Consider the following 72089-nt stretch of genomic DNA (forward strand, 5'->3'; position numbering starts at 1 on the left):
ACCTCTCTTTATTCGATTTTGACTCCTTCGACAAGAGTCTTCTCGGATATACTACGCCCGAGGGGGCTCCCAAATGGTCATCCTCGATCCTGATCTTTGACTGGTACCGATTGTGGACGTCCGACCAGGTTACAACGGGATATTCAATCAGATTCTTTTTCAGCTTCCTTGAGGCCACCGAGCTTCATTCATTCAGGCATTGAGTGAAGGCTTGCACTGCCCAATCATCATAGAACGGGGGTTGTTCCATTCGTTCTGTTTGGAAACGAGATACGAATTCTCACAACATTTTGTTCTCCCTCTGCATAATCTTGAATACATCAGACTTCCTTGTTGATACTCTGATGGCACCGGCGTGTGCCTTTATGAAGGAATTTGCTAGCATGGAAAATGAATCTATGGAGTTGGGAGCTAGGTTGTGATACCACATCATGGCCCTCTTCGAGTTTCTCCGAACTTTTTCAGTAAGACGGACTCGATCTCGCTGTCCTTTATGTCATTTCCCTTTACTGCGCATGTATAGGCACTGACATGTTCGTTGGGATCTGAGGTCTCGTTGTATTTTGGGAGTTCTGGTATTCTGAACTTCTTTCGAATGGGTCTCGAAGCTGCTTCCTCTGGGAATGGCCATTGTACAAACTTTTTCGAATCTACACCGTTCAAGACTAGGGGTGCGCCCGAGATTTGGTCGACTCTGAAGTTATAGGTTTCGACCTTATTGCCGTTGGCTGCTATCATTTTCCCTCCTGACTTAATCTTTTTGGTGAGGTCCTCCAGCATTTCACGATGGCAGGATCGGCTACTGATCCGTTGTTGCTCGATCTCTCCTGTACCTGTTCGGCTAGGGGAGTAGTTTTCAGTGCTTTTGTGCTGGGAGTCGTCGGGTGGCTTTGCAGCTGAGCAATAGCCAGTTGTTGTGGCTGCAACATTTCAAAAAAACCATGAAGACTAACTTCCTGTTCTCCCCGAGCTGGGGTCTTTTGGGATTCTTGTTGGATGCCATGTCGTATGCTCCTGTCGGTGTACGAAGTCTTGTCGACCTATTGTGCATTTTGCAAACCCGCGTTCACTGGAATCGGTCCAGGTGCGTTTTCGGGGTTCTGTGGTGGCGTACCAATAACTGGAATGGCTACACCGTTTTCTCCATGGTTTTCAAGATTGTCGTTCTCGACTCTGTTCACTGAGCCAGACATTTCGACCAGAAGTTGAAGATGTTGGACAAGAAAATGTGTGAAAGATAACTTGCATTGTGTAATGAAAGCGCCAAAAAAATAATCACTATTAGTTTTAGCCCCACGGTGGGCGCCAACTTGTTTACCGTTAAAATGGTAATAACAATTAAATTTATTGATGGGACTCTAAAAATATGTGATTTATTTATATGCTAGTTGTTAGAGAAATTGATGCTAGATATGTGAAGTTTAACGGCGAAACACGAACTAAAGCAGAGTTATAGTCAAACTGAGGGGCTAGCTATCCAGGCCTCAGGCTAACTGATGAAGGGCCTCGAGGTCGACGTCTGGGCTAGGGCTCGAGCTATCGAGGTTAGCCGGGAAGGGACTAGCAGTTACAATATAATTGAAAGAGGCTCTTTATAGCCAATATCAAGCAACATATGAAGAACAAGTATGAAAGCAATAAATGAAAGTTGTAGTCTCGAGTGATTAAGTTAGAGAGAAAAGAGGGAGACAGTTGTTATTGATCTTGTGTAGAATAGTTGGAGCAACAACAGCCCTTTACAAAGTTGTAAGGATCCCCTTTATATAGGAGGGGAAATACAACATAGTACAGAATGCATTAATTGTAAAGATACAGAGATGGGACGGCTAGACATGACACCAAACTCTGCCGGTGTTACCTGCTCGCTTTGGGAATTCCCCATACTCAGCACTGTCGTTGGGTCAAGCATAAATGAACATCGAGGGAGAGAACTCGACCGAATCCCACAGCCTCGATATCTCGATATGACTTCTCGAAACCCCTTAATGACTAGTAATTGGACTCTCTGATTTTATCGTATACAGATAGTCTCTGCATTTCCTGGAATGAAGTAATAGGAAATGATTCTGAGCCATCATTCCAAGGACATCATTGCCGTGACATCAATTGATATGAGCATTAAATGCCATGTTCTAGAAAATCGTGCAAAGGTTGCCATCAAATACGATAATCGAGGAACATACGAACTACCATTGTCTCAGACTTTTATACTCTTTCATCTTGATTTAGAGAAATTTTTACCATTGATATGGATAGTATTTCTAGAATGGTTCCTCGGCGGAACGAAGTTGCATCATTATCTCAACCGCAACCCCACAGCCTCGAGATCTCGATATGACTTCCTGAAACCCCTTAATGACGAGAAATTGGACCCTCTGATTTTACCGTATACACATTGCTTTATTAAGATTTAATCATGTTAAAGTCTTAGATTGTGTAATTTAAATTGTTAAAAATGAATTGGGTGTTGTGTCGGTTGGCCTTGTCTTCACGAGAGGTGCCATCACAACCGGGTTCGGGTTTAGGGTCGTGACAAATTTGTATCAAAGCATAGGTTACATAGGTCTTACGAGTCATGAGCAGGTTTAGTATAGTCTCGCGGATCGGTATAGAGAGGTCTTTACTTATCCCTAGGAGGATGTAGAATCTTTAGGAAAAACTGTACTTTCTTGAATTCTTATCGTCCATCATTGATTCAGCTTGAAATATAACTCATTGATTCCCTTCTATGCGTTTGTATGCACGCATGAATGCTTAGTATCAGATATGCATCGATGGCTTGTGATTCCCTAATCGAGGTTCGAGATGTGATCTCTGTTTGTTGATGTTGGGCCAGTCTGGAGGACTTGAGGCCAGGTTTTTGCCTACAGTTTGAGCACTGAGGCATTGATTGTGTGAGCATGTACTTGTGGATTTACATGTCCGGTAGTGTCCCTATTAGTGGGAGTGATGTCCGGGTAGCTATGTGATGAGTATGTTATGATTGCGAGATGTATTCTTATGATTTGGAAGCGACAAGGAGGGTCTGCTAGATGATAGAAGAACTATTAGATGCTTGATTTCCATCTTGGTTTGAGGTATAGCCCCGAGTTATGGGTGTGCGAAGAATATTTTCATGTTTTCTAGTTGGGGGAGTGAAGTAGATTTCACGTTGTGTTATGAGTTCAGACTTAGGAAGATCAAGTGACTGCGTAATGTTTATGGTGGTGGAAGGGTATAAAGAGATGTTAGTTGAGGCGAACCAGGTGGGTTATCCCCTGTTGATTGTTCTGAAGTTTGCGTAATCCTTTATGTCATTTATTGGAAGATCTCTGTCACCAGGGAAATATATGTGTTGCAATTTGAATTTGGGTCGCCTAAGAGAGTGGGTTTAACTATTACGAGAGTGAATGCGAGAATTGTAGAAGATTTAAAGTGCTAGATGGTCTGTCTTTCACGAGCTTTTGAAGGATTGAGTTTAATCTCATTATGGTATTATGGAAGCAATAGAGTATATGCGTTATGAGTTATTATGTGTGTTTTGACCTTTGTCTTCGAGCCAAGTAGGTGAGTCTACTATTGATTAGTTGACTGCACGGTCATGTGCTATATTGATTCCAGTTGAGGCGTACGGGTGAATCGGTTATGGCTTATAGAGGTTGAGACCGAGGATGGCTCGAGTAAAGGAAATTTCAATAAAGGTTATGTCATGCTTCATAGATGTATGAGAATCACGGAATGTCTTGAGTGGTTATTGGTAAAGGATGTGCGGTACATAGAGCAGGAAGTTCTTTAGTTGCATTAAGGTGAGGTTGTATTCTGTGGTGTTGGAGTTCTTATGAGGCACAGGTTGTTCAGTTCGTTTGATCAGTCTAATTGAGGTTTGAGTACAGTGGATGACTCTCGATAATGGTCCTAAGGTGTTCAAGATTTTACATGTAATAATTGGAAATTTTCAAGTGTATAATTTGGCTAGAAACTGAGGTTTGCATTGAAGGGTGTCAAGACTTGTGTAATTTCTATATCAATTATGGGATTCTATAAATCAATATTAGGAAGGCAATGTTTTCGGATTCGCAAGAAGTCTTGCCAGGGTAGGTATTTTGAATGTGGTGCTTTTGGGAATATTAAGGAGAGTATTCAGCGGCTTATGAGCCTTAGACGGTGTGGTTTTATGCTTGGGTCTCGTGTGGTGAGTCTTGATTGAGGATTGTGGTATTATGGCAAGTAGAAGTAGTAATTCAAAGGTAATTTAGAAGGAGCTTTGATAAATAGGACAGCTTGGTAGTAATTCAGATCAGCATGGTAAGGGATACGATTAGTTCTTTGCGTGTTTATGAGATAATGAGTTTCTACAGCTACTTCATGGCAATGCTCTTAGGTTTTGATGGCTTGCGTATCTTGGTTGAGGTAAAAGGATTCAGTCCTGACAGGTTTGGTTTGTGCAAAGGGAACTCGAAGAGTTCTTGATGATTTCTACCGTAGATTGGAGGTGTATATTTTCTACTGGCATGCGGAGAGTGGAATGTGTAGTTATTTTATTTTGAATGGGATCACTGGAAAGTTCTTGGCTAGTTGAGTACATAGTTGCTTGTGGCTCGGAAGGGATATGAAGTTCTCATGGTTGTCTTAGGACGGTATGGTTCTTGCGGTATGTTGTGTAAGATTGAGATTTGAATATGTGAGGTCATGGACCAGTTCTGAAAGGATGTTCATAAAAATTTTAAGCAGCACAGGAAGCATCAGATGATTTGAGGAAATGATAGTACTAAGTGGTGTAGCTTGACATGGGTATACATTTTAGAAAAAAGGGTAATGTGATTGAGATTGATGATACTTCATTAGTATTGCGGCACTCTCTTATTGGATCAATTGCTGATATTCGAGTTTGCTTGGTAGTACAGAAGAATTATAGGAGTATCTCTCATGGATGTTTGGGTATTAGAGGTGTGTTGCATATTCAGGTAGAGTTGCGATCGGATATGGTGATCCGTGTGCTATCTGGATTTGGAGACTAGGAGTTTTCATAGACAGTTTAGGTTGTGGTTGTGAACCGTGTACATCGGTCTTGTGTGGTAACTATTGGGAGGTTTGGAGGTCCGAGTGGATCCTTGTTGCTTGGTATGTTAGGTTTCGGATGTGATATTGGGTATAGACTAGTTGTCTTTGTGTCGTGTTATTGTACACGGTGAAATCAGAGGACTTAATTTCTCGTTATCAAGTCATTTAGGAAGAATGCTTCGCGACTCTGAAGACGGGGAGCCATGACCGAGTCCCCTCCCTCGGGCTCGTCGAGGCACGACTCAAAGAAGATGGAGAGCAAAGCCAGAACAGAAGGGGGAGCTCCCAAGGCACACGGCTAAGTCTGACAGGGCCGGCCTATCCAGAGACTACGTCACATATCCATACTTTATAATTAATGCCCATGTATAATAGCCGGGGTCCCATCCTATATAAAGGGAACCCATATTACCTTATAATGGGTTGATGTTGCTCTAACTATTCTCGATAAAGGCAATAATCTCTCTCTCTCTCTCTCTTCTCTCTAACTCGCTCGCTCTCACTGGCTCAGGCCATTTTGGTATTCAATTTTCTGCTACTAGTTCTTCATTTATTGCCTGGTATTGGCCATAAAGAGCCATGTTTGATCATAACCTGACTATTACCCCCTTCCCAACTACCCCCGATTGATCGAGATTGAGCTTAGGTATCGACCCCGAGGTCCTCCATCAACCAGTCCGAAGCAAGGGCAGTAAGCCCCTCGGTTTGATTACTGCCTTATTTTAGCTTGTATTTCATCGTTAAACTTCATATTCCTAGCGTAATTTTTTCTAACAAATAGCATAAAAATAGATCATGTCTTTTTAGAATCTCATTTACAAATTTAATTGTCGTTACCATTTTCATGGTAAACAGTTTGGCGCCCACTGTGGGGCTAAAAATAAAAGTGATTATTTTCTTGCTGGTTTCATTGCACAAATGCAAGTTATCTTTGAAAGTTTTTCTTGTCCATGGTCTCTTGATTTCAGGTCAAAATGTCTGGCTCGGTAAATAGAGTCGTGGAGGACAACCTCGAAAACCACGAGAAAAATGGCATGGTTGTACCGGCGAATGGAGTGCCACCACAGAATCCCAATAATGCGCCCGGGCCGATTCTAGCAGATATAGATTCACAGGACACACAACGAGTCGACGAAACTTCCCACACCGACAAGAGCATACGGCACATCGATCGATAGAAAGCCTAAAAATCCCCAGCCCGGGAAGAACAAGAAGTTAGTCTTCATGTTATTTTTGAAATGTTGCAAGCACAACAATTGGCCATTGTTCAGTTACAAAGCCATCCAGAGACTCCCAGTACAGTAGCATTGAAAACAACTCCCCCCGCCGAACGAGTGCCCGAGAGATCAAATAACAACGGATCGGTAACCGACCCTACCATAGCAAAGATGCTTGGGGATTTCTCCAAAAGGATCGAGTCAGGTTCGTGGAAGTCGATGCAACGGCCGTCCCTCGAGGAAGCGGTCCCGGAACGCATTTCAAAGAAGTTCGGAACACTAGAACTTCCTAAGTACAATGGGACCTCAGATCCCGATGATCAAATCACTGCTTGTACGTGTGCAGGAAGAGGCAACGACCCACGAGATGATGAATTTGAGCTCGTCTTATTGAAGAGGTTCGGGGAAACACTCTCAAAGGGAACCATGATGTGGCGTCATGACTTAGCACCCGACCTCGCAAACTCGCTTACCACACCGGCAAATTCCTCCATAGACACATGCACCGATGCCATCGAAGAAGCGACGAGAGAGCCTAACACATCTAGGGCCGAACAAAGGGAGAGTGAAATGCCCCAGGAATTCGCACCTCATTCCCTGATAGAACGAAGGAGACTACCCCCAGTTTTGGATGACTAGGCAACATAGGCCTTCGCCCAAAGCCTAAACAAACCAAGCCCAACGACTTTGGGGGAGATCAAACGAAACATGATCAGATACCCAGCCAAGAACTAGTTGGATACCCGCACCAGGAAACAACCATGAAATAGGGTCGTGGACGAGGGAGGTACCACCCATATGCCAAGGATAGGAGGAACGCCCCTAGATGCAATCTACCTAGCACGATCAGGAAATGGCCCGAGGGCAATATCCTCGAGGAATCTTAAACAAAGCCAGATTGGACGAGGCATGGCCGGAAGGGGCACCTCTCCAATCAGAGTATGGTTTCAACATTGCCATACCAAATATCGTGTTCACCATAAGCGAATCTAGGACACCAAATAGCTCAGACCTATTCGACCGAATCTCCCTCAAAGGAACCACAACCTAGCGCGGGAACCGCACAATGCGAACCACCACGGGGTCAAAAATGGCAACAAGCTCAGGAGGAAAACAGTCGTGCTACTCAATAAAAATCACCATCGAGTACTATTGAGCGATCAGGCTCGAATTCAACCCCGAGAGAGGAAGGCAACCAGGAAGAACGAAGCAAATGAGTCGCGATGTATTGCCACAATAGTGGGGAAGCAGAGACACCCTCAAAGGACTTATAAAATGGAAAGTAAAAAGGCTTGTTACCAGCAAAAGACGGCTCTGGGGATACGTTCTGGAGGACATTCTTACATCCAGCAAAAAAGACATTGAGACTTCTCGCTGGCCTAACATTGACACATTGGTAACCTTTTCCCTCATTTGATATATATCAAATAAAATATGTTCTCATGAACTCATGAATTCAGGTGGTTCGATCAATACATCAACATTGTCGGGCCGAGGTTAATAAGGCAGCTCGGACCGCCGGGTCAAAACACGACCACCTTTTGAATCTTTAACAGATTCCTCACGGTGATCACTACAGCAAGAAGATAGTCCATTCTCTCGATACAGCATGGTTGGCTCAGATGGGAATGCCTAGTCCCATACCGATAAAGGAGACGCAAGGCATGGCCATCTTATTCAGACGGCCACAGGCACACTGCACGAAGACAGCGTCGCCCCCACTTTGCCCGAAGGATGAAATTCCACGCAAGGGACAGAATTAAAATTGTGAGCGGGAAGCAATACGCGGGAATAGGAAATCATGCATCGCATGACACACCACTAGCACCAACACCTCCACTCTCGAAAGAGTCGAAGGGCAAGTGAACCACATCTTCGGCCAAGCCCGATTTAACACAGTGGAAGGCCATACTAGGGCCCACACCCCGAAAGAGCAGGAACATACCAAACCTCAAAACATCGCCTGCACATCCCACGGTAAGGAAGAACTGCTCCACTCCTCTGTTATTTTTTCACTAACCTGTACACAGATAATCGGCCGTGACGTTCGGAAGTTCTAACTCTACCCGAAGATCCTAAGGCCTTAACAGGACCCACCGCTCTCTTTCCCCTCGGTCGGACATCCGTCCCGAAGAGGGTTTCACCAGCAAGGTTATTAGCGGAGCAACATACCCCCTGAGGAGGATCCGACTAGATCACAGGCCTTCTTCTACAGTCAAACGATGAGCGATAATCCTATTTTGAGGCCGCCATCCGCTCGGAAGGGACGGGGAACGGCATACTAAGTTTCAATAGGGAATCATGTACCGGACCAAATGGCCCAAGAAGTCGCTCCCGCGCGAGCTGAGCTCACAATGATGAAACTATATGTATTTATGCCAAGCAATAAAGAATACCTTTCAACATCTCATGCTCTAGAAAGGGATGTTTCAGCATACTCTTGGGGGGAATCCCTCCATCGAATGCGCCCCAAAATACTCGGAGACTTAGCATCAACAATTTGGCACCTGCACGACCCTAGGGTCAGAACATCGGGCTCATAAGGCCCAAACTAGGAAACTCCAAGCTCACGAATAACGGCCCTCGAGCCTAAGCAAACTCGATAACCCGGAGACTGTCATCAATCGCCATGCAATGGAAAACTCGAAACTGTAAGACCCTGAGCGGGTAGACTCGGTGTAACCAAATCTATTCTATATAGCAACAAAAACTGTAAGACCTCAATAGGTATGACAAACTATAAGACCTCAACAGACATGACAAACTATAAGACCTCAATAGGCATGACAAACTGTAAGGCCTCAACAGGCATGATAAATTGTAAGACCTTACTACAGGCATAAAACTCAAAATCCCAAAGTTTAGGCTATACGTCGCATTCGTAAGAATCACAAAAGGGCATACCCTCGGTGTAGACGCCTAAACTATCACTCGGGATAAAAAATGGCTCTGGCCAAGCAAATATGACTACGGTCAAAATGGCTAATACATCCAAAATAATGCAACTCGGGGATGCCAGACCGTCGCTAAACAAAAATCGCAGGCCATTACTTCAAATATACTTGGAAAAGAACCGGTTAAAACAGGCTTACCTCAATAGGCAAAAACAAGCTTCGACCATGTCAACTCCAAATCACAAGACTTTGAGCTACTCAGCCTATGAGCTTAGAACCTTCCGAAGGTGCTCGAACATCGCCGCTAACGTCTTGAAATCGAGGTTCTTCCGGAACCGACAACGGGTCAGGAAAAATCATTTCAAAAAGACCTTAACAAGAGGAAAACAAAGCCTACAAAAAACCCTACGGGCAAAAACGTAAGAGCCATTGTCGCCAGCCAAACGAACCTTCAGGCTACACACTAAAAAGATCTCAACGACTAAACAGGGTAAGATCCACTGTTGCCAGCTCGAAAATTGAAAACTTGAGGATTTAAATGAGCTCGAGTTGTAACCCGACTCGGAGACCGAATCCAAAATAGTTAACTACAATATGCCTAAGGGAACGACATAAATGCCATTTTTGCCAGCCAAATGAGCCCCCGGGCCACACACCTATAAGGTCACTTCGACCCAAAGCACAAAAAGCCATCGTTGTCTGCCCGTGCATGCAGGAAAGAACTTACGGATCAATTAAAGCTCAAATCGCAATGCGACTCGGAGACTGGACCCAAAATAGTTGAAACAACAAATGCCCAAGGAGAAGAAATAAGAATAATTACTATCCGCCCACACGGGCACAAAAGATTGAAGGTCAGGCAAGGTCGGGTCAAGGCCTGACTCGGAGAATAAGCCTAAACAGCCGGGCAAAGCATGGAGGCCCCAACGCCTACTCACGTCAATGATCGCACTTAAAAGCCTCCAGGACTGCCTGATTAGTTCGGGATCTACAAGGCTCCCACCAAACACGGAAATCAGCCCGCCTGGTCAAAAGCAATACAGAAAGAGATGCAAAGAAATAAAACTTCAAGATTTCTCTTATCTTACGTACGCAAAAGGCACACTCTCCATCTTCAAACATGCTCTACAAGTATTAAATATAAAGCGAAAAAACAATGAAATCTACTCTCTACTCCAAAGGGCTACAGCTTGCCAGATTCACTCTCTATGATGTCAATAAGAAGTGACAGAGCGTCAAACTCGTCCTCCCTTGCTCGAGCCAATTCCTCCGAGAGAACGAAGCCCTTTGTGCCGATCTCCTCGAACACCTCTCTTTATGATCTGTAACGAGCATATTCCTCAATCCACTTCTACCGATCGAGGGCCCGCTTAAGCTCATATTGGACATCATCATCGTCCTTCATATGAATTGCCATCTCCTGATCAGCCTTGGTTAGGATTAATGCCGCTTCAGCCCGGGCATCGATTATCTCAGCCTTGTTCTTCGAGAGATCAGACTCGAGTTTCCCAATCATATCCGATTGAAGTATAGCATTGTGACGAGCCAAGCGGAGTTGGTCCTCGAAGGTAGGAACCTTGACCAAAGCACCTTTCTCCTCTAAAGCTTGAGCTTGCACCTAGGCCCTTAGCTTACCATAAGCATCCTTGACGCGGTCGGTGTCGCCCTTAAGGAACTCCAAGGCCTCCGTCTTTTTTCGGAGCTAATATAGGAAAAAGGGGTTAACCTTAAGGGCCAAAAAGATCAAAGTGTGTACTACGAAAGGTTACCTCCTCTATCAAATAGTTCTAGTAATTCGAGCTCTTGTACGCCTCATATCGCCAATGCAGCAACTCAACCTCCTTCTCCTCGCTAAGGAGCCTAAGGGACTCACCCTCGTCTAGAACGTTCTGAAGCCTGGCTCTTTGATGGAGCAACTCAAACCTAAGCCTATCACAGGCCTGCAAAAGGAATACTCTATGAAGAAAGGAGGATGCGGTATACAGAAGAACTGAGCCTAATATCACCATGAAGTAAAGCCGATGGGCTTTCTCAATGTCAAAGCACACTCCTATTGATCCTGCCCCTTCAGTCTCAGGAAAACCAACCTCGAGCAAAGAGTATTCACTCGGGGTAACCGTCGTCCAGGAATCAAACACTCTAGGAATGGCAGGCTCGGACGATGCCCTCTCCTCAAAGACACGGGCACGTTCAGCCCGACTAAAAGCTCTATTACACTACCGGTACGGATTACTTTTGTCTCCATCGTCCCTCAGCTCGGAGACCGACAACTCATTCCCCTCTCCAGAAGAGCACATCCTCTCACCCAAGGAGCCGCTCCATACCTGCAACGGCAATACCAGTGCAAAAGAAAAAGGAAAGTGTCATCTCAAATGTACGAAGACCAAGGTAAAGGCATCGTATGTGCATACCTTGGTATTTCTCTTTCCATCTGTTACGGGACACAGCTCTCCACCTACGCTTGTCGCAGGTCTAATGGGTTACCAACCTCCAAACCCAACCGGGCAGATCGAGAACTTTGACCGGCGTCAATGAAGATGTTGCAAAAGGGGAGAAAAACAGTTACTCAATAGACTTTCACTATAAGAAAAACCTGAGAAAGCGCTAGGCATTCCACTTACGAGTGTAATTCTAACCCTCGGGAAATGGCATAAGCTCCACAAGGACAATGTCAGTCATTCGGACCCGAATGAATCAACTGATCCACTCTTGGTCATCACCTTCTTCATCATCAACAACAAAAGGCATGGACGAATGACACCGTAGGGTTAGCAAGACTCGGTGATGAAAGGGTTAATACAACCTGACAAGGTGACTGAGCATGAATTCAAGCCCAAACTCCTCCGCAAAGGAGCTCACCATCAGCACCACTCGCCAAAACGACGGATTTATCTGCACCAAAGTAACCCGATACTTCAAACAAAAATCAAGCACGACCATATCAAGGGGGCCAAAAGCGAAAGGATATAGGTATACGCTCAGGAATCCATCAGTAGAGTCTATAATGCTCTCATCCGGGGAAAGCACATGCAACGTTATCCCCTCGCTCCATCCGCAGTATCTTCTTACCATCTCCATATGTTCCTCTTTTATCAAAGACACAGTCATTAGAGCGAACTCCTGCGGATCCTGGGTGCCGGGAGTAGCACCCCCCACTGCGTGCTAGGCCGACCCCGAAGTAGTTTCCATAACTACGGTGGAATTGATAGAGTAAAGCAAGAACGTGCATCAACGCTTGTTGCGCTTGAAGAAATGAAAAACCCTATGCCAAGGCGGAAGGGTAGCTATCTAAAATAGTTAGGCCTTTTTTAGAATCCGAAGCCACCCCACATAACTGCGGGAAACAATGATGACTCACCTATTCGGAGTGAACCCCGTGAAGCCAATGGTTTCGACACAGATCGGTGGGGTGATACCCGACCCCAGAGGCATCCTTCGATGAGAAGCCAAGCCTTAAGAAGTTGACCGTATTGTCTCCAGTTTCGAGGCAGCATCTAACCTAGAGGAGCTCTACCAAAAAAGAAGTCAGGCTTCGGGAAGCTTTCAATGCCATCACTCGACTCAAGGCGATACCTGATCTCATGATTTCCTTTTCTAAAAGGAAAAATAAGCACGTGAAGTTGCGATCATGAAGGCTCAAGGCAGCGACCAAGTATAGGCAGCCCCTCAACAGAAGTCTATCCCCTACACATTAAAAAACCATCTACATCAAGTTCGAAAGGCACCCCCAGGTACCCAAAGCTGACCTTCACTCAGGTTACCGTTCTAGAAAGCTCGAAACTCAGTATACTATCTTCATGCAACTTGGAGGGCTCAACAGCCCGAACCTATCGGACTAGTTCGGACCTGGTCTAAGGTACAATAATGGGCTCGAAAAAGAGCCATGTTAATCAACAAAGGGTCAGAAAGAACGCTCACATCCGAGTAAGATATTAGCGGTCAACAACAAAGGAAAACATTCAAAGGCCTCGAAGGGCACAAGAGAATGCAATAATAAAGCAAGAATCGAAAATAGAAGTCAAGGAAGTATGTTCATATTTATAAAAATCCATGTACAACAGCCCTCGAGGGGTCTTTACATACAATTACAAAAGCCTATAGAGGATATCTACACCAAAAGCAGAGGAATGGAAGGACGTACATGTGATGAAATCTGAGAGCCCGATCCATCCTTACAAATCCATCTTCGATATCAGCATCCTTGAGTGCCGCCCCTCGAGTACGCATCCTCGAGGGTGATTCCTTTGACCGCCGCCTCCTCTAGGTTCCCAGCTCAATCCCCCGAGGGATTCCTGCTGGAAAAGATGAAGAAGAGGAAAAGGAGGTGATGCATAGGAGGAAAATAAAAGAGACATGGGCCGCCAAAGCCAAAGGTTGGAAATTTGGCAGGCCCTGGCCTCAATGGCCGGTAGTACCATTTTATCCCTTGAGAAAGGAAAAACCCAAAGGATGAAGTGCCACACCAAGACTAGGTAGGGGAGTGAGTAGTGGTGCATAGTCCGAATAACTGTCTACAAAAATGGAGAGCTGACTCCCCATTCATCATCATCTCGGGCCGACAACAACAGCAACAATGGATGTAGCAGCAACCATAGCAGCAGCAGGACGACATTGTTATGATCGACAAAGAGAAGCCCCGGCAAGAGTCCACGACACAATCTATAGAAGCTCCGCCGAATGGCCTTGAGGCCATGAGCCCCGTGCATGATGTTCATGGATAGAAGAAAATGATAAAAAGAAATGGGTAAATGAGCCAACAGAGGTATTGGGATAGGAAAAACAATACCAAGGCACTCCCATTTATAGGGGGAAATGACACTGTCATAAAGGCTTTGGAAGATTTACCGGCGGATGCAGTTACTGCATTCTTGAAAAACCGAACCGAAGGCAGTATATTCACCTTGGAAAATGTGAATTGGCAGTGCATTGAATGAAGTCGAAACGCACAAGTCCATGGGACGCCCCGGTCGCCACAAAAGCTCGTGAATCAGGTTGCATCATTAGTATGAAGTTTTCGCATGAAGCTCGAGGAATCAAGTGTCAGAATCATTTCTCATCGCTTCGTTCTGGGAAACACAAAGACTATTTACATGCGGTGAAATCAAAGGACTTAATTTCTCGCGCGCTATCAAGTCATTTCCGAAGAATGCTTCGAGACCCCGAGGACGGGGAGCCCCGACCAAGTCCCCTCCCTCGGGGCTTGTCAAGGCCCGACTCAAAGAAGATGGAGATTGAAGCCAGAACATATGGGGAAGTTCCCAAGGCACACAACTAAGTCTGACAGGGCCGGCCTATCCAGAGCCTACGCCTAAGCATCGCATCTAGCCGTCATATCTCCATACTTTATAATTAATGCCCAGGTACTATAACCGGGTTCCCCTCATATATAAAGTGAACCCATACTACCTTGTAATGAGTTGATGTTGCTCCAACTATTCTCCACAAGTGCAATAATATCCCTCTCTCTTCTCTTTAACTTGGTCGCCCTCACTAGCTCGAGGCCACTTTGGCATTCAATTTTCTCCTACTTGTTCTTCATTTATTACTTGGTATTGGCTATAAAGATCCTTGTTTTATCATAACCTAATTGTTACCCATTTCCCGATTACCCCCAATAGCTCGAGATCGAGCTCAGGTATCGACCTTGAGGTCCTCCGTCGACTAGTCTGAAGACAGGGCAGTAAGCCCCTCAGTTTGATTACTGCCTCATTTTAGCTTGCATTTCATCGTTAAAATTCATATTCCTAGCATCATTTGCTCTAATAACTATCATAAAAATAGATCACATATTTTAGAATCTCATTTACAAATTTAATTGTCATTACAATTTTCACGATAAATAGTTATTCTGGACTATTGCACAAAAACGGCGATGTTGGCTATGCTTGGAAAGCCATGAATTGAGTGGCGAGGTTCGACAGATTATGTTTTTAGTAGGGTGGTTTAATGTTTTGACGACCCAACGGATGGCTGGGAAGGATTGTCTTTCTTATTTGGGCTTTTGTGATGGATGTTAGTGTGCAGACTTCTACCATTGATTCAGTTCTAGTGATGAGGGACTTTTCTAGATGTGTTTCCTATTGCCAGGCATGTCGCCGAACATGGGAATTGATTTTGGTATTGATTTGGTGTTGGGCACTGTATTGTAGGGCACCAGCGGAGTTATAGGAGTTGAAGGAGCAGCTTCAGGAAATCCTTGATAAGGGTTTCATTGGTAGACCTATATGGATTTGTATTCTGCATCGAGACGACCTTCTTGACTTAGAGTTGCTATTTGTGAGGGATGTGTTGTTCTGGTTGTTGTTGAGCTATTAGTGTTCTAAGTTGATTTATGAGTTACTTGTTTGTATTGCGAGGCATTATCGTTTGTTAGATATAGGCACATATGGTGCGGTTCTATTGGGGTTTCACAGTGGAAGTTAAGCGGGAAGAGTATTTGGGTATTTCTCGGTGAATGGCATATCGGTTATGTCTCTTTCGGGTTGTGTAGTGTTCTGTTATTTGCTCCACCGTGGTTATGATGATTTGCCTTGGTTCTAGACATCATATTGCGCACGATTATCGATTTTGAGCATAGTGGCTTGAGGTATTTCATGTTGACCAGTGTTTGGATGAGGTCACGCATTAAAGCGAAGCCATATGGAGGTATGATCCTGCAGGTTAGATTCGTGTATTCTATTTCTATGATGTGTGATGGGTTCTCAGCATTGTGTGTGGTGGTATGTTCGCATTGTTGCTTATTGGTGCGCAGATTGCACAAGTCATGGCTTTAGTCTGTATTGATATGTCATGTCACCAGAGTAGTTGTGTTGGATTAGATGAGATCATTGAGATCTTGAATGAATACAAACGGATTCGATTTCAGGATGTTGGAAGGATAATATGGAGGTTCGCCTCAGAAATTTGCTATGGTATTTTCCAAAGGAGAAGTGGCTTCATGAATGGTTGATTTGAGAAATGGTTATGGCTTACGGTGTGTTTCATTTATCATTGGTTGTATATGAAAGTGTTGGAATGAGAATTTAGTTGATAAGAGGTTTTTTATCGATATTCGGTTGTTGTGTGCAGCTTCTGTGATTAGAAGTTATCGCTACAAGTGTTGGAGTTATGTGGTATATAATGTAATTGCACCTACGACTGCAGGTATGGGTTATTACAGCTTGTTCGGGCTTATTCAGAGTATAAATGCGAGATTCTGATTTGGTGGATGATTTCGGAAATGGAAATGTGGTTCTAAGGTTTATGGGCTAGATTGGATTGTGAAATTTTAGTTACATTGTGTTATCGGACCTATATGAGATAGGGTGATATGGGATCACCCCCGGGTATGTGCATGGTAAGGTTACACAGCAATTTGATGGCTTTCGCACCAACTCTGGGCATGTTCGAGGACGAACATATGTTTAAGTGAGGGAGAATGTAATGGCCCGATTGGTCGTTTTGAGATTTTGCAGTTCGCTCGCCAATTCTCGGGCATGACTAGCCTCGTGTGATGTATTATTACTTATGAGAATCGTTGGTTTTTGGTTTTTTAGGGTAAACGGAATGAATTTGGAAGAACAGTCCTTAGTTTGAAGTTTAAAAACTAAAAGGTTTGACAAAGATTTGACTTGTTGCTATATAATCTCGAATCAGAATTTTTATGATTTGGTTAGCTCTGTTAGGTGATTTGGGACTTAGGAGTGTGATCTGAATGTGTTTTGGAGGTCCGTGTAGGGTTTAGGCTTGAATTGGCGATTGGGATTCTAGCGTTTTCCGGTTGATAGGTGAGATTTTGACATAGTAGTCGAAATGGAATTTTAGAAGTTGTAGTATGTCCGTTGTGTCATTTAGGATGTGTGTGCAAAATTTCAAGTCATTCGGACGTGGTTTAGTATACTTTTTGACCAAAAGCGTAATTCAAAATATTGTTTTGAAACTTAGGCTTGAATCAGATGTGTTTGGGTTTTTTCGATGTTGTTTGAGGTGTTTTGAAGATTGGTATAAGTTTAGAAGGTGGTATATGATGTGTTTGTGCTTTTGGTTGAGGTCCTGGGGATCTCTGGGTGATTTTGGATGGCTGACGGAAAGAATGGAAATTGAAAATGGCGGCTGAAGTGTTGAGGCTGTTGTTATAACCGCATCTGCAGTTGGGAGGCCGCAGGTGTGACCCCCGCAGATGCGGAAAGGAATCGCAAAAGAGGAAATAGGCTAGGAAGGCAGGAACTGCAAAAGCAATTGAGTAACCGCACCTGCGATGGTGCAGGTGCAGAATGTGTATCGCAGATGCGGAAGTTGAGGAATAAGTGAGGACCGCAAAAGCGACGTCTTGGGCCACAGAAGCAGGATCGCATAAGCGGGAAAAGGACATCAGGTGCGAAAATGCCTGGGTTAGAAAGTATAAAAGGTTCCCTTCGCGATTTTGAGTGGGTTTTCACCATATTTAATTCGGGAGAAGGCTTTGGAGAGCTAATTGAAGATGAAACCAAAGGATAATTCGTGGAGGTAAGTTTTTTGACTTCATAACTCGTTTATATGTGATTAAAGGCCTAATTATTGGTGAAATTTTGGGAAAAATCAGTGCAAAATGGGTAATTAGGGCTTGAGATTACGAGATCTTTGAGCGGGGATTTGAGGGGCCATTTGAGGTCCGATTTTGAAGTTCTTGATATGTATAGACTCGTGGGAGGATAAGGATCCTATTGATGTAAATTTTTGTAGGGTTCCGAGGCATGGGCCTAGCGGCCGGGTTTTGGTATAAATTAGATATTTTCGGATGGGCTTCGTTCCCCTAGCATATATTGATGGTATGAATCTGCTTTTGGCTAGATTTAGACCATTCGGAGGCCGAGTCGAGAGGCAAAGACATCGCAGGCTAGAGTTTGGACCAGATCGAGGTGAGTAATGATTGCACTTCGTTGTGCTATATTGAGGTGACACACGCTAGATGACAAGTGTGGGGTCGTGCACTGTTGGGGATAGTGACTTAGTCTATCCTGAATGACTATTTTACCGCGTATTTTGATTGAAAATTATTTTTTATCATCATGTTTTGGCGGAATGCCATATTTGGGCCTCGTGCCAACTATTTGGACATATAGGGGACTTTTATTGATATTTCCTCACTGTTTTGACATTATACTTGTACTCAGTCATGCTATATTCGACTGTTTTCATATTAACCATGTTTACTCTATTTTAACACATTAAATGATATTTTAAATGATACTTAGGCTAAGTATCATGTTTTACTGTTTTCCCGAGTGGCTTATGAGATTCTGACTGAGTAAGGTTGATGGCCTGTGTTATGAGGATACTTTTAGGTCGGGCTGGACGCCGTAGCGGTGATACACTGATTTATGATTATGAGGCCGAGGGCTTGAGATTGTGCGCCACGAGGTGGCTTATTGATATGAGGCCGAGAGCCTATGTGATTATGCTATGAGATGGCTTGATATTGCGCTTAGGCCGTAAGGGGCACCTCTAGGAGTTTGCACACCCTAGTGAGCGTGGGTACCCATTGTGATATGATATATAGCCTGAGGGGCTAGTATTGTTCCATGTGTTTGCCCGAGGGACTGATTCTGTTGATATTGTGCATGAGGGGCGGTTCTTTATGTGTTTATCTTTTCTAGTTGCCTTTAATTTACTTGCTTAACCGATAAAAATGCATTTTAAAGAAGCTTAAATTGAACTAAGGTGACGTTACATGTTTTCAAAGTTCCATTGTTTTTACTGGCTTTATACTGCATCTTTATAGCCTGTTGATGTTCCTTACGTGTTTGACAAGACGGGTTGCTCTGATGGTAAGCAACCCCCACTTCCAACCGAGAGGTTATGAGTTCGAGTCTCCCCAAGAGCAAGGTGGGAAGATCTTGGAGGGAAGGATGTCGGGGGTCTATTTGGAAACAGTCTCTCTACCCTAGGGTAGGGGTAAGGTCTGCGTACACACTACCCTCCCAGACCCCACTAAGTGGGATTATACTGGGTTGTTGTTGTTGTTGTTGTTGATGTTCCTTACGTGTCTTCTTATTGCTCAGTCTTCATTTATTATTATTACTCACTGAGTCAGAGTACTCACATTACTCCCTGTACCTTGTGTGCATATTCAGGTATTTCTGAGTCCAGTAGCAGGTATTGTTTGCTCAGAGGCAGAGTCATCGTAGTCTAGCAAGGTAGCTGTCCGACATTCGCAGCACTGCTTTTCTCCCTCTTTATCTCATTAGATTGTATTTAGACCTTAGTAGATGCTCGTGACTTTTGACACCCCAAAGTCGGGCTGTGTTGGTTTTATTTCCGCAAATTATACAGTTTCACTGCATAGTTGAGATTTAATCATGTTAAAGACTTAGATTGTGTAATTTAAATTATTAAAAAGGAATTGGGTGTTGTGTCGGCTGGCCTTATCTTCACGAGAGGCGCCATCACGATCGGGTGCGGGTGTGGGGTCGTGACAACCATGAAACAAGGAATCGAGAATCAACTAAAGAGAAAGTCATGAGTAAGTGTTTAGCATATAAATAAAGTAAGATAAGAATAACAAGGCATAGCAAGTAAAGAGGCAAGTCTTGAACAGTCAAGACGAGCACAAGCACATAGAGCTAATGTAAGTTAGGCTAAAGAACTCAGTAGAAACATATTTGAGGCAAGATAATCACAATAACTCAAACGAGAACCAGCCAGTTAAAAAATCAAACGAAGAAACCTAGAAAATTAGGGCTTTCAACATAGACAAGTTAAAGGTGTAGTAAAATCATAGAATAAACCAAAATATGCAAGAAATAGAAGTTTAAACACAAAGAATCAGTAAAACAAGGTTTTAAAAGAAACTCTGAAACCCTAATTTTTAGAAGAAGCTCAAAAACACTTGAAATCAACAATTCTTATATAGAATTCAAAGGACAGTGTAAAACATCATTGAAACAAACTCAAATGGTCCTAGATCTGTACAGATCTAGGAGATATAGGAAGAAATTAGGATTTCAAAAGAAACCCATATAGGGATGAAAGAACCTGTCTAGAATCCCAAAGATCATAACAGATACAACATGATTTTGCTCGAAATCACACTGGAGCAGCCAAGAACAAACAAGTGACGAACCCTAGATGCAAGGTGGAATGGACCTAGGCCCTTGAAGACCTTAGAGAAGGCAGGCACGACATGAGAGAAGCCATTGGAGGCTTAGTAGACGATGAGAGGTCACCGGAGATGAGAGGTCGGTGGTTGAAGGGCTAGGGTATGGTTGATCGTTACTAAGAGAGGAGAGGATCGTAGGGCGGCGGATTCTAGGAAATGATTAGGGTTGGGGTGATTTATAATTGGTTCTGGGTCGGGCAGGTGTGTTTTAGGGTTTGGGTCGGGTAATTCAATTAGAAATTGGGCTGGGGTTAGGTTAAAATTGAGGCTAAAACTGAAATGCAACCTGACTATGTTTTAAATAGCCAATTTAATCCCATATAATTTATAATGAATAGTAAATAATTTCTACAAAATAATTTCATGAACTAAAATGATTTAAAATATATATTTAATATTTAAAAATATAGAAGACCAATTTTATGCATATAAATGTAATTATACTTTAATAAGGCTAATATTGCAATTATATGCAAATTAACATTAAAATGCAATTATAAAAATTCACTAATAATATTTTAACAATATTTAATTATTAATATAGAATTTAGATGACTAAATTATCACAACAATAATTTAAGGGATAATTATTGGCGATTTTATGAGTAAAAATGGAGGAAATAAATCAATTTAAAATCTTTAAAATTATAGGAAAATTATAAAAACTCTGTGCATGCTTATATATGAATATATATGCTTTTTTGAAAGTATTTATGCATATTAAAAATATATAGGGAAAACTGGGTATCAACAGCTGCCCCTCTTTACTCGGGAAGGAAGAAAGAGTTTTCGGGTAAAGAAATAATGGCCAATTTTGATCGGACTGGATTCTTTGAAAGATAAGGGTTGGACTCCGGTCTTTGAACTGCCTACATATCTCTAGTTTTATACGAATCAGGCCATGTGTAGTTCTGGATTCATCTGCAAAATATGCCGATGAAATTATTGCAAGAACGGACATGCGACGCCGAAGCGGCTATGGTGAGCGGTTAAAGCTCGGGATAGTTGAAGGAACTAGAGAAAGATCGCTCCTACTAGGATAGCGGTTGCTTGCTGGTTACCTGCAGATAAAAGATGCTACAAACATGTATTTGTGAAAAATTTAAACATGATGCAAATTTCCTTTGGACCATGAAGGTTGTTTTCGGACGGTTAAAGATGATGTCCTCACACTATGACATCCTGGGCCATGAATTATTTAGTGAGGAATTCTCATGCCATGAACTGATGTTCTCGGGCCATGAAGATGGTGCCTCCGAACCATGACGCCTTTGAATAATGATATGCAGATTTGAGAGATCCTCAGACCATGGCATGGTGTCTTCCGGCTATGAGGATGATGCCTTTAGACTATGACGCCTTTGGATAGATTGGCGATATTTCCGCCCATGATATGTAATAGTCATGATGTTATCAAAACAATGCTTAGTCTTGTGAATTGGAGGGCAAAGCTTAGCCCAATTGACAAGCGAATAAAGAGTGCTTAGAAATAAAGCAATATTTGTGCAAAGAGGGACATTGCTTAGCCCCATGCAAATAGGGAGGCCAGGCTTAGCCTCAATGCAAGTATGGAGTCAAGGAGTAGACTCATACAAATGTGGAGGCAGGGATTAGCCTCATGCAAATAGGGAGGCAGGGACTAGCCTCATGCAAGTGTGAAGGCAAGGGTTAGCCTCATTCAAATGGGGAGGCAAGGATTAGCCTCATGCAAATATGGGGGACATGGATTAGTCCCATGCATATGGGGAGGCAAGGATTGGCCTCATGCAAATAGAGAGGCAGGGATTAGCCTTATGGAGTCAAGGATTAGACTCATGCAATTGTAGAGGCAAGGATTAGCCTCATATAGATGGGGAGGCAAGGATTAGCCTCATGCAAATAGGGAGGTAGGAATTAGCCTCATGCAAATGGGGAGGCAAGGATTAGCCTCATGCAAATATGGGGGACAGGGATTAGTCCCATGCAAAGAGCGAGCAACAAATAAGAGTATTGTATGTCTTAGCTAGAGATGTATCCGACGTCTGATGTCCTGATTGATAGTGAATGCTATCGTTACGTCAAATGTACATGCGTTCAAAGAAAAATTATAAGTTTTGTGAGGGGAGGTTGGTTTGTGCTTCGTCCACCGGCCTTGCTTTGCTCCGTTCTGAAAGCCTTCCAAGTTCCCCTGGGTGACACCTGACTGTTAGGGAAATAGAGTTTTCTAAAATATGCAACTATTGATAAAAAATATAGTTGATTTAGAAACGTATTAATATATCAAGTAATTTTGATGAACTAGTGACTGGGACACATCTCAAAGGCATTTCACATCTCTCATATTGGAATTTTGAGGGTCCTCCTAAAATTCTGCCCCGGTTTCCTTAACTGATTGTTGACCGTCTGACACCTGTTTATGTTGGCTGGACTTGCTTCGGAATTTGAGTACTCTCCTTAAAATTCTGCCCTAGTTTCTGATCTTGGGGAAAATGAAAATTGTATTATGATATGCTCGAACCCATATGGCTGCCTTACGTATCCCCTCTTAAACGGAAATCAGGTCAAGCGTAGTTCAATTACATCAGATGAGGAAATGTACATGATCTAAGCATAGTATCTCTTAAATGCATCTGAATTGATTGGTTTTGGCCATATTTCTCCATCCATTTATGCAAGTATGAGTGCTCCTCCTGTTAGCACCCTATGGACCATGTATGGACCCTTCCAGTTGGGAGAAAATTTCCCTTTGGCTTCATCTTGATGCGGGGAGATTTTCTTCAATACCAGCTGCCCTGGTGCAAATTGTCTTGGTTTGAACCTTTTGTTGAAAGCTCTAGACATTCTGTTTTGAAAAAGTTGGTTGTGACATACTACGTTTATCCTTATTAAATTGATAATGACCAACTATTCATAGTGACTCCTTATCCATTATGCATCGTTGAGTTCAACTTCATATATGATTCTTAAAGAAGGAATCTCCACCTCGGCAGGGATGACAGCCGTAGAACCCTAAACCAACATGTAGGGAGTTGCCCCGGTTGATGTGCGAACCGCGGTGTGGCACCCCAATAGGACAAAGGGTAACTTCTCATGCCATTGTTTGTGGTTCTCTACCATTTTCCTTAGTATCTTCTTGATATTTTTGTTGGCGGCTTCTACGGCTTCATTCATTTGAGGTCTGTAGGCTATGGAATTCTTGTGCTTGATTTTGAAAGCTTCACACATAGCTTTAATTAGATCACTGTTCAGATTGGTGGCATTGTCAGTAATAATGAACTTGGGAACTCCGAATTGGTAGACAATACAATCCTTGACAAAATATGCGACGACTTTCTTGGTTACAGCTTTGTAAGATGTAGCTTCTACCAATTTTGTGAAATAATCAATGGCTACCAGAATAAACTTGTGTCCATTTGAAGCAGTGGGCTAAATTGGACCAATAACATCAATTCCCCAGGAGGCGAACGACCAAGGTGAACTTGTTGCATTGAGCTCGTTCGGCGACTTTTTTATCATATCGGCATGCACTTGACATTGAAAGCATTTGCGGACATACTAAATGCAATCCGTCTCCATATTCATCCAAAAGTAACCTGCCATGAGTATCTTCTTAGCCAAGACGAAATCATTCATGTGTTGACCACAGGTCCTAGCACGCACATCCTCAAGTACCTTAGAAGTTTCCTTTGCGTCAACACATCATAGTAAACCCAAATCAGGAGTTCTTCTGTACATGTTCCCTCCGCTGTGAAAAAGTGATTTGAAAATCTCCGGAGCGTGCGTTTTTTAGTGTGATTTGCATGCTCCGGGTATTCTCCTTTTGATAAGTATTCTTCGATGTCATGGAACCAAGGCTTTCCATCTGCTTCTTCCTCGACATGAGCACAATATGCCGACTGATTATGGATTCTCACTGGAATGGGATCAATGTAGTTCTTATCCGGATGTTGTATCATGGATGACAAAGTGGCCAATGCATCGGCAAACTCATTCTGAATTCTGGGCACATGTCAAAATTCTATCTTTGTAACCCTCTTTATCAATTCTTGCACATGGTGCAGATATGGCAATATCTTGGAATTCTTGGTGGCCCACTCTCCTTGTACCTAGTGCACAAGCAAATCTGAATCACTGATCACCAACAACTCCTGAACGTTCATGTCGACTGCCATGTTGAGCCCTAGTATGCAGGCTTCATATTCCACCATGTTGTTGGTGCAGGGAAATCTGAGTTTAGCATATACTGGATAATGCTGACCCGTTTCTGATACCAAAACTCCTCCAATGCCCACTTCTTTAAAATTTGCGGCTCCATCAAAGAACATCCTCCAACCATCATATGTTTCGGTAATGTCCTCTCATGCGAATCATACTTCTTCATCAGAAAAATACATTTTCAATAGTTTGTATTCTCCTCCCACCGAATTTTCTACAAGGTGATCTGCTAATGCTTGTCCTTTGACTGCCTTTTGAGTTACGTAGACAATATCGAACTCACTTAATAGTATCTACCATTTAGCCAACTTCCCAGTAGGCATGGGTTTCTAAAATATGTACTTCAGAGGATCCATCCTGGATATGAGGTATGTAGTGTAGGCACAAAAGTAATGCCTCAATTTATGAGTTGTCCAAGTCAAAGCACAGCAAGTGCATTCAAGCAGAGAGTAATGTGCTTCGTAAGGTGTGAACTTCTTGCCCAAGTAGTATATGGCCTGCTCCTTCCTTCCTGTCTCGTCATGTTGTCCCAAAACACATTTGAAGGCTCCATCTAATACAGATAGATACAACAAGGAAAGGAAATGCATATCACTAGCAGAATGACAGTGACATATTTGCAGGATCACAGTGTTTATCATGCCAATCACCGGCTAGTTTCTACGCATCATTGGTTTAAACTTTTTAGTTCACACTTTGTGATACCAAGGTTGAGCTCTATGCCTAGCGTTGGTAATAGGATGGATGTAATTATCAAATTTTATTGGTTTCATATTGTTAGACCTCCTGCCAATGTATTTTGTTTGATTTTCTTAATTTAAATAAAAACTAACCCCTAGGCATTACGCCTAGTGGATTGCTAAAAAAAATATAGATAGATAGAGTACCAAAGGTCGTCCTAGTTCTGGTGGGACCATAATTGGCAGTGTGGACAGGTACTCCTTGATCTTATCAAAAGCTTTCTGACAATCCTCTGTCCAGCTTGTTTCGGCATCCTTCCTTAGCATCTTGAAGATGGGTTCACATATGACTGTAGACTGTGATATGAAGCGACTGATGTATGTGAGACGTCCTAGGAAGCTAATCACATCCTTTTTGCTCTTAGGTGGTGGTAACTCATGAATAGTTTTGACTTTAGATGGATCCATCTTGATCCCTCGATGACTGATAATGAATCCGAATAATGTTATGGTAGGAACCCCGAATGCACATTTTGCGAGATTTAGTTTCAAGTTGTACCTCCTTAGCCTGTCAAAGAACTTCCTCAAGTCTGTTATGTGATCTACGGCCCTCTTGGATTTGATAATGACATCGTCCACATACACCTCTATTTCTTTGTGTATCATATCATGAAAGGTGGTTGTCATGGCTCGCATGTAAGTGGCCTCAGCATTCTTTATACCGAATGGCATCATCTTTTAACAATATACACCCCATGGTGTAATAAAAGTTGTCTTCTCTACATCTTCTTCATCCATCCAAATCTGGTGATAACCCGTGAAGCAATCTACAAAGCATTAGAGTTCATTCTTGGCACATTTATCGATCAGGATGTGTATATTTGGCAGCGGGAAGTCGTCCTTGGGACTTGCTCTGTTTAGATCCCGATAGTCAACACATACTCTAACCTTCCCATCCTTCTTCGGAACTGACACAATGTTAGCTAACCAGGTTGGATATTCAACCACCCTGAGAACTTTGGCTTTGATCTGCTTGGTAACTTCCTCCATGATTTTCAGGCTCATGTCTGGTTTGAACTTTCTGAGTTTCTGTTTTACTGGAGGGAACATGGGATTAGTAGGCAACTTGTGAGCCACTATGGAAGTGCTCAAACCGGTCATGTCATCATATGACCATGCGAAAATGTCCTCATATTTTTTTAGGAAACGAATGTACTCTTCCTTCTCTATTGGTGACAAGTGAATGCTGATGTGGGTCTCCTTGACGGTCTCGGCATCTCCCAAATTTACTGCTTCGTTCTCATCCAGATTGGACTTAGGCTTATTCAAAAAACTTTCAACCTCCATGATGATTTACTCGGGTATCTCATCTTGTTCCTCCAAATCACTATTCTCATGCTGTGTTGCCTCATTACATGTGACAGTTACTGGTTCATCAAAAAAAAGTAATAATAATGTTGTAGAAAAGAACTGTAAAGATAGTACTGAATAATAAAGAGCAAATGTATTTGATTAAAACTTGAAAAATTGTCCAGACAAAGTATGGCTAGATGACTCGAAAATTCATTTTGAAATAATTAAAACGTAAAAAAAATGGGAAATCTTAAATGCCTAGAATGGCATATAGAAGTACATTCGCCCAAGCTACCCAGGGACTCGGTGGTCTAGGGATGGTATGGCGGTCCAGTTACTGTGAATAGCTCCCTTCTGCACGGTCTGAATAGTGAGGCCTTATTCCGCCTCCTCCTCAATTATGGCACTGCAGTACATGTCTCCATCTTCCAAGAACAAATTCTTCAACCCAGCTTGTGCTTCCTCTTCTGCAGTCCCCCATATCGTATTAGCTTGGTGAAAATCTTGTTCCAAAAGTGGCACTGGCTGCTCAAGAGGGTAATAATGTCCACGCTATGGAGGAGACCAATTCTTGTACTCTTTCCATGTGTACTGTTATCCGAGCCCAAAGGTGGTACCATGATTCTTTAGCTGTATCGGTTTAGTGATACCTTGAAGGTTCTTCCCAATCCTTTGTCGGGTTCATATCCAGACCAAACTAGTATGCTTTCTATTTTACCATTCCACCATTTATCCTTTTCGACTGCATTGACCAGTTCAATGTAATGATAGGTCTCCCCTCTTAGCCTTCTTCTCTGTCCAATAGCCGGGATGGTTTTACTAGTTTAAATGGGGTTACTTCCATCTCCATGAATGATCACCTCCTAACAATTCCATTCGAACTTCAATCTTGATGTAGCGTAGAGGGCACGACTCTTACAGCATGGATCCATGGTCGGCCCAATAGAAGATTACATGATGCTAGTATGTTGAGTACCTGAAATTCGACGTCGAACCAAGTTGGCCCCATCTGTAAGCAAATGTTGATTTCCCCGATTGTGGCCCTGTGGGACCCATCGAAAGCTTTCACGTTCATGCTTCATATCCGTATTTCATGGAAACCTTTATCCATCCTTTTTCAGAGTGTCCAACGGACAAATATTGAGGCTTCAACCTCCGTCAATCAAGACCCAGGCGATGAATTTATCTTCAAATTGTACTGTAATATGCAATGCTCGGTTGAGATTCAATCTCTCGGGCGGTAACTCATCTTTGTGGAAGATAATCTTATGACTTTTAAATACTTGCCCTACCATATTGGTTGTTTCTCCACCAATGGTGTTATTAGGTACATAAGCTTCGCTCAGAACTTTTATTAAAGCGTTCTTATGCGCCTCTTAATTATGCAACAATGATAGGATAAATGTCTGAGCGGTGGTTTTGTTCGGATGGTCAATGACGGAATACTCCTTTGCTTGTACTTTCCTTCACAGGTCATCTGGCCCTGTCTCAATGACGGGCTATCTGGTAGTGGCATCCTTTCTTGATCCTCCCAACTGTTCAGGTGTATAGACTCTTCTGGTTCTAGTCATTCCTTCCCTTTCCGCCCGCCATCGGCGATATAATCCCAGGGTATTGCTTTTGAGTTGAATGGGGGTGTGGTTGATACTATCACAGTGAAAGGTGTGACCACTTCTACTTCAAATGGAGTGGGGGTGGCTGCGGGCGGAGCTACTTCCACCTTGAATGGAACTGATGCAATTACCTCAACCTCGATTGGTGCCTGAGTCTGAACCATACTAGGAGAAAGTGTGACTGCAACCTTAAAGTCATCTCCTTCTCGAATAAGCTCGATCAACCCCTTAGGGTCCCATTCTTCATTTGTCTCTATCACATGTACACCATCATCTATGTGATCAGGGAGGGGATTTTGCGGACATTAGGTGCTGCTTCCTTTGCTTATATGACCTTGTTGTCAATTAGCGTCTGTTGATACCCAATTTTTCCCTGTATATTTTTAATTATGCAAAATACTTTCAAAATAGCATATGTATGCATATATAAGTATGTCCAATTGTTTTCTTAATTTTTAAAAAAATTTAAACCAATTTATTCCCCTATTTTATTCATAAAAACCCAATAATATTTCCAAAATCATCATTTTTGGTAATTCATTTTTACAAATTTATTTAGTATTTTTAAAGCTAAATTGCATATAATTGCAATATTAGCCTCTTATAGATTTAATTGCGTTCATATGTATAAAAATTAAGTCCAATATTTTTAATTTGATAATTATACGTTACAAATCATTTTAGTACTTTTAATGTATTTTCAGAATTTAATTTTGCTATTTTTATAAAATAAATGGGGAAAATTGGCTATTTAAAAACTAGCACAATTACCTTTTAATTATAGCCTAATTTAAATCCCAATTGGAACCCAATTTTACCCAGACCTAATTCCCTTCAAATCCGACCCTTTACCCGTTTAAACGACCCACCCGGACTCCTACCTAATCCCATCCGTTGATCATTTAGATCAACGGCTCTCACTACTCCCTTCCTTTTTTAACCCAAACCACCCCTTCACCCTAATTCATTTCTCACAATACGCCATCTCTGAAACCCCTCCTCTCCCAAATCCTCTCTACAACACCTTCAAACCCTAGTCGCTGTCACCCTAATCTATGGCTCTCCAGGATTATCTAAGACTTGTATCAGTCTCCCAAGACTTATACGTGTTTGTTTCTGTGGCCTCATGACCAAATTCTGAAGGGGCTTGGTCCAATCTTCGCTCGATGACTGTTCTCCAGTCGTCTATGACCTTTCTCCGTCTAGCCATGGCCACTCGAGTCAGACCTTTGACTCTCCTGTTTAGATCAATGGCTTTCAAGGCCTTTCTCGTCTCTTGGGGTTCTTCTGAAACCCTAATCTCTAAGAGCTTTTCGACTTCTTTCAGGTTCACTTTAGATCATGCTTGCTATATGTTTTAAATGCCTTCTCAAAGCTTATTTAATTTTTCTTTAAAAAAAAAAGAGGGACTCTTCATCTTTTTCCGATTATGGTTTTCCTTCAAGTTGTTCTTTTCAAAAAAAATTCTGAGTTTAGCATGAGAAAAATCCTAATTTCTTTTGGGGTTTCTGAGACTATTTTTTAGAGTTTGTTTGATTTACTTGTTTATCATCTCTAGACTCGATTGGTTTTGAAAACCCTAATTTCTTTGGGTTCATTCGAGTTTCTGAGACTATTTGCTAAATATTGTCTGATTTATTTGTTCATATCTTTAAACTCGATCGATGTTGAAAACCCTAATTTCTTTTGGGATCTATTCGAGTTTCTGAAACTACTTGTGCTATTTATCTGTTTATCATCTTTTAATGAATGTTATTAAAGAAAACCTATGTCTTTGGGTTTGAAATTGCTCGTTGGAATACCCGACTTGATTTGAAGTTCATTCGTTTCAACATCTCTTTTCTTTATGTGATTCCTTGGATTCTGGGTTCTTACTATCTTTGAAACTTGACTATGCTTTTCAGAAGGGTTTTCTTATTTGTCCCTTTGCATGCTTCCAATACTTTTTTTTCTCTTTACTACTGATTCGATGAAACTCGACCTACGTGACTATTATGCTTCGAATGTTTACTATCTACTAACTTTGTGCTATTATTGGATGCTGTTTCTTTTGCCAATGGTTTGGACTCGCATGTCGATCGATTGTGCACTCTATTTATATACTGAGCCCTTTCTTTGATTGATTCTCAATTTCGGGACTGATTTCAAAACTTCTTTTTTTGTGAACTCTAATTTTACCCGCCTGTTAAAGTGATTGATGCCTTTCTTTACTTATTGCCTTGTTGAATCTTTTCCCCAAAATAAGTGTATCTCTGTACTTGGACACTATTGTGTACTCAATGTTTTACTACTTCTTTTTATGCTAATAACCACTCTGCCTACAAACTGATATTCTTTCCTTCTTTTAAACCTGTTAGCCCTGTTAAAAAGTGATTCCTCAATTAAAGGGGAATCACTTGGTTGATTGATTCTGATTGCTGATTACCTCCATATGTGCATTAAACTTTATTTTTTGCCTTATTTCTGACATGTTTTCAAAAACTATAAATACCCACCTTCTCCTCTTTCAAACACACGAACACAAGGCATAAAACACTTGAGTTCAGATAAACACTCCACTAAAATCTCTCTCTCTTTTCTCTATTGCTACTTGTATTGTTGCCTTACCAAGCCGGCTGAAAGTCAAGGCTAGGCTGTGGGAAGCTTGCTTATTTTTCTCTACATTTGCATTTTTTACTGGTATGTTCTAATTAAGCTTCTGCATCAACAACAACATGTTTCTTTACTGTCTCTTTCATCTTTGTTTGTCTCCTGTTTGTATTTAACCAAGTTCCATTAATAAACATGTTGTAATCTACCCCTTCCTGTTCTGAGTTAATGATTATTTCCATTACTTATTATGACTGGTGAATCCTAAATCCCCATCCCCAATGTGTTTAGTATTTGTGGTTGATTTGGGGCATGACAACATTGGACATTGTTGTGCATGACCCAAAACTGATTCCCCTGGGATCATAACCTCCGTGTCCCTTCTAGATGTTGTGTGTTCTAATTGGTTTATAGGCATGTCAGCACCTTCTATTGTTGTGTATGCCAAAAGTTGATCCATGGATATGCACATGGGCTCCTTGCAATGAATTTACAACCCTTGACCCCATTTGTATGAAGTTATTAACTTTGTATGTTACTAATTACTATTACCCTTTACCCCTCTTCCTTATCCCCTCAGTTTTAAGACTTTGTTCCTGCACTTTCACTATCTTCTTAGGCTTATGTTCTTCCCCTCTTATGTAAGATTTGCTTTGGGACCCATGAGCTCCGTCTGAACTTGGACACATAAGGGCTGGCTCTTCCACACTGCACTCATCTCTATATGATTATGTAACTTGGGTGTGAGCATTGTCCGAGGTCCTCTTGAGACCCTTAGGGAACTTTAACACACTCAAGTCTGAGAAAGTCTTGGAATCAATGACATTTGAGGTGGTTTATTCCATAACTCATAGAGGAAGTCAAGAATCAGGCTTCCTCTGGTTGTAACTTTTCTTTTGTACTTTTCTGATGTAATTCATTATCCAGTCTGTAATAATTTGTAATAACATTGGGGTTGTTTAGTCAAAAAGGTTAGGTAGTTATGCATGCTTAAGGGTAAAATCATGCCTATAGGATCTGCTGTTTAAATTCTACGTGTTTTGAGTCCTGCATTTAGAAATCATGCCTATAGGATCTACTGTTTAAATTCTATATTTTTTGAGTCTTGTAATAAGAAATCATGCCTATAGGATCCATTTGTTTAAATTATGTATTTGTAATTCTGCATGTTAGATACCATGTCTATATGACATGCTTTCATTAAATTTCTGCATGTTCTGCATCTAGAGAGTATTCCTATAGGACTTGCTTAAATTCTGCATGTTATTATCACATTTAGATACCATGTTTATAGGATCTAAAGGGTTAAAATCAAACAGCATGTTCATAAGGTTAAGAATCAGAACCCCTTTTAGAAATCATGACTATAGGAATAAAATGAGCAATAGACATCCTGCCTATAGGATCTGCAATCAATTTAAAATCAGTTCGACTTTGAACAAGTTTTAAACAACATTCATTCTTTATCTAACGAGGTTTAGAAAGCATGTCTATAGGATCTCAATCGTTCATTTTAAATTGTCACTATTTTTTCCACTTTCTGAATCAGTAATAGTTATCATTTCACCCGAAGCTTAGGCGAGCTTTAGGTGATAACAATAAAAAATGAATTCGCTTTTGTTAATTGCTACAACCAGCAAGCAGGCCTGATTCGGACTTCTTATCTGAGTTATGTAATAAACTGATTTTCCTCAATAATTAAACTCCCCTCGTCTTTAATATTTTAATCAGACCTTAAAAGTATGTGCAAGTTATGCTATTTATGTGTTTTGTTTGAGGAGGTATACATGAGCCTTTATCTGTTTACATGCTTCCCCCTAACATTTAGTATTATATGTTTTGTATGTCGCCTTAGATTTTTATCTTTTGAAACCAAAATAAGCCTAATATCCCTCCCTTTTAGGAATAGTAGTCCTAAACTCCTCTGGGACTGATAGGAATGGGACGAGTAATAGCATGCAATAGTGATCGAGACCAATTCACGCTTTAATACCTTGACGGGGTGGGGAAGCGTAGATATGGATATAAATGACCGGTGCGCTAATACCATGTGTATCCCCTCTTTTGAGAAGTGTCATACCGGTATCTCACTGATGTAATCCATATTAAATATAAACCTAGAACCCCCTTTCCCTTTATTTGCAAACTTCTTTTCAAAAACCCTTCTTTTAATTGTTCTTTCTCTTTTGTGTTTAAATTTAAATCCCCTAATATTTGAGCCCATACTTGTCTATTTGATAAATTGCACAAATTCACAATCAACAGTCTGGCCGGAAACCACACTAGTGGATCGTGAGAGTGCCTAACACCTTTCCCTTTGTATAATTTCAAGCCCTTACCCTATCTCTGGTCGTTCAAATAACCTAGAATTGAACCCTATAAATGTCCTAATGCACCTTAAATCATTAGGTGGCGCCTCTTAAAAAATGCAAAAACCAGTTCGCAAAAGTAACGAGTTGTCCCATACCAAATATCATAAACCCGATTTTGCGAGAAAAAGGGGGCATGACAGCATGGCGACTCTACTGGGGACACTGTTCTTTTACCAATTCAGATTGTCTTGTGAATTTGTACCTCTTTATGCGCAATTACTTGTTTAATACCGTTAAACATTTAATTTCCTTTTCAACTGCAAAACTGACTTGTCTTCTTTGTTTCTTTCCTTCACTGCTGCTTTAAATTATGAAACTACTGTATTTACTGCTTCCTTAACATGTAAATACATGCCAACATGCTTTTAATTATTGCATGATCATGCTAAACATCATACTCCACTCGTGCCAAACAAATACCACAACAACGCTTATAATGAGTGGTTGCGCTCTTCCCATATTATTACACCCTAAATCCGAAAAAGGCATATTTACGGTAAAACCAGTCGATCGGCGGTGCAATCGACGGTTTCGTGCCTTTCCCTCTTAAGTTGTCTGCTCAAAGGTATCAGTCGAAAACCCTATAGAAACCTTACTCTGTTTAAACTATGCATGCATCATGGTCAAACCTAGCCGAGTCAATTATGTTGTCCACATAATGATCCTTTAAGATTGCCTTGTCCAATGTCCACCAGGTTTCTCTAAAACCCAAATGGACACCATCACGTTCTGTGCATTTATTTGGAGAAGTAAATGCTTCATACTAATTGTTGATGTTTAATAGCCGAGTTTGGTGGGGGTAGGGTTTTAACCCTTTTATTTTGCAGAAAATGAAGAACGAGGTCCCCAAATTCGGTATGGTTAGCATACCCTCACTCTTGCTAGACTAGTGCAGGAGTCTTCCATCAAATGACCAAATCAATGAGTGGAAAGAGAGGGCCGCCAAATCTAGCGAAAAGTTTGAATATCTGGAATATAGTCTGCTAGAATTGGAAGGAAAAGTGAGGAAAAGATTCACTGACTGTCAGTACGCTGAGGGAAACGAAGGAGAACACCTGGCAAAGGCATTTTTATTAGTAAACCTACGAGAACTGGAGGATTTGATCAACGAGAGCATTCAACCCGAGGAAGGTCCTTCTAGGACCAAGTAGATAGGAGTTTATCTTTTTCGCTTTATAAATGTAATAAGGCCAATGGCCATTAGTGACTTTTTATTTCCAGTTTATTTAGTGTCAATTTGGGATTCGTCTTATTTTCTATCAATAAAATGAGGCATTTAGCATTCTAATTTCTCCAAAACAATTTGTCACTAGGCCTACATCGGGCACAAAGAGGTCCCCAAATTAGGACACAATTTACATTCCCGCACTATGTGTTTCAATATTGCAATACTTATTTATGATCCTCACTAACTTGTTACCTTTTTTTTTTTACTTTTGTTTCATTATTCCCCTCCCCAAAGGTTAGTTCGTCCACTCTGGCAACATAATACTATTCTACGAGATCCAGGGACCCTCAACTCACTCCTCCTCTTAGTCTAGTCAAAAACAAGAACAAGGGCAAGATGGAAGATATGAACAACGTCAGAAAGGAGAATGCAACTGAACGGGTAGAGGCCACTAATGGTCATGGTACTGAGGCTCCTAAGAAAAATGTATCCCAAATTGAACAAAAATTGCTGAGATTCAAGGAAGAACTCGATCAGGTTCGGAATCTGGCAAGCTTGTCATTTTCCCTCAGCACCCTGGATATCACCTTTCCCAATACTCAAAAACCTACAGCACCTCAAAATATCCCAAAGCGACAAAATCATCCCGCTCATGACACTATTCTACCGAAGACCCAATGCAATACCTTTCACACCCCAAATAACACCCTGCTACTCATCCCAGAACTCTAACACTCTACAAATGACCATTTTCATACCCATCATAACACCCCCATCTAGGTGGAGACCATGCCATACTCCGCCCAACTTATCTCAAGCACACTCGAGTCTGATGATAAAGACTTGCTCATCAGGAACCTAGCTGAGGAACTTAAGAAATTGACTAGCCGGATTCAAGGCGTTGAAGGAAGCAAGGGAATTGAAGGGCTGAACTATGAAGATCTTTGCATACAACCCGATGTTGAACTGCCCGAGGGGTACAAACCTCTGAAGTTCGAAATGTTTGATGGTACAGGTGATCCAAGGGTCCATTTGAGAACATATTATGACAAGCTAGTTGGAGTAGGGAAAGATGAGAGAATCCGCATGAAGCTGTTCGTGAGGAGTCTGAAAGGAGATGCGATGTCATTGTACATCAGCCAAGATCCGAATAAGTGGTCAAGCTTGGTACGCATGGCGTCCGAATTTATGCACAGGTTCAGGTTTAACACAGAGAATGCACCGGATGTGTTCTATATTCAAAATCTAAAGAAGAAGCCTGCAGAAACATTTCGCGAGTAGGCTACTCACTGGAGGTCCAAAGCTCTTAAGGTTCAAGCCTGACTTAGAGGAGGAACATATTAACAAATTCTTTGTCCGAGCTCAGGACCCACAATATTATGAACAACTAATGATGATCGACAACCATAAATTTTCTGACATTATCAAACTTGGTGAAAGGATTAAAGAAGGTATCAAAAGTGGTATGGTTACAAACTTTGAGGCCTTGCAAGCTACAAATAAGGCCTTGCAGTCAGGTGGTGTTTCCAAGAAAAGGGACGTATGAGCCGTAATGGTTGCACAGAGAACTAAATCTCCTATAAAATACAAAATTTACCCAACACCTTCACTTACATATCAACCAACTTCGAACTACCAAGCACCGTCACCCTCTTACCAAGCTTTACTGCCACCTTATCAATCACCTCTACCTCCCACATATCATCCTACTTTGCCCAGATATTCCCAACCCACACATGACTATCAAATCTACAATACTCAACCATTCCACTATCAATCACCTCCTACACACCAAAACTTCCCTAGACCTTGACCAAATTTTAACCGTAGACCTCCGAAAAAGTATACAGCCATTGCTGAACATATTGACCAGTTGTACGAGAGACTCAAAGCTGCTGGTTATGTTACCCCCATCCCTGATGCAACTCCTGAGAACCCTTATTAGTGGGTAAACCAAAACAAATCACGTGCATACCACTCCGGCATGAAGGGACACACCATCGATGAATGTCGTTCTTTGAAAGACAAGATCCAGTCCTTGATCGATAACAAGATTATTGTGGCAAAAGAACTCGCTCCGAATGTTCTCAATAACCCTCTGCTAGACCATAAGGGTGGAGGGGTTCACATGATTGAAATAGAGAATGATTGGGATCCCGAGGGATCAATAGGGTTGATCGCAGAAGGTGATGACCCAAAGAAGCCAATAGTTACTCTTAATCCAATCATAGTCTAGATTCAGCCATCCGGGGACGCTGAGGTAAATATGCCTGTGCCACTTGAGTTTGAAACAATGCCATCTGCAAAGACACCGACGCGAATTGAGGTCTAATTCGTGTCTTCGGCAAATGTACCCACACCATTTAAAGTTGCAGTTTTACCACCCAAAGCACAGGCTCCATTCGGAGTAATGATATCCACGCCGATCCCAGTGGCGATGTCGACCATGACACCATACCATACAAAGGCTATACCATGGGATTAGACAGCCGAGGCAAGGAGGAAAGGCAAGGTCAGCTTCGAAGATATTGTTGCCGCACAAGGTATGACGATGAGTAGTAGGGTTTATACCATGGAACACCTAGCCGAGTCAATCAAGCAAGCCTCCAACCGACCACCTATTATTGAGACAGGTCCAGATGATCTTTGGAGAAAGATACAAGCCAAGGAATACTGGGTCATCGACTAGTTGAACAAAACGCAGGCCCAAAACTCCATTCTTGCTTTGCTACAAAATTCTGAGGCACACAAGAGTGCTCTGCTAAGGGTACTGAGCGAGGAATACGTACCAAGCAACATCACTAGTGGGGAAATAGCTAACATGGTAGGAAAATTTCTAGAAAGTCATAATATCACATTGCATGAGGACGAGCTACCACCTGAAGGGTTGGGACACAACAAAGCACTACACATCTCTGTTCAATGCGAGGACTACTTCATTACCAGGATCCTGGTCGACAGGGGTTCCAGTATCAACATTTAGCTCCGTTGGATGATTTCAGGCTTAGAGGTGTGTTCGGATTGTGTTTTGGACGTCCGTAGCTAATTTAGTCTTGAAATCCCGAAAGGTCAAATTTTGAAGTTTTTGGTTCGATAGTGAGATTTTGATTCGAAGGTCGGAATGGAATTTCGGAAGTTGGAGTAGCTCCATAGTGTTAAGTGTGACGTGTGTGCAAAATTTTCAGGTCATTCGGACGAGGTTTGATAGACATTTTGATAGAAAGCGTATTTTTAGGGTTTTGAAGTTCATAGTCTTGAATCCACAGTTGATTCATCGTTTTGATGTTGTTTTAGGTGTTTTAAGGATTGGTATAAGTTTGGACAGTGGTATTAGACTTGTTGATTCCTTTAGTTGAGGTCCCAAAGCCTCAAGATGGTTTCAGATGGTTGTTAGAAGAATTTGGAATTTGTTTGAGCAGCTTCAGCTGCTGAACTTCTGTCATAATCGCACCCGTGGATTGGGGACCGTAGGTGCGTGATCACAGAAGCGCTTGAGGAGATGAAGATGCGGCGAAGTGCTTGGAAGCCAGTTTCTGCAGGTGCGGTAGTATGGGCGCACCTGCGAGACCACATGTGCGGTTGAAGAAGCGCAGATGCGGCCTGGTGCCTTAAGTGAATTATCGCAGATGCGACGTTATTTTCGGACTGCAAAAGCGGATTAGCTGGGCAGAAACATATAAATTCTTGCCTTCACATATTTGAACTATTTTTCATCTCTTTTCAAACGGGAATAAGGCTTGGGGAACATTTTCAAGAGAGATTTTCAAAGGAGATCAATGGGGTAAGGTCTTTGGTCTCTAAACTCGTTATTGGAGTGATTTTTTTTTCACTATAAGCACGAAAAATTAAGGAAAATCAGTGGCAATTTGGGGGTTAGGGCTTGACTAATTAGAGACATTTTAGTGATGATTTGAGGGACCATTTCAGGTCCAATTTTTGTACTTTTGGTATGATTGAACTCGTGAGAGTGTGAGGTTTCTGGAAATGTGAATTTCACCCAATTTCGAGATGTGGGCCCAAGTGGCATTTTGGTCATTTTACCTAATTTTACGTTTTAGATTATAATTTCTTTGTAGAATTAGTTACTTAAATTGGTATTTACATTGTGAAATTGAATTGAATAGATTTGGGCCATTTGGAATCGAGTACAACTTGCAAGAGCGTGGTTTCCGATTGATTTGAGCTAGTTCAAGGTAAGTGGCTTAACCTTGTGTGGGGGACCTTCCCTTTAGGATTTGTTATATTTGATAAGTAAAATGCCTTGTACGTGAGGTGACGAGTGCATACTTAAGCTAATTGTTGAAAATTCAGTTTTTTTAAGTAATTTCAATTGTGTTCCTTTTTACTATTTTACACTACTTGCAATTTAAGCCTGTTATTAGCTTAGAAAAAGCATGTTTAATTGACTTAATTGCTTTTTTTTTCTTAAACTGCCTTAATTTCATTATGGGAAGCATGTTAGGTTAGAATTACCCGTTTTACTTGGTACGAAATTGAGTATTCCTTGTGTTGTTGCTGCGTGTTTTACTTTGGGATTACGTGATGACATCCTAGGAGATCCCCTGCACTTATATATTATTTGAGTGAAGGTGCAGGTTACCGAGAGATCCCTAGCACGTATATTGAGGATACCAATAGATCCTCGGGATACCAAGAGATCTGCAGCATATATTGAGTATAACAAGAGATCCTCTGGATACCAAGAGATCCCTCGCATATACTGAGGATACCAAGAGATCCTCGGGATACCAAGAGATACCTGGCATATAGTAAGGGTACTAAGAGATCCTCAGGATACTAAGAGATCCCCTATTATTATCCTTGTGAGAATGGTATCTCCATGTGATTGTTTTGCCTCTATTTTAGTTATTGAGTTCCTTATATTCCTGTATTTAATTCTTATCGTTAGCTTTCAACTGTACTGTTTACCTTATTCTGCCATACCTTATATATTTTATTTAACTCAATAGGGCCCTGACCTTCCTTGTCACTACCCAATCGAGGTTAGGCTTGGCACTTACTGAGTACCGCTGTGGTGTACCGATGGGGGTGAAGATGATCGGGGCAAGGAGTAGTCTCCGAGACCTTTTTTGTATGCCTTCTTTTTTGTTCCATGTGTTCTCCCTCTTGGGAGAAGAAAAATGTAAAGGTGTTTTTCCTTTTTGTCAATGTACGAAAGGAGCTTTTATTCTGCTAGTCCTTCTTGCTGCTTTCCCTTTCTCCTTTTTTTGCTTCCGAGCATCGAGCATCGGCCCTTTAGAGCCTTTTCGTAGGACGGACCAGGGTCCACGAGACTAGCCATGTCCCGAGGTTGAGTTGGTAGCTCCTCCGAACCGATATTTGCGACGTAGGGGATCTCCCGAGGTCCCTTGATTTTATGAGTTGTGTGGGAGCCTGAGATGATTCTTCTAGTGCACTCACCAAGGAAAAAGGTGACATTAACGCGGCCAGAATTAATTGGCCTTCTTGGGAAATTGAGCAGTTGTTGCATGGACCCTATATATTTGTATATCCGCCCTTCAAGCGGCGATTTTGCAATCTTTGATAAGCCTATCTCATCTGCAGAGCCAGGCGCTTTGTGCGAGTCCTTCCACTTCTTTGCTCCTAGAAGTTTTTGCCTGTATCTTCCTCTTCTTCTTCTTCTTCTTCTTATTCTGCCGTAGTCATGGCCGCTGCTTCGACACCTGATCCTCGGACAAAGGGGAGTCCTTTTCGTGCCCCACCTTTGGTCGGCTCCAATGGCTTGCCCCCGATGCTCGGGGGAACGAGGCCCGAGGTGTGCTACTCCGAAAAGGGTCGCCTCATCGGTGAAGCCTCCCAATGTTCTGGGCCATCGGGAGCATGTGTTGAGGATAATTTCATCGGTGAGGGAGGAGAACCTCGGGGTGATCAAGAAAGAGTGCGAATGGGGGGAAGGCATGATTATACAAATACCTTCCACCGAGGAGAGGGTCATGACATATGTTGAGGGTTTCTTGAGCGTATATACCCATGTTCTCAAGCCGGGATCCCCGGACCTAGTTGTGCTTGATTTATGTAGAAGGTACCAAGTAACATTGGCCCAGGTTCATCCCTTTCTCTGGAGGATAGTGCAGTCGATAAGATATTTTGCTGATAAGGTTGGGATAGAGTTTACGCTCAGTCACCACATAAGGTTGTACCAGTCATCACAATACCTGGGCCTATTTTCTCTTCAGCGTAGGTCCACTCGAGCTTTTAAAATCGGCATCGAGGAGGATGAGGATCGTAGATGGATGAGTTAGTTTGTTCGAGTTTGGATGACTGACATTATCCTAGCGAATTGTTATCGTTACCTGAGAAATGGAACTCCACACGTAAGCACTCTATTCGAACTGTCTTTCTCTTCATATGAGGCTGGCCCCATAATGATGTCTTCCTGTCCTTTGTTTATAGCAACTCACTGGTTTCCCGGTGAGGTACCTGATTTAGCTGAATGGTCTCATAGGCTGGCAGCTTGCTGAGCTCATAACAGGCGCCAGTGGCGAGATATTTCAAAAGGGAGATGGGAGGCAAAACACTTAGGTAGGTGTCTAGAGTTCCCCCCCCTTTTTAAGTACAACTTCCTTTTTACTGATTCGCCCGATTCTTCTGTCGCAGGTTTCCGGAGTTCATTCGAGGCAAGACTGGGTTCACCGAGGGAGGAGGAGAGATTGTTGGCCCAGGGATCATAGAGAGCTGGCAAAAGGAGAGGTGCTCCGTGGTGCGAGAAGGATTGTGGTGGGGTGCCTTCTCCGTAACGGTTGAGGGGAAGTGATTGGGTCAGTCGGCAAGCTTTCCAAATTGATGCACCATCGTACGTTGCTTCGCCCCTCAGGGAGGCTCATCGTCTTGGCCTTATGGTGAGTTTTCGGTTGCAGTTGGGATGTTCTAGCCCCGTGGTCCTTTTTCATCCATTTACACACCTGACCTTTCTTCTTCAAGCTTTTGATAGGCTCAAAGCATAATTGCTTCGTTGTGAGGCCCCATTGCGGGAGGCTCGAGAAAGGGAAAAATCCCTCAAACTTCTCTGTGCAGCAAAGGAAAGTGAGCTAATTTCTTTATGACGTGGGGTGGACCGAAGTTGTGCCCGGGAGGTCCTCATGCAAAAACAGGTATTCTGTATTTTATGCTGACTTGTATTCCCTTTTTTGTCTTGCCGTCTTTGACATGTTGCTATTTCAGTTAAAGGACAAGGCGGATGAGCTGGAACAACTCTGGGGCGAGGTGGGCAAAGCCAAACGTGAATTTGCTGAGACGCAAGTGCGTGTTAGTGCCTATTCTAAGGCCAAAGAGAGGGCTCAGGCCGTGACATCCGTTCTTAGGGCACAAGTTCAGGCGGCCTGTGCGAATGAGTCTACAAGAGCGAAGATGATCGCGAGACTCTTTTTCGAGCTATCAACAGGAAAAAACGGGGGTGGTGAATCCCCGGGCCGAGGTTGTAGTGAATAATACCAGGGAAAGGCAAAAAATGGCGGCTCATTCAAGGAGTTCCACTGCCGCTAAGTCCGAGCTGAAGAAGACCGTTGATCATGCAAACAATAGCAGGGAGTACGAGAGGTGCAAATCCCGGAGAGAGACCCTTGAGAAGATTCGTTCCAGAGGATTTGGTCTTTCGGAGGAGATCGAACAAGCAGAATGAGAGGAGTTCGATGCCAAGTTCTTGATGTCCTATAATGAGGATGATGAGGAGGAGACCGCCAGACCGTAACTGCCGAAAAAATGGGGGAATGAATATTCTCTGCCTTCTTTGTTGTGTATATATAGCTTTCATTATACGACGCAAGCCGAGGTTGCGCTTCGTCATCAATAAGTAGTAATAAGAGGGGAAACCCCGCAATTTGTATCTTCTGTATTTCTGCTTGTTGGAGTTTCCTTTGGGTCGATTCGATGCCGGATTTACCCTTAGACTTGCATGTTTTAACTGTCTTCGGGTTTAGTCTCTGAGTTGGGATACGACTTGAGCTTAATATACCCTCGAGTTTTGCATTTGTTGGGGCTGGCGATGATAGTTTTTATTTCCTGCCCTTGGGTGTTTCGTTGTTTCAACAACTTCGGGTCCAGTCTCCGAGTCGTGTTGCGACTCAAACTTTAATTGCGACAATGGAACTTATGCCGCTTGGTCGTTGAGACCCTTCAGTATGTGGCCCGGAGGCTTGCATAGTTAAATATTTTCGATCCGGTCTCTGAATCGGGATACGATTCGAGCTCATTTTAATCCTCAAGTTGTCAAGATTTTTTTAGATGCCAGCAATGGCTCTTATGCTGTTTGGTCGTGGAAACCTTTCAATATGAGGCCCGTAGGCTTGCTTAGTTAACTATTTTGGATCCGTTCTCCGAATCAGGTTACGATTCGAGCTCATTTTAATCCTCAAGTTGTTAAGAATTTTTAGCTGGCGACAATGGCTCTTACGTTGTTTTTGCCTGTGGGCTTTTTTGTAGGATATGTTTCCACTCTTTAAGGTCTTTTTATAGTATTTTTTCCTGACCCGTCATTGGTTCGAGAGGAACCTCGATTTCAAGTTGTTGTCGGCGATGTTTCGATCACATCGTAAGGTTCATAGCTCGTAGGTCGAGTAGATCGATGCTCTTGCGATTCGGAGCCGACATGGTCGGAGCTCGTTTTTGCCTATTGAGGGAAGCCTATTTGAACCGATTCTTTTCGAAGTATATTCGGAGTAGTGGCCTGCGATTTTTAGCGACAGTCGAGCGTCCCCGAGTCACGTTATTTTGGTTGTATCAGCCATTTTGATCATAGTCATATGTGTTTGGTCGTAGCCATTTTTGATCCCAAGTGATAGTTTAGGTGTTTACATCGAGGGTATGCCCTTTAGGGATTCTTACAAGTGCGGTGTATAGCCTAAACTTCGGGATTTTCATTCCTGTTGAGGTATTATTGTTTGTCATACCTATTGAGGTCTTACAGTTTGTCATGCTTATTGAGGTCTTACAGTTTGTCAGGCCTATTGAGGTCTTACAGTTTGTCATGCCTATTGAGGTCTTACAATTTGTGTAATGTAGAATAGATCTGGTTACGCCGAGGCTGCCCGCTAGGGGTCTTATAGTTTCGGGTTTTCCAATCGTATGGCGATTAACGATAGTCTCCGAGTCACTGAGTTTGTTTAAGCTTGAAGACCTCTTCTCGTGGGCTCGGTGTTGCCTTGCATTGGATTGATGAACCCGGAGTTCCGACCCTAGGGTCGCGCGGGTGTCGAATTGTCGTTGCTAAGTCTCTGAGTACCTCGGGATGCATTCGATGGAGAAGCATTTGCTGCGAGTATGTTGAAAATACATATTGCCCCGTTGTTGTGAGCTCTGCCCGCATAGGCGCGAATCCTCTGATCATCTGATCTGTTTACATGATTATGTTTTGAAACATAGCCTGCCATTTATTGGCCCTTACGAGGGGATGATGTCCTTAAGAGGAGGTCATCACACGCCGTCTGATTATAAAAGAAAGGATTGCGATATCGTCGGATCCTTTTTGGGGGGTATGCTACTCTGCTAATAATCTTGATGGCAGGACCTTCTTTAGGTTGGAAACTCGGTCGAGGAAAGAGAGCTCGGCGGGTCCCACAGAGACCTCAGATCTCCGAGTGGAGTTCAGAACTTCTGAATGCCTCGGCTAACTTTCTGCATATAGGTTAGTTCTTCCTTGCTGCAGGATGCGTAGGTGACGTTTCGAGGCGTTAGCCCTGATACAGCCTTCTGCTATGTTCAACTAGGCTTGGCCGAAGATGTGGTTCTACTTACCCTTTGATCCCTTCGAGGGCGGAGGCATTGATTCCGGCGATGGGTCATATGGCGAGGGATTTTATCTTGTTGCTTGAAGCAACTTGTCGAATACTTTAGTCCTAACAAATGTGGGGTTTCATCCCTTTGGCTTAGTGGGGTCGAAGTCTCCTCCGGACGGTGTGCCCGTTGTCATCTGAATAAAATGTTCGTGCTTTGCGGGCTCGGTGTTCCAGCCCCGAGCTCATCTCAGCCCGAGCTCAGGTGGGCCCGACCTTCCTGATTGTTGTGGCGATCAGAGTCTAGAATCCATCAAAGATTCAAAGTGTGGGAGTGATTTGGTTCGTTAGTCTGAACTGCCCTATTGGCTTTGGCCTGACAACGTCGGTATAGTTGATCGAACCACCTGTACTCATAAACATATGCTTTATTTGAAATAGGTTAAATGAGGGAGGGGGTTACCAACGCGTTAATACGAGGCCGAGGCGAAGACTCGGTGTCCCTTTCCTTGGATACAAGGGTGTCCTTTAGGAATATTCCCTGGAGTCATTGGGCATACTTCTTTTAGGCTTCGGGTGAAGGCCTGTGTTGCCCGATCATCCGAAACCGAGAGCAAACTCATTCATCTTATCATGGAACGGGGTGCGGCTTCCCGCAATATTTTATTTATCCTTCGTTCGGCCTCAGGTGTATCGGTCCCTCTCGGTACTGCTTTGATGGCATCGGTGCGTGCTTCCATGGTTGACCACGCTATTATGGTAAGCGAGTCTGTAAGTCAGGTGCCACGTGGTCGCATTGTGTCATGGTTTCTTTCGAGAGAGTTTCTTCGAACTTCCTCAACGAATTGTTCTCGAACTCACCATCTTAGAGGTCGCTACCTCTGAATGAGCATGCGTAAGTGGTGGTGCGCCCGTAGGGATCCGAGGTCCTATCGTACCTAGGGAGTTTTGGCGTTCCGGATTTCTGTGAAGCGAGTTTCGAGATCATTTCCTCGGGAGATGGTTGCTGTAAGAGCTTCCACGAACCTGATTCGATCCTTTCAAAGAGATTCCCAAGCATTCTCACTGCGGCAGGGTCGGTTACTGATCTGTTGTTACTTGATTTCTCGGGCCCTACTGCGTTAGGACTTTCCGGGCGACTTTGCAATCGATTGATAACCAATTGTCGTGCCTGCAACATTTCAAAATTAAAATGAAGACTAACTTCATGTTCTACCCGGGCCGGGGTTTTTTTAGCTTCCTGTTGGTCAACACGTTGTATGCTATCATTGGTGCGCGAGGCTTCGTTGACCTATTGCGCGCCTTGCAAGCCCGCGTCCGCTTGAATCAATCCAAATGCTTTGTCGGGGTCCTGCGGTGTCGCGCCAACCTATGGAGCAGCCATACTATTTTCGCTGTGATTTTCGAGGTAGTCATTCTCGATTTTGCTTACCGAGCCGGACATTAACCTGAAATCAAAAGATCTTGGGCAAAAAAAAAGTGTGAAAGATAATGTGCGTTTGTGTGATGAAACCAGCAAGAAAATAATCACTATTATTTTTAGCCCCACGGTAAGTGCCAAACTGTTTACTATGAAAATGGTAACAACAATTAAATTAGTAAATGGGACTCTAAAAATACGTGATCTATTCCTGAGCTAGTTATTCGAGCAGTCGATGCTAAGATCATGAAGTATAATGATGAAATGCAAGCTAAAACGAGACAGTAATCAAATCGAAGGGGCCTATTGCCCGAATGCCAAGCCGGTCGACAGGGACCTCGGGGCCAAGGTTCGAGCCAAGATCGAGCTATCGAGGGCACTCGAGGATGGGATAGCAGGCAGAGATATGATCGAGCAAGGCGCTATGTTACCAATATTGAGCAAAGTAGTGAAGAACAAATAAGAGAATGATAAATGCTAAAACGGCATCGGGCCAGTGAGAAGGAACAACTTAGATGAAAAGGGAGAGAGAGAGAGAGATAGAGATATTATTGCATTTGTGGAGAAATGGAGCAACATTAGCCCTTTACAAAATGGTATGGGTTCCCCTTATATAGGCGAGGGAAGACAGTATGGTACAGAGTGCATTAAATGTAATGATACGGGGATGGGACGGCTAGACAAGACACCAGAGCCTATTTATTCTAGCTGCTTTCCTCGGGAGTCCCCCGTCTTCATAACCTTTGCTGGGCCATAGACAGATCCTTTAACCTCGGAGCCACTGCAGGGCCGCGAATGACCCTCGAGATAGGGAGCCAGATCATGATCCCACAACCTCGAGATGCTGTCATGACATTCCGAATATATCTTAATGGCGGGAAATGGATTCCCTGATTTCACCGCATACAAAAGTTTCATTCTAGCACTTTTATATAATTCCAATGATGAAAGAAACACATAGAATCATAATCATTTCTTAGATCAACCATTCATGAAGCTCCCTCTCCTTTGGCAAGAACCATAGTAAATTTCAAAGCCAAATCCTGACATTATCCTTCCAACATGCAGAAATCGAATCTGATAGTATTCATCCTAAATCTCAATGACCTCATCTCATCTAACACGACTACTCTGGTGACATGACATATTGATCCAATCTAGATCCATAACCCGTGCGACCCGCGCACCAATAAGCAACAGTCCAAATGCACTCAAATCATGAAAAAGTGACTCCACGGAGAAAGCTGTACCACAAGCACACCAGTACCACCACAACACAATACTGAGAACCCATCACACATTGTAGAACCAAAACACACGAATCTAACCTAAAGGATCATACCTCTACATAACCTCGCTACAATGCGCGGCCTTATCCGAACACCGGTCCACATGAAACACCTCGAGTCACTATGCTCAAAATCAACAACCACGCACAATTTACTATCTATAACCAAAAGCAAATCATCATAACTATGGCGAAGCAAATGACATAACACCACACAAACTCCAAATGACACAACTGATACGCCATCCACCGAACAATACTCAATTCTCTTCCCGCTCGTATTCCAGTATACGACCCCAATAGAACCACACCATATGTGCCTATAACCAAAAACTCATAACGCCCGCAACACGGAAAGGTAATCATAGAAATGCTAATAATCTCAATAACAATCGAATCAACACATCCCTCAATAATAGCAACTCGGAGTCAACAAAGTCGACTCGATGCAGAACACACATCCATATTGGCGTACCAATGAACCCCTTATCAAGGAGTTCCTGAAGTTGCTCCTCCAACTCCTTTGACTCTGCCGGTGCCATACCATACGGTGCCCGGCACCAAATCAATGACAAAATCAACAAACCTGTCAGGCGGCATGCCCGACAGCAGGAACACATCCGGAAAAATCTCTCACCACCGGAACCGAATCAATGGTAGGAGTCTCTGCACTGACATCCCTCACAAAGACCAAATAAGAAAGACAACCTATTCCCAACCATCATCTGGGCCTTCAAAAATGAAAACACTCTACTGGGAACATAATCCGTCGAATCTCGCCACACAATCAGTGGCATTCCCGGCATAGCCAACGTCGCCGACTTAGCGCAACAATCCAGAATAACACGACATAGAGACAACCAGTCCATACCCAAGATGACATCAAAATTGAACATGCTAAGCAACAAAGGATCCACCTGGGTGTCCAAACCCCCGATAGTCGCCACATAAGAACGATATACGTGGTCCATAACCACAACATAACCCGTTTATGAGAACTCCCAGTCCCCAAATCCATAGAGCGTACAAATAACTATATCTGATCCCAACTCCACCGCTCGAATATATAACACACCTCTAATATCCAATCTTTTTATCAGGGATACTCCTAAAATTCTTTTATCCTACCAAGCAAACTCAAATATCATTAGTCGATCAAACAAGAGATTTCCACAATATCAGTGATGTATTATTAACTCAATCACATTGACTTTCTAAAATGCATGCCCTAATAAAGCCATACAAATTAGCAACATCATTTTCCTAATAATCTGAAACTGCCTACTGCCTAAGAATTTATGCCTTCCTCTCATAACTGAATGGTGACCTTTCACATGCCAATCTCAACCCTACATAACATAGCGCATATACCATGATATCCTATGACAAATATGTGAACTTCACAATCCCTTCCGAGCCACAAGCAACTACGTACTTCACTAGCCAAGAACTTTCCCATTTGATCCAATTTAGAAGAAAAATGCTATACATCACTTGCTCTTCAAGCCGGTAGAAAATATGCATCTATAACCATGATAGAAACCATTACGAACTCTCCGAATTCCACTTCCACAAAACTAAATCGTCCAAGCTGAATCCTCTAACTCAACCAAGCTACACAGACCATCAAAACCTAAGAGCTTTACCATGAAACACCTGTAGAAACGTATTACCTCATAAGTACCCAAAGAACTAATCATATCCGTTACCACGCCGATCCGGTCTACTACCAAGCTATCCTATTCATCCAAGTTACTTCTAAATTTCCTTCAAATTGATATTTTCCATTGACATAATACCGCAATTCTTAACCCGAACTCACCACACGAGACTCAAGCATCAAAATCGCACCGTCTAAGGCTCATAAGCCGCTGAAGACTCTCTTAAATATTCCCAAATGTACCATAATCAAATACTTATCCTGAAGAGACTTCCTGTGAATCTAAAGCCATTACCTTCACCTTCCTAATACTGATATGTAGAATCCATAATGATATAAAAATGTGACAAGTCTTGACACCCTCCAATGTAAACCTCAGTTTCTGGCCAAATACGCCTCTTGAAAATCTCCAATTATTACATATAAGTCTTGAATCCATTAAAACCTTCTTGAGAGTCATCCACTCTACTCATGTTTCAATTACGCTGATCAAACGACATGAACAACTTGTGCCGCATCAGCAATACCTAAAGAAGTAACCGATCCTTCTAAGCAACCGAGTGATTTCCTACTCAATACCCGTTACATCCCCTACAATAACAACTAATTCATCCAACGTTTCTCATATACCCACAAAGCATAACACAACCCTTATCCAAATTTCCCTTTACTCAAGCCATCCTCGATCTCAAACCCTACAAGCCACAACTGATTCACTAGTATACCTCAAACTAAAACTGATGCAAAACATAACAGTGCAATCAACTAAACAATAGTAGACTCCCCCACTTTGCTCAAAGCCATAGACCAAAACACGCAAAAACTCATAATGCCCATACTCTATTTCTGTCATAATACCGTAGTGAGGTTTAACTAAACCCTTCATAAGATAGTGCACCACAAACCATCTAGTACTTCAAATCATCTGCAAATGTCACATTCACCCTCGTTACAGTCAAGACAACTCGCATATGCGATCCAAACTCCAACCGCAACACATATAATTTACTAGTTAAAGAGGACTTTAAACAAACAACATAGGGTTCACACTACATGAGAACACTCCGCAGGAGATAACCCACCTGCTCCACCTAAAACTAACTTCTCTTTATACCCTTTCCACTGCATAATCATCACGCAATCACCAAATCCTCCTGAATCTGAACTTAAATCGCGACATACAATCCACCTCACTCTCTAACTAGCAACATGAAAAGATCCTTCATGATACCCTAACTCAGGCTATACATCAAATCACGAGGGAAGTCAAGCATTAAATAATTCCTTTTACCCTCAAGCATACCCATTCTCGTCACGTTCAAATCATATGAACACATCTCGCAGTCACATCATCCTCATCACATAGCCATCCGGACATTACTTCTACTAATAGGGACACTACCGAACATATAATTCTAGAAGTACGTGCCCACACAATCAACGCCTCAGTGCTCAAGATATCGGCAAAATCCATCCTCAAGTCCTCCAAACTGGCCCAACATCAACACGTAGAAATCACATCTCACCTTCGATCAGGGAATCACAAGCCACCGATGCACAACTGATACCGAGCGCTCATGCGCGCATACGAATGCGTGAAAGGAATTTAAAGAGTTACATTTTAAGGTGAATCAATGTTGCACGATAAGAATTCAAAAATGTGGGATTTCCTAAAGCTTCTGCAGCCTTTCGAAGATAAGTACAGACGTCTCCGTATCGATCCACGAGAATTTACCATACCTGCTCATGACACGTCAGACCTATGTAACCTAGACTCTAATACAAACTTGTCATGATACAGAACTAACCCTGTCATAATGGCTCCTAAAGTGAAACAAGGCCAGCCTCAACTCAACAATCAACCTGATAATAATAAGTTTGAAAACATTTACGGGAGCTTTTAACATTTAAAGAACTATTTGAAACATAAGAAATTCCAAGAATAAATACAATCCAGCCCAAAACTGGGGTGTCACTGAGTGCATGAGCATCTAAGGAAAAATACATAGTATTATATAATATCTAAGAAAACAACTCAAATACAACTAGAATGTAAGGGGGAGAGCCAAGGCCTGCGAACGCCATGCAGGTATCTCAAAAATCTTCTAAGTTAAAAGCCTCGATCAAACATCCGCCACTGGATCCAAAGTGCCTGAATTTGCACATGACGTGTAGGGGGTAATGTGAGTACACCAACTTAGTATGCAACAAGTTCAACCTTTGGACTGATAGGTAGTGACGAACTCAACCTCCTCAAGGATAACATAAATAATGTACAAAAACTTAGGCATGATTTCAATTAAATAGATAGCTCGAACAGTAAAATAGAGCATGTATGAACAAGGTAAATGAGTGTAATTCTGCTACGTCTACATGTCAATGCACATGCTGTATAAAATGCACCATATTGAGTGCCTCATGTGCCCACAGCCTCAAATGGTCATCCACTTAGTACTGTATATGGCTCATACGACCTAGGGAAGATCTATCCCAGAATATATACAACTCTGACAGCAATCACTTAGTACTGAGGAAGGCCGCTCCAGCCTACAGAGAAGATCCATCTCAAGATAATATCAATAGCAAACTCACAACCACTTGGTACTGTATATGGCTATCAAGGCCCAGGGAAGATCCATCCCGGAATATATACATATCAGCGACAACAGTCATCCAGTACCGAGGAAGGCCATTCCAGCCTATGGAGAAGATCTATCTCCATATATAAACACTTTGGACAAGATCCATATCCAGGGGAGATCCATCCCTCAATATCATCAACTGCTCTCACTGGGGCGGTGTAAAGACTCTGGAAGGGCTTCTCTTAGCTAAAACGCTATATCAATACTAGCAAAGGCATGATCAATATCTCACTGCGGCATCGAGCCCAATCCCACATTGTCAATCAATATCAGGCTCTCAGCCTCACTCAATAAATACTCTCTATTCTCACACACACGGGCTCAAAATGACATGATACTATCCCGAACAATGATATGATATGTCAAATAGCAATAATCAAGGCTAAGGCATGATATAATATGCATGAACAAGACTGAGTATAGAATATAAATTAAGCTAATGACATGACAACAAGAAAATGACCTCTCGGGACTGAACATTGTTGGCGTGAAGCCTTAACATGATAATTAACATGATTTGTAGCTCATTAACATAATTACATAATTACAACACAGATATGAGAATAAAAGAGTCACTAAGCGATGCAATGGAATGATCCAGGCCGTATCTCTCACGGTGCATGCCCATACGCCCGTTACTTGGCATTGGCGTCACCTCAATAGTACTCGTAGAACACGTAGTATGGGGTTTCAAACCCTTAGAACCAAGTTTGGAAGTGTTATTTACCTTAAGACAAGCCAAACTCTAGTCCGCGATACCCTTGACTCACGATTTGGCCTCCAAATGCCCTGAATCTAACCAAAATCAGAACCATAACATCAATATATGCAAAGGGAACAAATCCCACACGAAAATAATCAAATTATATCACAAGTCCCGAAATTGGTAAAACCCGACCCCTGGGCCCACGCCTCGGATTCCGATAAAAATCACATCACTAAAATCCTTTTCCTCCCATGAGTCTATACATACCAAGAACATTAAAATCGAACCTTAAATGGCCCCTCAAATCACCACTCAAAGCACTCCAAAACTCAAGCCTTAATCCTCCATTTTTAGGCTTTAAATCCCACTAATTTCTTGATTAAACAATGGAAAAACTCATCATAAATTCTAATAATAAAGACCAAGTAACTTACCCCACTGAAAATCCTTGATTCCCCTTGAAAATCACGGTCCAAAGCTCAAATCCCGGCCAAAAATGGTGAAGAATGAAAAAAATTTGCGAAGAAGCCTTTATATGCACTCTTCCGAGCACTTCTGCATATGCGGTCCCTATAATGCATCTGCGGGGCAGCATCTACGCAAAATCCTCCGCTTCTGTGGAATTTCACTAAAAGACATTTCCGCTTCTACGGTTGCCTGACCGCTTCTACGGTCATCGCAGATGCGAGGACCAAACCGCACCTGCACTACATAACCACTTCCGTCTACCTCGCACCTGCGGTCCCCAATCCACAGGTGCAGAAATAATAGGAACAACAAAATCTTCAGCACAACTCAAATTCCAAACATTATGATAACCATCTGAAATCATCCCGATGACCTTGGGGACCTCATCCAAAAATATGAACAAGTCACATATAACTAGTCAAACTTATTCCAACCTTCGAAACACTCAAAACAACATCGAAACAGCAAATCATCCTCGGATTCAAACTTAAGAACTTAGAATCTTTCAAATTCGATCAACGATGCCGAAACCTATCAAATCACCTCCGAATGACCTAATATTTTGCACACACGTCAAAAATAACACTATGAACCTACTCCAATTTCCGGAGCTCCATTCCGCCATCTATATTAAGATTTCCGCTACCGACCAGAAAACGTCAAATTTCCATTTTTGCCAATTCATACCTAAATCAATCACGGACCTCCAAACCACATTCTGAACATGCACTTAAGCCCAAAATACCCTAACGAAGCTATCCGAACCATCAGAATACACATCTGAGACCTCCTACACATAAGTCAACATCCGATTGATATTTCCAACTTAAGCTTACTCAAAAGAGACTAAGTGTCTCATACCTCTCCAAAACCTCTCCGAACCCAAACCAACCAACCTGCTACCACATAATACAGCTGAACAAGATATAAAGAAGCAGAAATGGGGTAAATGGGGTTGAAATCCATAAAACATCAAATATAGAAGAATATCAAAAAACTAAAGATATTAAATACTTAGAATACACATTTGAAAATATAAAAGAAATTTCAGGGTTAATTTCGTTAGCTGCAGATAATCATGAAAAAGCATTTAATTCCACAACTACTTAAAATAGATCCTATGAAAAATTTGATGAACTCAAGTAAACCCCAAAAATTTGATGAACTCAAGTAAACCCCCCTAAAACAGATGTATGCAAACAAACTAAAAGAAAAGGAAAAACGTAAAGAAGAAGAACAAGAACTAAAACTAACAAATGAGATAGAAATGTTCAAATTACAGTTAGAAGAAGTACAGGAGAGTCCATCAAAAATAAGTATAAACGAAATAAATGACCAAAGTGATAAAGACACAGAACTAGGAGAAAACTATTCAGAAACAAGTGAAACATACACAGAACTTATAGAGAAAACAGAAAATATAAAAATAAACCCAGAAATAAATACAGGAGATATGAACGAGGATAAACCAAGCACATCAGGAGTAAAAAAATCCAAAACAATTAAACCCAACCTATTACAGAGTAAGTTATGATGCATATGATAGAAACAAAACATTATGGGATAAAAGGTTAAATAAGAAATGGGCACCAAGACAGATAACTGAACAATATAATTTTTTAGATCTAGATTGTGTAGCAGATATAAATAAAACAATACAATTATGGATAGGATATATCTCAAAACAACTAATAGATAATAAAATAACAATAGCGGAAACACCAGGATATATAGAAAGAACATTAATAGGAACTGTAAAATTATGGTTACAAAATTTATCAAGTGAAAGCTTAGACACATTAAGGAGTAATAAAAAACTTGACGGTACAACTACAACAACAGTTACAGATATATTAAATAAATATGAAATAGCAATAAGAAATGAATTTAGTAGTATGACAACAGAAGTAGAAGAACAAAATAAAGAAAAAATTACAAATAGAAATTTAATGACAAAATTAGCAATATGTAATATGTGTTATATAGATGAATATACTTGTGCATTTAGAGACTATTATTATAAAGGAACATATAGTCCAGATGAAAGTAAAGAGATAAGAAAATTATATTTTACAAAATTACCAGAACCCTTTAGCTCAAAAATAATAAAAAGTTGGAACGAAGCAGGACTAGCAGATACATTAGGAGTAAGGATAAAATTTCTACAAAACTGGTTTATAGAATTATGTGAAAAATATAAAGAAAACATGAAAATGGAAAAAATATTAGTAAAAAATTTGGCATGTTGCAAAAGTAGAATAGCACCCCAATTTGGCTGCACAGATAAATATTACAAAAAAGAAGGAAAGAAAAAGAAATTTAAATCAAAATATTCAAAGTATAAATATAGGAAACCAAGAAGAAGATATTATGTAAAAAATTATAAACATAAAAAACCATATAGGAAAAAGAAAAAACTAACAGAGTGTACTTGCTATAATTGTGGAAAGCTAGGACACTTAGCCAAAGATTGTAAATTACCAAAAAACCCAAAGAAGAAACAAATTACCGAAATACTAATTGATAATGATAAATATACACAAATAGAATATGTAGATTATGAATTAAGCAGTGAAGACAGCATATATGAGATATCAGAAAATGAGTTCTCTGAAAATGAAATAAACAAGGATATAGAAGAGTCAGATGAAGAAAATTATGACTGAAAAAGATATACAAATTATACAACAAGAAGAACACCAAGATGAACAATCTTCAGAACAAAAAATAATATTTGACGCTAATATATTTGAACAAATAAAAGGAAAAGAATTGGATCTAAGTATAGACAAAATATTAGAAGTACCAACAATAAAGAATTGGTTTAAAAGACAAAAAGAAGAATACTATGTAGTAAGCCAAAGAGAACATATAATAGATTGTAAATACATCAAAGGTAAAGCACAAATACCAATTTTAAATAAAAGACTACTAAATAAAGAAATACAAGATATAAAAGCAAAAAATCCAATAAAATATGTACACTTAGGAGGAACGGAGATCCTAATAAAAGCATGTTTTAGGGAAGGAATAGATACCCCTATAGAAATATACTTGGCAGATGATAGGATTGTACAACCTATAGAAAAGAGTATAATAAGTGCTGTAAGAGGTAACTTAATATACCAAAAATTTAAATTTATAGTAAGTGCTAACTATTCAGTAGCAGTAGATGATAAAAATATAGATAAATCATTAGTATTATACTGGAAAATGTCTGGAATAGAATTAGCACCAGGAAGTAAAATATTCACAGCAAGATGTAAAAATCTATATGTCTTAACAACAAAACATAAGATAACAGCTAAAAATAAAATAAATAAAATAAAAATAGAAAATCCATTCGAAAGAATAGTATCAGTTATAGACAACAATGATTACAGTTATACAGAAATAGACATGGATGAAGATTTAGAAATAGTAAAAGAAAGATTAAGCACATCAAAACGAATAAATAATGAAATGCCAGAAACATCATCAAGAAGTACATCAAAAAGAATAAATTATACCACTCCACAAAAATTAATAGAACAAAAAATAGAAGAAATAAACCCACATCATTATTATATAACAGGAATAATGGACCAAAGAAAATATTTAATACTAATAAATACAGGGCAGGAAGAGAATTATGTTATAAGAGAACTAATACCAGAACAAGAGATAGTAACAATAGAACAACAAAATTCAGAACTACCAAAAGCGTTAAGAAAAAACGAAGAAACAACTGAAAAAGAATTAATTATTGGAGGAATACCAATATTAATAAATTTTAAAATATATCAAGGAGATAAAAATATTACACTAGGGATAAAATGGTTAGAAAAAGTCAAACCATATAAATTAGAAGATAGGCAATTAACAATAAGTTATGAAAATAAGAAAATAATAATAAAAAGAACTTTGATATAATGCCAAAGATATACATACTTGCCAAAATAATAGTAGAAGGATATTATAATAGATATTATACACCTATGGTGGATACAGGAGCAGAAGCTAATATGTGTAGACATAATTGTTTACCAGAAAGTAAATGGGAAAAGCTAAAAACCCCCATAGTAGTAACAGGATTTAATAATGAAGGAAGTATGATAACATATAAAGCAAGAAATATAAAAATACAAATATGGGATAAAATATTAACCATAGAAGAAATATATAGTTACGAATTCACAAATAAAGATATATTATTAGGAATGCCATTTTTAGATAAATTATACCCACATATTATAACAAAAACACATTGGTGGTTTACTACCCCGTGTAAACAAAAATTAGGAGCAAAAAGAGTAAATAATAAAGTAAGAAAAACAACACCCTGGATTAAAGGAAGTGAAAAGATTACCCAAAAATTAGAAAATGTAATACAAAGTAACCATAATATAGAGATAATCATTTTCTCAATAAATAAGATAAAACCACTACAAGATAAACTAGAATTACTATATAATGATAATCCACTCCAAGGATGGGAAAAACATCAAACAAAAATAAAGATTGAACTAATAGATGAAAATAGCATAATAACACAAAAACCTTTAAAATACAATTTTAATGATTTAACAGAATTTAAAATGCATATAAAAGAATTATTAGATAATAACTACATACAAGAAAGTAATAGTAAACATACTAGCCCAGCATTTATAGTAAATAAGCATAGTGAACAAAAAAGAGGAAAAAGCCGTATGGTTATAGATTATAGAAATTTAAATGCAAAAACAAAAACATATAATTATCCGATACCAAATAAAATACTAAAAATTAGACAAATACAAGGATATAACTATTTTAGTAAATTTGACTGTAAATCAGGATTTTACCATTTAAAACTAGAAGATGAATCTAAAAAGTTAACAGCATTCACAGTACCACAAGGATTTTACGAATGGAACGTATTACCTTTTGGATATAAAAATGCACCAGGTAGGTATCAACATTTTATGGATAATTACTTCAACCAATTAGAAAATTGTATAATATATATAGATGATATATTGCTATATTCTAGAACAGAGAACGAACATATAAAACTACTAGAAAAATTCATACACATTGTAGAAATATCAGGAATAAGTTTAAGTAAAAAGAAAGCAGAAGTAATGAAAAATCAAATAGAATTTTTAGGTATACAAATAGATAAAAACGGAATAAAAATGCAAACCCATGTAGTACAAAAAATAATTAACTTGAATGAAACACTTGATACAAAAAAGAAGTTACAATCATTTTTAGGATTGGTTAACCAAGTAAGAGAATATATTCCTAAATTAGCAGAAAACTTAAAACCATTACAGAAAAAATTAAAAAAGGACATAGAATATCATTTTGACGAAAAAGATAAAATACATATACAGAAGATAAAAAATATGTGTAAAAAATTACCAAAACTATATTTTCCAGATGAAAAGAAACAATTTACATATATTGTAGAAACTGATTCTAGTGATCACAGCTACGGAGGAGTTCTAAAATATAAATATGATAATGAAAAAATTGAACACCATTGTAGATATTATTCCGGATCATACACGGAACCACAATTAAAATGGGAAATAAATAGGAAAGAACTATTTGGATTATATAAATGTTTGTTAGCATTTGAGCCATATATTGTTTATAACAAATTTATAGTAAGAACAGATAATACACAAGTAAAATGGTGGATAACTCGGAAAGTACAGGATTCAGTAACTACAAAGGAAATAAGGAGACTTGTATTAAATATACAAAATTTTACATTTACAATTGAAGTAATACGAACTGACAAGAATGTTATTGCAGACTACCTATCAAGACAAAGGTACCCAAACAGATGAAAGCCAAGAATCAAAAGACATATTTACAATCCTTACTACTCTATCCTTACAGATGGAGAGTATGGGAAAAAGATTACAACAGCTAGAAAGTCAGCAGCATGACTATAAAAATGCGGAGCTAAGTCGATCGGAAGACTCTAAACTTCCAGAGGTAGAAGGAGACGTTGGGAAACTCCAAAAAACCCATAACACAGTTGCTTTATATACAGCTGCAGGTACAAGCAAACAAGTTAGCAAAAAGCCACATATCAATGTAAACCTAAATACCGTATTTGATAAGCCATTTACATCAAAAAAGCCAAGAGAAGCAATAGTTATAGCCCCACAAACTTCAACCTATGCTAATAGCCTACACCACAACAAAAAGGTATATAACCATATTACTCAAACATATATTGAGAATATATATAAAATCCAGACATTTCTGAACCTAAACCCTAGATCAACAACTACTACAGATCCAACACAAGATTATGTAACCCAAAAACTACAGGGATATAATAGGCTTATAGCCCAGCCAAAAACAAAAGCAAACCTAGTAAAAACATGTTACAACTACGGACTACTTAGCACAGTATATACCCATGACGGAGAAGAAATAATTGGAATACCAGAGCTATACAAAGCATTTGTCACCTTCAAGAGAATTACAAAAGGCAACCTATTCTTCATCAAATTCTATACAGCACCAGCGGAAATACTATATGATGAAATAAAACCCATAATACAGGTGATAAAGATAGGACTAACACGAGATATGATAATACCAGAAGAGATAGAGAAACAACCCGAGATACAGAAAATGGAGATACCAAGTTTCTATGCTAATAAAAGAATAATTGGTATAGCAACTATTATTCAAGAACTAGCTAACAATTATCTACAAGGAAATGCTATCTGGAGCTACTATTCCAGAGACCAGTTGATGATATATGCCAACTCGAAGGAACTACGACAAGGAGATATGGATGAAGTCCAGAAATGGATTTTATCATTATTAAAACCAGAAATGCAACCAACTACCAGAGCATTGAAAAAAGAATTTATTTCAAACGAGTTATTAACAAGATACTGCAAACTAGTAGGACACAAATATCCAGACCACATATGTTCAAAGTGCAACGGAGATGATAACTATGTACCAGAAGTCCAACTAGAATGAAGGTATCAACAAGAAGACAAAAGAAGAAGACAACTACTGGAAACATATAATGTAAAGTAAATAGTACTAGTCGCATTCATGAACAGTAAAGGTCGTTCATGAATAGTAAGAGTCATAAAGTAAATAGTATATGTCATAATCATGAACAGTAAAGGTCGTTCATGAATAGTAAGAGTCATAAAGTAAATAGTATATGTCATAATCATGAACAGTAAAGGTCGTTCATGAATAGTAGGAGTCATTTGTAAACAGTAAGAGTCGTTTTAATTTTCTTTATATAGAATGTAAATCCGAGGAAGGAAGGACATCCTCAGAGATCCTCACCCTTACCTTCTCTCTCTAATATTCTCTCTTCTCTTAAGAAATATCTGAGTTATTTACAAGTATCTAATACAGCTATGGAGCCTTCAAACGAGTTACAAAACCAGGTAAGTTTATTCATAATCATGTTTAACTAAACTCTTATATTCCTTATAATCTCTTGAATATCATAATTGATTATCATATTATAGTACTGTTATAAAGAACATCTTGAGAAAGTTTGCCTGTCTAATAATGCTGAGAGTAGTTAAGCCCAGACTATGCCATCCTAAAGTGGAAACCAGTAGGCAAGGAAGCCGTTTAGGGGAGTACACAGAGTTGAGGCGCTGTTAGGGTAAATGATTGAAGCATGAAAAACATGGTAGTGACCAGAAAAGATTGTTCAGTATAACTTATTAAAATATGATAAACTCTATGATAAACAAAGAGGTTAGAGGGAATATGTTTAGTAAACACATGATAAGGATAAATAGAAATCTGAATGAACAACCACACGTATTTATTAGAAGAAAATATTGACTACAAAATACTTATGTTATATATCTTTAAGAGACTTAATAACGATGTTAAAAGAAAAATTTACGATATTTTAGTTACTTTTGAAATAATATATGTAATGGAACAAGCATTTACGGAACTAATTGTATCACATGAAATAGATATATTAGATCTATATGAACTAGATTTATATTCAGACTAATGATCACATATCAAGTTAATAAAATCTGTTTATAAATGAAACATAACACTTTTCATTATATAAGATTCTATAATACCCAGAAATGGAAACTTCTTAAAAACCTCAGTAACATAAATAGAAAAATAGATTGTGTTAAATACAATATTAAAACCTGCAAAGATATTATTAGATATAATAAATTACGTAATAAAGCTTTATTAACTATAGAAAATGAAATTGAATTTTATGAAGATAAACTTGAAAGTTATCAACACAGAAAAGAAATAACATTGAGAAATATAGAAACCATGGATATATGTATCAACAGGTATACATCTCAGTATTAATATGAACAAATCAAAAATTGATAGTTACGAATATTTTAAGTACTGGTTAGAAAATCTAAAACATATAAATATGTCAAAAATAATATTAGAAAAAAATATAGAAGAATATCAAAAAACTAAAGATATTAAATACTTAGAATACACATTTGAAAATATAAAAGAAATTTCAGGGTTAATTTCGTTAGCTGCAGATAATCATGAAAAAGCATTTAATTCCACAACTACTTAAAATAGATCCTATGAAAAATTTGATGAACTCAAGTAAACCCCAAAAATTTGATGAACTCAAGTAAACCCCCCCAAAATGCCCATGGATATCTGAAACACCGTGCGAAGTCAGAAGTGCAAGCTGAACTGGCGAACCCATAAAACCTCTACCACAACGTACCCTACCTCCAAAATATGGACTAGTAGATCCTCCTGGTCCACGAGGCCTCTTAGCCTCCGTGTCCTCTCTCTCTCCTGACCCCGCATACCATCTAATCTGCGAGCAATCTCTACCACCTACTAAAACGGAAAATACGTCTCCAAATTCTAAGCAATGGCGAATAAGATACCTTAATTAGGCCCCTCAATGAAAGTGTAGACTCTCTCTCCAACTGTAGAAACCAAAGCAGGTGCACATCTGTCAAATCAGTAAATCTAACAACATACTCTGACACTGACATTGTATCCTGACGCAGCTACTCAAACTTTGTGCACCATGCGTCCCGTAGGGTCTGGGGAACAAACTCTCTCAAGAACATCTCTAAAAATTGAGTCCATAAAAGTGATGCTACGTTGGCTGGGGTACCCTCCTCTTAAACCCACCACCACTGATACACTTTTCCTGGCAGATGGAACGTAGTAAAAGCAACCCCACTCGTCTCCATAATACCCATGGTGCAAAGAATACGGTGGCACTCCTCTAGAAAACCATGTGCATCCTCTAAAGCCAAACTAATAAAAGTAGGAGGGTGATACTTCTTGAACCTCACAAGTCAAAGTTGTTTCTCCTCAGATGTTGTTGCCTTAACTGAGGGCTGAATCAAAACAACAAGTTGTGCTAGCATGACACCTAGAACCTATCCAACGTGGACTTATTGATTTAGAGTAGGGGCGACGGGAGTCTAAGATCCTCCCCCAGTCCGTGAAGTAGCTGGTGCAACCAGAATCAATCTCTCCTGAGCCAATGTACCAAACATGCTCAAGAACTGTGCTAAAGTCTAGTAGGTGCTCTAGCTGTAAAACGGGCACGACCTCTGCCTATGCCTTTTCACCGGACCCTAGCAACACCTGCTCCAGTGGCATCCGCCAGTAAATGCAACTCGTATTATCACCATCTATGGGAGAATAAAATGGCAAAATCTCAAACTCGTACGATAGGAATGAAAGAAGTGAAGTTTCCCTAATAAATCTGTAGCCTCTCGAAGATAAGTACGATGTCTCCATACCGATCTGCAAGACTCTACTAAACACGCTTATGACTCATAGAACCTATGAACCTAGAGCTATACCGATCTGCAAGACTCTACTAAACTCACTTATGACTCATAGCACCTATGATCATAGAGCTATGATACCAACTTGGCACGACCTAAATTTCCTTCTTTTGGATGTCGTGATGGCACCCAGTCTCTAAGATTAGGTATGCCTAACACTTACTTTAATGATAGAATTTAACCAAAACATCTATTAAATATGAAACAGATAATTCTATAATAAGCCAACAATCCCAGCATGATACAATATCCCAAAATCGACAATACAAGTTATAAGTCTACTGAGTTCACTAGAAATGTTTTAGGTACAACTGTTTCGGAATAGAAATAAAATGTGCAAGAACAATATTAGAAGGTGGCTCTGAAGCCTGCAAATGCGACGACAGGTATACCTTGAGCCACCACATCAATGCACGATCAGCTAGCTAACTATCAACTAATTCTGAAATACCTGGATCTGCACAAAAATATGTAGAAGAGTAGCAATACCACATCGGTACTAGTAAGTATCAAGACTAACTTTTGTGGAGTAGTAACGAGGGACAGTCAAAACACATACTAGATGTAATAACCTGTACAACTATGGATATGAAACTAACAGAGAATACTACAAATCTAAACATAGAAAGGATAATGTTATGATACTCGCGTTAAGAATTGGAACAACAATTAACAACAAGGAAAAACAAATAATAATGCCATAAAGTGAGCTGAATACGGTAACAATCTGGTGAAACAAAGTAAGGAGAAACATGTAACAACCAAATAACAACCGTTTCCCCTCAAGATTTATATAAGTATTTTCCCGAGGTGCTACACCTCATAACCATAATTTGCGGGTCCCAATTCACGGACCGTAATTACTTGGTGATACGCTCAAATTACACTATAAATAAATAGTGTAAGGCGGTCGGTGTCACATATAATAACCCAACAAGGTTGGGGTCGAATCTCACAGGGAATAGGTGTGAAAAGGTTACTCGATTAGTGTATCACTTGACATAAGTCGTAATTCTATCCGGTTAACTGTAACAAGAGTATGGTATGATAGCGAGTTGAAGAAATAACTAATTGTGATATTGAGAATGTAATTAATTTTATTAAAGAAACCAAGGTTGTGTCCCCTTCAATGAAGTGTAATGCTATCGGTGTTAATATGATATATTTCTAATGGAAGGTTCTTTTGATATGCAAATTATTTCTAAATGACTACCCAATATTTTGCAATAGTTGAGTAGTATTTCCTCTTTATGAATTTTCCAAATATAAAAGAGTTACAATTAAGAACAATCAATATGTGCCAAATAAAACCTACTTATTCCTAAGCGATTCTATTAAACAAGGTTTAAAGCCTTGAGTTTTTGATATTTACTTCTACCAAAATCTAACCCACTTTTCCAAGCAAAGAAAGAATTTAATGGCACTTGCTAATGTTTGCAACCACCTACAATAAATGAATAATGAGAAGTAAATAAATATCAACCAACCATTATACATATATTCAATGTTAAACACCCATTAACATAACACCCATTTAGGGTCCACAACCTTAGTATTTAGAGTTAGCTACACACACTAGAATACAAAAGGGTGAGAATATTGAATGCCATAAATGTTATAAAGTGCAATATTCTTCATTCAAAAACTTCCAAAATAGAGTAATTATAAAGCCTTGGATTGTAGCTCCAAAATCTGATAAGGTCCCCCCCTACCCCCCACAAAATCCCAATAAATCTATTTATAGTGGGTCAAAACTTGGAACAAATTTTTGACAAAAATACCCTTTCCGGTTAAATATGCGACCGAATATCTATCGCATAATAGATATGCGGTCCGCATTCTTGGCATAGCCATCACATCTTCAAACCCTAGTTTCCAGGCCTTCATCGCATTGATGTTTTGCAGTTCGCATTGCAGATATGCGATCGCATTTCGCATCGCATTTTCTACCTTCAGCAATCTTTATGTCGAGTTTGCGGTCCATTATGAGGCTCGCAAACAGGTTTTGAGAGCGCATATTGGACTGCATTTCTTGCACTGGACTTTGCCCAAAAATCTGTTGTGGTTTGTGATTCCCTTCCGCATTCTGCGACTCGCATGTTGGATTTGCGATCGCACATCCACATTTGAGATGCCTTTTTGTTCTTTTCTCGTCTTTTTGTGTCTTTTTTATTTCATTTCCATGCTCTTAAATCCTTAAACCTCATACACTACAAAAACACTAAAATTACATAAGTATAAAAGATAATTGAATCTAAAACAAGCTAAAATCTGAGCAATTTGTATCAAATGTGCCAAAATTCTCCCGCACATCAACACCCCCAACTTAAACCCTTGCTTGTCCTCAAGCAACTAAGACAACACTATCTTATTCTAGACTCCATTTAAAAGATATGAAACAATAGTGACCGTGGACGGTGTTTGTTGTTAGTACTACAAGCATGCATTTTTGATTGTTTTATCCTTCCTGACACATCAATATTTATAAAGAAACTACTCAACTTGTGAAACTTTGAGCCTCGAACAATGTGACAAAATGTTACCCTCAACTGAGTGCAATTGCATTTGACTCAAAAACTCAACAATTGTCCAACCTCACAATTCATGTGCCCTCACTAGAAAGAAAGTCCCAAAATCACAAAATTTACAATGACAACAAAAAGGGACGAATTCACGAATACACTCAGTCTCAAAAAGACTTTCAAGTGTTACAACATACCATACCATAGGCATGCCCTTATTTTAATTCATCGCTTTATTCTAATAACATTCGGATAGAGATCCCATAAGGACTTTTTAAACTTCTAATGTAGGTTTAGGGAAGGGTCGGATAAGCATTTCGGTACAAGTGACTACACCCTCCTTAAACACTACTCACATTTTTCTTTCCTGTTGCTCTTTGCTTCTTTTCAAACCACATAGCCCTCATTAGCTTCAACTTTTCCACCATTTAGCTACCTCAACTACCTCTTTTATTCTCTTCAAGACTCTTTATGTATATATACTCACAACTCTTATATGTTTTTTCTTTTTTTTTTTATTTTGCTTTTGGAGCTTGAGTAGTTTCACATTTTGAGGTACACTTTCCTTCGCTCATTGCACAACCTTGCCAATTTCCGGCTTGACACCACACCCCCCAATTTAGGCTTTCAGCCTCATTCTCAATTCTCAAGGAGGGACAAGTTCAAAAGAGGGAATTATTTCACAAAAAGGGAAAGGCTTGTAATGAGGTAGACAAAGAAAAGATTAAATGCTCAAATGGGGTGACTAGTGATATTATCTGTACAATGGGTGGCTTGAAAGGCTAAGTGGTTTTTCAAAAATCACAAAGACTGCCTAAGGTCATTTCTCCAACCAAATGTAATTATTATAAGCATCGAAAAAACCAACCGGGCCAGTTCTAGATGGCAGAAGTAAACACAAGAGTTATTTAGATAAAGACTCCCACACATGGCACACGAACTATTTGGCTTACGTAGTTTGAAGTCGTCGAGTCAACACTAGGCAACTCAAAGCTTTCATCATATATACAGGTATAACTCTAGGTAGAAATATAGTCACAGAGCGAGCCTCAAGTTCACACAGTTGATATCTCTTTTTTTTAATTAATGGAAGGGTATAGGCTATATACAGACACACATGCTTGAAACTAGACAATTACACCAAATTGGTCAACATGCTTCATTCTACTTTCCGGGTTCTACTATTACACCCTTGGAAAAGAACCCGGCGAAGAAAAACCAAGGGAAATTCATTGCTAATTACTAAAGATAGACAACTATCTGCTTGTTTTTCTTTTTCTATACACAAGGATAACATAACTTATGTAATAAAACAACAAAACACAATTATATAGAGAATCACGAACCACAAATAAATACAGAATTTTGCAAATATAGCACAAAAAAGGAAAAAATAAACATGTACAACAGTTGCCAATTTCACAAAAATATATACAAGGCTACAACCTATATACAAGTCTAACCACACCCCCAACTAAAAAGCATGCATTGTCCCCAATGCATAAGAATGTAAAGTAAAGTTTAGGGGCTCCCTAAGGCGCAATAAGAGCTATGGGAGTCGGAAGCCGACTGAGAGATGGTGGGGTCACCCCCTAATGCTGAAGCTGGGACCGATGAGATCTCGGCATAAGGAGTGACCTCTACTGATGGAGGAGGGATATTTGGCTGATCCAATATTGGAGTTGGGGACTGTGAGCTGCTAGCCTCGCCTGTTGATGGCTGAGTGGTTGATGGATCTGATGGGGCGACCATATCTGCTAGCGAATGTACTATTACCACCTGAATGGCTACTTTCTCCTCATCCTCAACAATCGAGGCAACAATCTGCTTTCCCTTCTCCTAAGGGCCATCATCCTCCTCGGACCATGAAGCCTCCTTATCCTCTCCCTCGTCTGCCTCCTTACCCTCAGACTCTGTAGAATGTCTGAAATCCTCCTCAGAAGGAATCATAATACGTGCAGGAGGAGGTGGAGGCTGGGAAGCCCTAGCAGTCGGGGGTGCAATATCCCTCATCAGAGTGGAGAAGTCAAGATCCAAGCATGGTGTTGTTGTGTCTGCTCTCTGCTCACCTTTATTGGGCAGGAAGGATGATAGATCGAACTCCAAAGCCTGCATCTTGTAGAGACAAGTCTTCATAGTGGAAACTTCCTCCCGGAGCCTAGGCAAGCCACTAACCTTACCTAACTCTATCTTCTCAACTCTTAACTCAAGCTGTTGTAGATGATCCCCGTAAGATGTTTGTTGTTGTTGGAGTGCTGTCACTGAGGATTGAATAGGAGTCAAAGCCTGTATGATGAGGGTGGGCAAGTTCTTCAGAACCTGGTCTACCTTAGCATTGGCATGCTGAGCTATGAGACCACGCCTTAAAATGGCTGGGAGTGCAGCAGGAGGCTGAGCAATGGTAGACTTAGAGGCGGGCGTTGAAGTAGAAGTGGAGGCAACTAGAGCTTGAGGGGACACAGGAGTCTGGGAATCTGAGGGCTCTACATCAACTTGACCATCAGTCTGAACCTCTGGGGAGCAACAACATCATTAATGCGCGTGATATCAATATCCTTCAGCGCCTTCCTTGTCTTGTCAGTGTGTGGCATGGTAGGGATTTTCACAGCCTTACAGAGGGCTATGATCAAACAGGGGAATGGAAGCGAAGTGGCTATCTTCTTTGCCTGAATCCCTAACTCTCGGAAGATAAGAACACCCACATCAATCTTGATTCCCGCCATAATGCATGCAATGAGACGAGCTTTCTCAATGCCTATATCAGTCTCATTTCTTGACGGTATTAGTCGAGAGGTGACAAAGTTAAGCCAAAATCTACCCTCCAGTGTGAGATCCTCGTTGTATATTTTGTACATTAGGTTGAACCAGGCAGGGGTCCCTTTTGCTATCACAGATGCTATCCAAGTTCGTTCATTCTCCCGATTTGTGCATCTGGCGGCATATTGAGTTGTGCCCAGGCTCCAATCAGGGATGTAGAACTCATTGATAGTCTCATCGCTACAAAACACACACTTCCCCCAAACAAACACACTGTCACAGAAAACCCTGTTGCGCTTGTGATGAGTAGTCTTGGAGGCTCCATAGGATGCATAAAAATCACGGATAATGGTTTCATTATATTCATCAAGCAACTCTGTGAAGCTCTCCCACTTTCTTGCCTTGATGTTCTCCCAGATGTGGGGGTACTGCTCTTATATTCCATTCATACTCAGTTGTTTTTCGGCCAAGATTTTTCGTTTGTTCAGCCCTTCTCTATAAATCTCCCTAGACCCTTCGACCCCAAACCTGAGCTGGAAGTCATCTCCTCGTTTCCTTCATGCCTCAGCTTGTAGGTCAACTTCGGGCAAGGTCTCCTCCTCATCAGACTGAGAGGGAAGAGTAGTAGTAGGGTCTAGTCGCAGTCGTTTTGCTTGTTGAGTTTGGCTACTAAAGGAGGCCCTTTTTTGGGCAGAGGCTGGATGTTTCCTGGGACCCATATCTACATAGAAATGAGACATGAGAAACATGGTAGGCATTAATAAAAAGAAAATAGAAAAACTCAAGAAAAAATTAAGAATGCGACAGGTTATGCGATCGCATAACCACTATATGGACCACAAACGTGTCACAAACTATCAAGCTAGTCAAATGATCTAAGTATGTGATGGGTTATGCAATCGCATAACCACTATGCGGTTCGCATAACCATCGCATACCTGATTGCTATAAAAACAAAATCAGAAAATGCGATCTCAAAATCCACCACAAAGTTGGAAATGCGATCGCAGATAGCATGGTATTAAACTGGGTGTTCTATGTCAGTATGCGGTGACTTTGTGGTCCACATATCAATTATGCGATCGCAAAGTCGCCGCATTTTTTGTCATCTTCCTCAACCAGCTAGGGTTTACTTTTGTGGAAAAAATGCGGACCACATTTTGATTATGCGAGCCGCAAAATTCCTCGTCCCCAACAATTGAACTTCACCAGCAACAATGGTGGACCTAATTTTTACTACCCAGCACCCCAAAACACACTACTTAACCCAATATAACATTATGAACATACATTTAACTACCAAACACAAACAAAAAGAAAAAGGAAACATGAAGCAAAAATAGGAGAAACATGAGCAAGAACAAATGTAAAATTAAAGCTTGCAAGAATGGAATTAGGACAAGGAAAACATACTTGTGACGGGTTTATGAGCACACATGGAAGATTAGTTCACAGATATTGCCTTACGTACGTGATGCTCTAGTCATTTTCCTTCTCCGTTCCTTTTCACTTTTTTCATTTTGTTTTGTTTCTGATAAAAAAAAATTCTTTTTGTTGTGAATAAAGAGATGCGAAGGGATGCGAATGACTTACCTACGAGGATTGCAACGGGCAAGTCACCACATAACACACCATGCAAACGAATAAGTGTTATGCGGTGGATTCAATTGAGTTGCTGCAGGTCCAAAAATGCGGTTCAGTATGCGATCGTATAGTGGAAATGCGGTCTGCAAAGTGCACCACCTTGTCGCATTTTTATCACCAATTTTAGCCAAACACATTGTCTGGTTTTGCGACCAAAATGAATTGCGCATAGTGAAAATGCGACCGCATATGTGTAACAAACTTCCCACTGTGATTTTTCTTCCCTTTCTCAGGATATCTTACCTCGTGTTATGATCTTTTGAATCCCCTGCACTCACACATGGGTTGCCTCCCATGAAGTGCTTGATTTAACGCCGCAGCACGACGAAGTTGGCGTTCCTTAAGATTCACTCATTGGTCGGGCATGGACTATTTTTGAGAGCCAACTGCTCCACCAAATGTTTTTCTCCGTCTATCCCCAAGTAGTGCTTGACTCTCTGGTCATTCACTTTTAAGGTTCAGAGCCCATCCTCCGATTCTAGTTCCATAGCTCTAAAAGTAGAGACATTGACCACCTTGAACGAACCGGACCATTTTGATTTGAGCTTGCCCGGAAACAATTTAAGCCTTGAGTTAAAGAGCAAAACCAAGTCATCCGACTTGAAATCCCTCTTCAAGATCTTTTTGTCGTGGACGAACTTCATCCTTTCTTTATACACAACTGGACTATCCTATGCATGGAAGCAGAATTCCTCCATTTCATTGAGTTGTGTTAACCTCAAATTTGCAGCTTCAGCCCAGTCCAAGTTCAACCTCTTTAGAGACCACATGGCTTTGTGTTCCGAAGACTAAACGATAAGGATAAGTGCTAATAGGAGTTTTGTATGTCGTGCGGTATACCTACAATGTGTCATCTAGCTTCCTTGACCAATCAATCATGTTTGCATTAACAATTTTTGGTAGAATGCTCTTTATCTCCCGGTTGGAAACCTCAACTTGAACACTTGCTTGGGGATGATAAGGTGTGGCCACCTTATGCTTGACGCTGTATTTCTCTAGTAGCCCCCTTAACTCCTTATTACAAAAATGAGACATACAATCACTAAGAATGGCTCTAGGAGTGCCAAACTGAGTGAATATGTTTTTCTTTAAGAATGCGGTCACACTTCTTGCCGCGTTGTTTGGTAAGGAAATTGTTTCAACCCATTTGTACATAGAATCCACAGCTACCAAGATATATTTCATCCCATAATATCTTACAAAGGGACCTATAAAATCAATTCCCCACACGTCGAAGATTTCTATCTCCATCATAAAGTGCATTCGCATTTCATGGCTTTTGGAGATTGATCCTTTACATTGGCATTGGTCACAAGCCTTGACCATTTGATAGGTATCATGATAGATCGACGACCAATAATAAACACATTCAAGCACCTTAGCCACCATTCGATTTCCCCCATGGTGACCCCTAACCGGTGAGTCATGGCATGACTTTAGAATTTGTATAATCTCTTCTTCTGGAACACACCTTCTGGTGATGTTGTCAGCACAAACACGGAACAAGAATGGTTCTTCCCAATAGTATTGCCGACAGTCTATCAAAAAAAAATTCTTTTGATAGGATTCCAATCCATCCAGAATAAGGTCACCAACCAAGTAGTTAGCAATATCGACATACCAAGGAGCAAATGTGCTAGATAGTGCCAATATGTGATCATCCGGGAATGCATCATTGATTTCAAGATCTCCCTTTGGCCTCCCTGCCTCTTCAGGCCTTGATAAATGATCCGCTACTTCATTTTGAGTTCCCTTGCGATCCTTGACCTCGAAGTCAATTTATTGCAACAACAAGACCCATCGAATCAACCGAGGTTTTGCATCCTTCTTTGCCATGAGATAGTGAAGAGCAGCATGATCTGGGTACCCTATCACATTAGATCCCACCAAATAATCCCGAAACTTCTCAAAGGCATAAACAATTGTCAAAAGTTCTTGCTCAGTCACTTTGTAATTCATTTGCGCTCTATTGAGTGTCTTGCTTGCATAATAGACCGGGTGGAGGACCTTGTTGTCACTTTGGCCAAGCATTGATCCAATAGTTACACCACTTGTGTGACACATGAGTTCGAAAGGAAGATACCAATCGGGTGTGACAAGAATAGGTGTCGTGGTGAGCCTTTGCTTCAATTCCTCAAAGGCTCTGAGGCATTTCTCGTCAGACACAAATTTTGCATCTTTCTCAAGGAGTTTGCACATAGGATTTGTAATCTTGGAAATATCCTTGATGAAACGCATATAGAATTCGCCATGCCCCTAGAAACTTCAGACACCTTTAACGTAAATAGGTGGAGGAAGATTGGAAATAATCTCGATCTTTGCCCGGTCAACTTCTATGCCATGTTTTGAAATTTTATGCCCCAATACAATGCTTTCATCCACCATGAAATGGTATTTTTCCCAATTGAGCACAAGGTTGGTCTCCTCACATCTCTTAAGAACTTGTCTAATATTATTAAGACAATGCTCAAAAGAGTCACCTACCACCGAGAAGTCATCCATGAAACCTCTAGAAAATCCTCCACCATGTCGGAAAAAATGTACATCATGCATCTTTAAAAAGTACTCGGAGCGTTACACAAACCAAATGGCATCCGTCTAAAGGCAAAAGTTCCATAAGGACAAGTGAATGATGTCTTCTCTTGATCCTCAAATGCTATGTTGATTTGGTTGTAGCCGGAATATCCATCAAGAAAGTAATAGAATGACCTTCCCGCTAGGCGATGAAGCATTTGATCAATAAAAGGCATAGGGAAATGGTCTTTGCATGTGACACTATTGAGCTTCTGATAATCCATACACACCCTCCATCCGCTCACCGTTCTTGTAGGGATGAGCTCATTTTTATCATTTTCAACCACTATCATGCCTCCCTTTTTCAGCACACATTGAACCGGGTTCACCCAAGAACTATGGGCAATGGGGTAGACTACCCCGGCATCCAACCACTTGATGATTTCTTTCTTTACCACCTCTTGTATGGATGGGTTAAACCGTCGTTGATGTTCCACACTTGGTTTCGTCTCACTCTCCAATTAGATGTTGTGTTCGCAAATTTCGGGGGGGGGGGGGGATCCCTCGGATATCTACAATTGTCCATCCAATAGCTTGCCTATGCTCCTTCAAGACTTCCAACAATTGTTCTACCTTCACATCATTCAACAATGAAGAAACGATTACCGGTAAAGTATCATTTGAGCCAAGAA

The sequence above is a fragment of the Nicotiana sylvestris genome, chromosome 3 (genome assembly GCF_000393655.2).
Source record: "Nicotiana sylvestris chromosome 3, ASM39365v2, whole genome shotgun sequence".
NCBI lineage: Eukaryota > Viridiplantae > Streptophyta > Magnoliopsida > Solanales > Solanaceae > Nicotiana > Nicotiana sylvestris.